General features: G+C 51.1%; 1 protein-coding gene and 3 long non-coding RNA genes across 4 annotated transcripts; 2 read left to right on the forward strand and 2 right to left on the reverse strand.

Moving 5' to 3' along the window:
* Window positions 1-14,574: 14,574 nt before the first annotated feature.
* On the forward strand, window positions 14,575-21,356 carry LOC140420651 (uncharacterized). The gene is made up of 2 exons (XR_011946498.1): window positions 14,575-14,620; window positions 14,710-21,356. It is a non-coding gene; the product is annotated as an uncharacterized lncRNA (long non-coding RNA).
* Window positions 21,357-32,776: 11,420 nt separating this feature from the next.
* Window positions 32,777-34,583, reverse strand: LOC140420653 (uncharacterized). Its single transcript, XR_011946499.1, has 2 exons — window positions 34,437-34,583; window positions 32,777-33,143 (listed from the first exon to the last, which is right to left on the reverse strand). It is a non-coding gene; the product is annotated as an uncharacterized lncRNA (long non-coding RNA).
* Window positions 34,584-34,641: 58 nt separating this feature from the next.
* Window positions 34,642-39,307, forward strand: LOC140420652 (uncharacterized). Its single transcript, XM_072504645.1, has 2 exons — window positions 34,642-34,764; window positions 37,365-39,307. The coding sequence occupies exon 2, from the start codon at window positions 37,723-37,725 to the stop codon at window positions 38,728-38,730; it is 1,008 nt and encodes a 335-aa protein (XP_072360746.1). The 5' UTR covers window positions 34,642-34,764; window positions 37,365-37,722; the 3' UTR covers window positions 38,731-39,307.
* A 4,627-nt stretch (window positions 39,308-43,934) lies between these two features.
* Window positions 43,935-52,222, reverse strand: LOC140420662 (uncharacterized). The gene is made up of 3 exons (XR_011946502.1): window positions 52,046-52,222; window positions 48,602-49,633; window positions 43,935-45,897 (listed from the first exon to the last, which is right to left on the reverse strand). It is a non-coding gene; the product is annotated as an uncharacterized lncRNA (long non-coding RNA).
* Window positions 52,223-71,480: the final 19,258 nt, after the last annotated feature.

Consider the following 71,480-nt stretch of genomic DNA (forward strand, 5'->3'; position numbering starts at 1 on the left):
GACCCTCTAAAATGCTTCAATTCGAAAGAGGCTTAACAATCAGACAAGAAAGGACTCTGAAATGTCAATGTTTATTTTTTAAAAGCAGTATACTGATGAAGTACACGAGTGACGTTCACCACCTCAATTGGGTGACCTGTCCTGTTAGAAGTGTGAATCTTCCTCAGGTTCCTGAACCAACAGTGATTTCCTAAATTCCTGCCCAGGAACACTCCAGTGTCTCCACGACTAGAGTCCAACTTACAAAACCCAAGGTCACTCACAAATCCCACTTTTACCTCTTGAATTAACATTACCTCATCTTGAATCAGACCTGTTGTAATCAGACAATTGGTCATTGTTGTCACTGGGTTAATTTTATTGGATTTAACCATTGATGTAAATTGTTCTGTGGAATAGAATAATCGGACTGTTCAGGATCTTTCTATTATCTGAGTTTAGACAAGATCATGAACGGTTTACATCGAGTAAATAAAGAGAAACTGTTTCCACTGACAAAAGGGTTGTTAACCAGAGGACAAGATTTAAGGTAATTTACATAAAAGCCAGAGGGGAAATGAGGATGATGAATCTTGCTCCGGAATGCACTGCCTGACAGGCTGATGGAAGCAGATTCAACACAGGGAGTTGGATAAATTTTAGAAAGGGACTAGTTTTCAGGGTTCATGGAGAAAGGGCAGGATAGTGGGACTAATTGAGTACTTCTTTCTAAGAGCCAGCACAGGCACGATGGGCCGAATGGCCTCCTGTGCAGTGAGATTCTGTGGTCAAAGATGAATAAATGTGTGTCTGTAATAAGTACAGTGATGTCAATAATGCCTGGAATTCTCTTTTCCCAGTTTCAGAGTTGTCTCCCTTTCCTTCCAATTTGATTTTAGACAGAGAACAGAAGCAAATGGCTTTCAGTACATTGAGCAGCCCCAATGTCTATTCTCAGCCAGCGTTACACAGAGGGACAAGGGGTGGATTCTGAGACCAGCGAGTCAAGGCAGCCTCTTTAAATGGGCAGTTCCCACAATGTATTCAGTGACCACACTGGGAGCTCCTGTCCTGGCATGAGCCAGTCAGCTGGCTCATGCCAGTGACCCGGGTTTGATTCCCAGCTTGAGTCACTGTCTGTGCAGAGTCTGCACGTTCTCCCCATGTCTGCGTGGGTTTCTTCCGGGCACTCCAGTTTCCTCTCCTAAGTGCCGAAAGACGTGCTTGTTAGGTGAATTCGACATTCTGAATTGTCCCTCACTATACCCGAACAGGTGCCGTAGAGTGGCGATTCGGGGATTTTCACAGTAACTTAATTGCACTGATAATGTAAGCCTACTTGTGACACTAATAAAGGTTTTTATTATTAGGTGGGATGAAGTATTGAATCTCTTCCCACAGTCAGAGCAGGCAAACGGCCTCTCGTCAGTATGAACTCGCTGGTGTGTCCACAGGTTGAATGGAACATTGAATACCTTTCCCACACAGAGCAGCAGAATGGTCACACCCTGGTGTGAATGTGTCAATGCATTTCCACTGTAGATGGACAACTAAACCTCGCTGGTGTCTCCGCAGTGTGGATGACCTTCTAAACTTCTTTGTGCAGTGAGAGCAGCTAAACGGTCTCTCCCCAGTGTGAATGCACTGTGCATTTCCATCGTTTCTCCATGGTACGGGTGTTGCCTGCTTGTCTCTCCGGGTTAGACAATCAGTTGAAGGCTCACACAGGATACGTGTACGGTCCCTGCCCACTGTGAATGGTGCAGGATCTTTTTCAGGATCTTTCCACAGTCAGTGAACTGGAACACTCTCACTCGGGTGTGTGTCTCGGTGCTTTTCCAGTCACACTGATGTTGAAAACATTTTGAAGCAAAGGAACAATCAAACATTTCTCCTCCTGGATTTAAAAGCCATTGATATTCAATGAATTCAGTAATGTTGTCAGATTTTGATGTGAAGTTTGTTTTTTAAAAAAATATTTTTATTCAAGTTTTCAACATTTTAACATTTGTACAACACACAAACAAACAAACCCAAACCCCAACTCCTCTCTCCCCAACCACAAACTGCCCCCCTACTCTTTGACGGCCACCAGATCCCCAAAATATAACACAAACAAAACCCATCTCTGGTGGAACCCCTCATCTGCCCCTCTCAGAGCAAATTTCACCTTCTCTAAATACAAGAACAAGAACTCCATTAGATCCTCCAGCCACGTTGAGGCACCGGTGCAGTGGGAGGGGAGCAGGGGGGAAGGGGGGCAAGCTGGCCTCCACCTCAACAGATCCTGCCTGCGGGCAATCAACAAGGCGAAGGCTAAAACATCTGCCCACTCACCCATCTGTAGCTCCGGCAGGTCTGACACCCCAAACACGATCACGAAGGGACCCGGCTCCAAATGCTCATGCAGAACCTCAGACATGGTGCTGAAAATTGACCCCCAAAATTTCTCCAACTTTGGGCAGGACCAGGACATATGGACTTGATTGGCTGCACCCCTCCCACACCACTCACAGCTATCCTCCCACCTCCTTGAACAACCAACTCATCCTCACCTTCATTAAGTGCACCCTGTGCACAACTTTCAATTGAATCAACCCTAGCCTCGCACACGAGGTTGAGACGTTAACCCTCCACAGCACCTCACACCATAGTCCTCCCTCCAACACCATCCCAAACCCTTCCTCCCACTTGGTCTTAATCCTTTTCATGGACTCCTTGTTCTCCGCCATAATCCTACCATAGATCGCCAAAACAACCTCATTCTCCAGCTTCCCCCCCCCCCCTCCCCCCCACCTGTGATAAAGGAAATTTATGTGCTGTGTGTGATGGGAAGAAGTGTGCTCTGTGTCTGACCATCACCAAAGTTGTTTCCCTGAAATTGGCAGATGTAAACAGATGTCCTTCTGGGTTTAATATGACTGTCAGCTGTGCTCCGACAGACAAACTGTCAGTCTCTGCTTGACTCTCCTACAGCTTCCTCTCATGGTTGAGTTGGACAAGGAACACTCATCACTTGAGCTGGGAAAAGCCATTGATTGCTGAGCAATGGGTGAACATGGATTCAGATCCGCTTCCAAGATTTGTGTCATCTGCAAACTTTGAAATTGTCCCCTGCAAACACGATCTAGATTATTAATATACACCAGGAAAAGCAAGGGTCCAAATACTGACCCCTGGGGGACACCACTACAAACCTCCCTCCAGCCTGAAAAATATCCATTGACTGTTATTCTCTGCTTCCTATTATTCTGCCACTTTTTGTGTCCACCTTACCACTGTCTCTTTTATTCCATGAGCTATAATTCTTCCCACAAATCTGTTGTGTTGCATTGCATTGAATGCTCACTGAAAGTCAATGTACACTACATCAACGGCATTACCCTCATCAACCCTTTCTGTTACCTCCTTAAAAAATCCAGCAAGTCAGTTAAACACGATTTCCCCTTTAGAAATCCATACTGGTTCTTGCAAATCAGTCCATATTTTTCCATGTGGTTTTTAATTCAATCTGGAATAATTGATTCTCGAAGCTTGCCCACCAATGATGTTAAACTAACTGATCTGTAATTGCTGGGGCTATCCTTTTTGAACAAATGCATAAGATTTGTAATTCTCCAGTCCTCTGGCCCCTTCAGCAAAGACTGGGTAATTATTGCCAGCTGCCCTGTAATTTATATTCTCACTTTAACACTTCCACCTTATCAATTTTGAACCCATCTAGGAACAAAGTTTGCTAGTCTGTCTATAGCCTGGGTAGCATCTACCTCCTTGGTAAAGACAAACAGCGAGTTTAGTTTTATTTTGAATAGGGTGTCAGTTACTGTTTCGCATTCTTTAATGTTTCACATTTAAACAGGTAATGGTAAGTGGAAGAAAACTGATTCACAGTGACCCCAAAACAAGATACTGTAAATATTCAGATAAGAGCAAGTTACTGCAGATGCTGGAATCTGAAACAAAATGAGTAAAAACTCAACAATCTCAGCAGGTCTGACAGCATCTGGGGAGAAAAAGGGAGCTAATGTTTCGAGTCTGGATGGCTTTGACAAAGAGTCATCCAGACAAAATATTCGCTCCCTTTTCTCTCCACAGATGCTGTCAGACCTGCTGAGATTGTCCAACATATTCTGTTACTGTAGACATTCCCTGTCTGCCCAGCTTCATTTTGAAGTCAGCCCCTGAATTGTGTGGACATAGTTTCAGATTTCCACATTTGAGGAACAAACATTGAAATATTTGCTCCAGATCCACAGGGTTTCATCTGTTTAAAGCCACAAACAGGAAGGTCCAGTTTTCTCCTGGAGTTTGAGACAAATCAGCTTAAAATGATGTAGAGTTCCAGCCAATGTGGGAGATTCCAGCTGATCCCCGCCCCTCACGCACTCCGACTGGTTGGAGGACCAGCTGCTCCCGTTCAGTCATCCAGGTCCGTCCCCTCTTTCTATTGGTCGGGGGCTGCCGTCAGTCAACCTGGCATTGTGATGCAGAGCATGCGCAATGCGGCTGCTATTGTTCGACATCAGTGCGCAGGCGCAGGAACGGAGTTCGGAGCATGCGCAATTCCAGTGTTGGCCTCGGGAAGGGACTCATTTCTCCCGGAGAATCAGCGTCAGGCGGTGGGTGGGAGGATCCGCAAACCCTTCAGAATCATTGTCAGCTCCCTGGTTTGCAGCTGCCGGGACCGGCCCAGGTTAACCATCCTACTTCAGCGACTGGAGGATGGTTCACACCAGAGGAGGGGGACAGTAAATAAGAGCTGACACTTTGGACTCAAATCAACGAGGATTCTGGGGCGTCATTCTCCGACCCCCCGCCGGGTGGGAGAATGGCCGTTGGCCGCCGTGAATCCCGCCCCCGCCCCCGCCGAAGTCTCCGAAGGGAGAAAAGTCGGCGGGGCGTTAATGGCGCCGCTGCCGCGGAGAATGTCACGGGTCTGCGCAAGGCAGCCGATTTTCGGCCTGCCGATATTCTCCCTTCCGGATGGGCCGAAGTCCCGTCGACGTGATGACCGTTCACGTCGACGTCAATCAAACCTCCTTTTCATCGGCGTGACCCGGTGCTCCAGGCTCACGCCGACCAGCGAGGAGGTGAGTGACGGCCTGGGGGGTTGGCTCTGGGCAGGAAATGGCGTGGCCGCAGACTGATTGCCTGAGGAGAGGTGTGTCTCGGCTTGTGTGTGTGTGCGGCGGGGGGGGGGGGGGGGTTAGAGTAGGCTGGGCTCCGGGGGAGTGCCGGGAGGGGGTCCGTGCCGGGGTGGAGGTTGGGGGTTGGGGAGGGGGTCCGTGCCGGGGTGGAGGTTGGGGGTTGGGGAGGGGGTCCGTGCCGGGGTGGAGGTTGGGGGGGGTCCGTGCCGGGGTGGAGGTTGGGGAGGGGGTCCATGCCGGGGTGGAGGTTGGGGAGGGGGTCCGTGCCGGGGTGGAGGTTGGGGGTTGTGGAGGGGGTCCGTGCCGGGGTGGAGGTTGGGGGGGGGGGTCGGTGCCGGGGTGGAGGTTGGGGGTTGGGGAGGGGTTCCGTGCCGGGGTGGAGGTTGGGGGGGGGTCCGTGCTGTGGTGGAGGTTGGGGGTTGGGGAGGGGGTCCGTGCCGGGGTGGAGGTTGGGGGTTGGGGAGGGGGTCCGTGCCGGGGTGGAGGTTGGGGAGGGGGTCCGTGCCGGGGTGGAGGTTGGGGGTTGGGGAGGGGGTCCGTGCCGGGGTGGAGGTTGGGGGGGGGGGTCCGTGCCGGGGTGGAGGTTGGGGAGGGGGTCCGTGCCGGGGTGGAGGTTGGGGAGGGGGTCCGTGCCGGGGTGGAGGTTGGGGGTTGTGGAGGGGGTCCGTGCCGGGGTGGAGGTTGGGGGTTGGGGAGGGGGTCCGTGCCGGGGTGGAGGTTGGGGGTTGGGGAGGGGGTCCGTGCCGGGGTGGAGGTTGGGGGTTGGGGAGGGGGTCCGTGCCGGGGTGGAGGTTGGGGGGGGGTCCGTGCCGGGGTGGAGGTTGGGGAGGGGGTCCGTGCCGGGGTGGAGGTTGGGGAGGGGGTCCGTGCCGGGGTGGAGGTTGGGGGTTGTGGAGGGGGTCCGTGCCGGGGTGGAGGTTGGGGGGGGGGTCCGTGCCGGGGTGGAGGTTGGGGGTTGGGGAGGGGTTCCGTGCCGGGGTGGAGGTTGGGGGGGGGTCCGTGCTGGGGTGGAGGTTGGGGGTTGGGGAGGGGGTCCGTGCCGGGGTGGAGGTTGGGGGTTGGGGAGGGGGTCCGTGCCGGGGTGGAGGTTGGGGGTTGGGGAGGGGGTCCGTGCCGGGGTGGAGGTTGGGGGGGGCGGGTCCGTGCCGGGGTGGAGGTTGGGGGTTGGGGAGGGGTTCCGTGCCGGGGTGGAGGTTGGGGGGGGGTCCGTGCTGGGGTGGAGGTTGGGGGTTGGGGAGGGGGTCCGTGCCGGGGTGGGGGTTGGGGAGGGGGTCCGTGCCGGGGTGGAGGTTGGGGGGGGGGTCCGTGCCGGGGTGGAGGTTGGGGAGGGGGTCCGTGCCGGGGTGGAGGTTGGGGAGGGGGTCCGTGCCGGGGTGGAGGTTGGGGGTTGTGGAGGGGGTCCGTGCCGGGGTGGAGGTTGGGGGGGGGTCCGTGCCGGGGTGGAGGTTGGGGAGGGGGTCCGTGCCGGGGTGGAGGTTGGGGAGGGGGTCCGTGCCGGGGTGGAGGTTGGGGGGGGGGTCCGTGCTGGGTGGAGGTTGGGGGTTGGGGAGGGGTTCCGTGCCGGGGTGGAGGTTGGGGGGGGGTCCGTGCTGGGGTGGAGGTTGGGGGTTGGGGAGGGGGTCCGTGCCGGGGTGGAGGTTGGGGGGGGGGGGGTCCGTGCCGGGGTGGAGGTTGGGGAGGGGGTCCGTGCCGGGGTGGAGGTTGGGGAGGGGGTCCGTGCCGGGGTGGAGGTTGGGGGGGGTCCGTGCCGGGGTGGAGGTTGGGGGTTGGGGAGGGGTTCCGTGCCGGGGTGGAGGTTGGGGGGGGGTCCGTGCTGGGGTGGAGGTTGGGGGTTGGGGAGGGGGTCCGTGCCGGGGTGGAGGTTGGGGAGGGGGTCCGTGCCGGGGTGGGTGATGGGAGGGCAAATGAGTTGGTCCACCTGGCCAGGTGCCAGCCTCCAACAGTTGGACCCATGCGGTCCATGCCACCTGGCTGGGGGGAGGAGGGGATATGGGCAATGATGACATGTCGTCGTTCCCCTCCCCCCCACCAGGTCGTCATGTTTTCAGATCATCCAGCGATGTTGGCCGCCGTGGTGGCAGCCGCTCATGTCTATGTTGCCCTGGATGAGGAGGAGGAGGAGGAGGAGCGTGCCAGAGAGGCGGCGCAGGCTGCCGCAGAGGGGCAGGCGGCAGCCGCCCAGGCTGGAGGGACACCTGACCGACAGGACGAGGAGGGGGTGGAGGTTGGGGGTTGTGGAGGGGGTCCGTGCCGGGGTGGAGGTTGGGGGGGGGGGTCGGTGCCGGGGTGGAGGTTGGGGGTTGGGGAGGGGTTCCGTGCCGGGGTGGAGGTTGGGGGGGGGTCCGTGCTGTGGTGGAGGTTGGGGGTTGGGGAGGGGGTCCGTGCCGGGGTGGAGGTTGGGGGTTGGGGAGGGGGTCCGTGCCGGGGTGGAGGTTGGGGAGGGGGTCCGTGCCGGGGTGGAGGTTGGGGGTTGGGGAGGGGGTCCGTGCCGGGGTGGAGGTTGGGGGGGGGTCCGTGCCGGGGTGGAGGTTGGGGAGGGGGTCCGTGCCGGGGTGGAGGTTGGGGAGGGGGTCCGTGCCGGGGTGGAGGTTGGGGGTTGTGGAGGGGGTCCGTGCCGGGGTGGAGGTTGGGGGTTGGGGAGGGGGTCCGTGCCGGGGTGGAGGTTGGGGGTTGGGGAGGGGGTCCGTGCCGGGGTGGAGGTTGGGGGTTGGGGAGGGGGTCCGTGCCGGGGTGGAGGTTGGGGGGGGGTCCGTGCCGGGGTGGAGGTTGGGGAGGGGGTCCGTGCCGGGGTGGAGGTTGGGGAGGGGGTCCGTGCCGGGGTGGAGGTTGGGGGTTGTGGAGGGGGTCCGTGCCGGGGTGGAGGTTGGGGGGGGGGTCCGTGCCGGGGTGGAGGTTGGGGGTTGGGGAGGGGTTCCGTGCCGGGGTGGAGGTTGGGGGGGGGTCCGTGCTGGGGTGGAGGTTGGGGGTTGGGGAGGGGGTCCGTGCCGGGGTGGAGGTTGGGGGTTGGGGAGGGGGTCCGTGCCGGGGTGGAGGTTGGGGGTTGGGGAGGGGGTCCGTGCCGGGGTGGAGGTTGGGGGGGGCGGGTCCGTGCCGGGGTGGAGGTTGGGGGTTGGGGAGGGGTTCCGTGCCGGGGTGGAGGTTGGGGGGGGGTCCGTGCTGGGGTGGAGGTTGGGGGTTGGGGAGGGGGTCCGTGCCGGGGTGGGGGTTGGGGAGGGGGTCCGTGCCGGGGTGGAGGTTGGGGGGGGGGTCCGTGCCGGGGTGGAGGTTGGGGAGGGGGTCCGTGCCGGGGTGGAGGTTGGGGAGGGGGTCCGTGCCGGGGTGGAGGTTGGGGGTTGTGGAGGGGGTCCGTGCCGGGGTGGAGGTTGGGGGGGGGTCCGTGCCGGGGTGGAGGTTGGGGAGGGGGTCCGTGCCGGGGTGGAGGTTGGGGAGGGGGTCCGTGCCGGGGTGGAGGTTGGGGGGGGGGTCCGTGCTGGGTGGAGGTTGGGGGTTGGGGAGGGGTTCCGTGCCGGGGTGGAGGTTGGGGGGGGGTCCGTGCTGGGGTGGAGGTTGGGGGTTGGGGAGGGGGTCCGTGCCGGGGTGGAGGTTGGGGGGGGGGGGGTCCGTGCCGGGGTGGAGGTTGGGGAGGGGGTCCGTGCCGGGGTGGAGGTTGGGGAGGGGGTCCGTGCCGGGGTGGAGGTTGGGGGGGGGGGTCGGTGCCGGGGTGGAGGTTGGGGGTTGGGGAGGGGTTCCGTGCCGGGGTGGAGGTTGGGGAGGGGGTCCGTGCCGGGGTGGAGGTTGGGGAGGGGGTCCGTGCCGGGGTGGAGGTTGGGGGGGGGGGGTCCGTGCCGGGGTGGGTGATGGGAGGGCAAATGAGTTGGTCCACCTGGCCAGGTGCCAGCCTCCAACAGTTGGACCCATGCGGTCCATGCCACCTGGCTGGGGGGAGGAGGGGATATGGGCAATGATGACATGTCGTCGTTCCCCTCCCCCCCACCAGGTCGTCATGTTTTCAGATCATCCAGCGATGTTGGCCGCCGTGGTGGCAGCCGCTCATGTCTATGTTGCCCTGGATGAGGAGGAGGAGGAGGAGGAGCGTGCCAGAGAGGCGGCGCAGGCTGCCGCAGAGGGGCAGGCGGCAGCCGCCCAGGCTGGAGGGACACCTGACCGACAGGACGAGGAGGGGGAGGAGGACGTCGCGGCCCCACGGCAACGGAGGCACCCGAGGGCGCCCCGTGTGTACCGGCCCCGGCAGTCATACCAGGACCTCACGGACCGGGAATGCAGGAGGAGACTCCGGATGAGCCGGGAAACCGTGGCACACATCTGCCACCTGCTGGCACACCTGTCACCGCGTGGCACTGGCGGGGGACACCCTCTCCCCGTGTCCGTCAAGGTTACGGTGGCCCTGAACTTTTATGCAACGGGGTCATTCCAGGCACCGAGTGGGGACCTGTCCGGCATATCGCAGACATCGGTGCATCTGGGCAGTGACAGATGCCCTTTATGCCATGGCGCACCGCTACATCCGCTTCCCCGTGGACCGGGCCAGCCAAGATGCCCGGGCCGTGGGCTTCTCTGCCATTGCCGGGTTCCCCATGGTCCAGGGCGCGATCGATGGGATGCACGTCGCCGTGCGGCCACCTGCAGATAACAGGGCCGTGTTCACTAATAGGAAGGGGACCTATTCGATGAACGTACAGGTGGTCTGCGACCACCGCATGATGATCCTGCACGTCTGCGCCCGTTACCCAGGCAGTGTACACGACTCATTCGTGTTGTCGCGGTCATCCATCCCTGGCATGTACGAGGGACGCCATCCCCGGCTGAGGGGCTGGTTGCTGGGCGACAGGGGCTACCCATTGCGATCGTGGCTGATGACGCCTATACGGAGGCCACGCAATGAGGCGGAGAACCGCTACAATGATGCCCATGTAGCGACAAGGGGAGTGATCGAGAGGTGCTTTGGCGTGCTGAAGATGCGTTTCAGGTGCCTGGACCTCTCTGGGGGCGCCCTCCAGTATCGGTCAGATAGGGTCGGCCGCATCATTGTGGTGTGCTGCGTCCTGCACAACATAGCCCAGCAGAGGGGCGATGTGCCGCAGGCAGAGGAGGGCGGAGTGGAGGAGCAGCAGGAAGAGGCCCAGTCCTCCCCAGATGAGGGGGATGGGGGCAATGGTCAGGGCAGACGGGGTAGACACAGACGGGTGGCTGTCCACCGTTACCGGCTGGCCCAGCGGGCACGGGACAGACTGATAGACGCCCGCTTCACTGACTAGATGGGCGTGGGAATCGGGTAGTATGGCCACAGACCGCACACCATGACAACAGCCGACCACCCACACCCCCCACCCATCCATCCACCCAGCACCATCACCCCCCTCCCCAACCCCACACACCCCACCCGCATGCACACCACCCCCCCACTCCCAATTGCCGATCCACCGGCGGCACAACGGGCCGGGCTCACCCAGTTGCGGGTGGACGCGTGTCTATCGCAGGCCATGGAGAATGATGACAACCCGCCTCCGATGAGCTCCTGGCTCTACATCGTTGGACTATGTCTGACCCATGGCCACAGTACCACCATCCACCCGGACCATCCCTGCATGCGGCTGTGACACTGCAGCGCACGGTCCCATCCTCTGCCCGGGGGATGTTGATGGCGGCCCAGGGGGAAGGGGGCAGACTCACCTGGGGCTGAGGTAAGACCACCCCTCACACACACACTTGCGCTCAACGTACATGACACCCCCGCACACTTTGGACAGAGCACAAAGGCAGCTTCGGTAGGTGTAACATTGACTTTAATAACCAAAGGAGTTCATGCACGTGCCCTAGCGCCTAAAACTCATCTGTGCCCTGCACCCGTGCCAACTTACTCAGTGTCTAATTGTTTGGCCTTACGGGCCCTTTGACTACGTCTACGTGGTTCCCCAGACGGTACAGCAGAACTGGAGGTGGACTCCTGTGATTCCTGCCCTCTGACACTGGATCCCTTTGGCGGCCGTTTCCTGGGGCGTCCTGGCCTAGATGGGCCAGGCTGCGGCCCGGGCGACTGGGATGGCGAGCTGCCAGCCTGTCCTGCCCGTTGCCCACCCGATGCACCTGGGACGGAAGGGGGGGAGTCCGAGGTGTCGCGGTGTACCGGGACCTCCCCTACAGAGGGAGCCGGGACGGACCACACCACCTCCTCCTCCCTCGGGGTGCCCGATGGCCCCCAGGCCTCTACATGGGTGGGGGATGCGAACGGACTGGCCATCCGACGCGCCCCCGACATCTGGCGCTGCCAGTCCTGGAGGCCCGTGCTGGTATCGACAGGGGTCTGCAGGTTTGCAGCCATGGAGCCCACGGGGTTGTCGAACCCTGTCTGCGACAGTGCGACGCCAGCTCGCACATGGCCACTGGCGCCGATGCCCTCAGCGATGGCCTGCTGAGACTGGGCCATGGCCTGCAGAGACTGGGCCATGGCCTGCAGAGACTGGGCTATGGCCTGCTGAGACTGGGCCATGGCCTGCTGAGACTGGGCTATGGCGTTGAGCGCCTCTGCCATCTGGCGCTGGCACTGGCTCATGGCCTCCTGTGAGAGGGCAGCCATTTCCTGGGCCACAGACGCCACCTGCACGGAAGGCCCCAGGCCTCGCAAACCGTTCCCCATGTCTGACACCGTCACACCCATTGCCTCCACCGCGGACGCCACCCGTGCGGTGTCAGCCTGGGTGGCACGCATGACCGGGACCACTCCCAGCTCCTGGACGCGGGTGGACTCCTCCACCTGCGACCGCAGCCGCCGCAAGCCACCCGTCACCCTATTCGCTCGTCTCCGTGTCGGTGGTTGCATCGGATCTATGTGTGGGTGTGGTAACTGCAGGAACCCGGGATCCATCTGGGCGGCAGATGTTCGCTTGGCCTGGGCTGCCCTCCGACCGCCCGGTCCCTCTGCTGCTCCTACCTCCACCTGCTGTACCGGGACGGCTGTGTTGTGCGCACCAGTGAGTGTACCAGACGCCTCATCACTAAAGTGCCCAACCGTGGTGAGTGTTTCTGCGATGGTGGAGGGTGTTGGTGACAGCAGTGGCGTTGTGTCGTGCTCTTCGTCCCACTCTGAGTCCATGGCACTTTGGGGTGGGGGTTCGTCTCCACCCATCCACTCTGAGTCACTGTCCGGTATTTCGTCTTCCCGGGTAGGGGTGTCCTGGGTAGTGCTGTCCCGGGTAGTGCTGTCCCGGGTAGTGCTGTCCCGGGTAGGGGTGTCCTGGGTAGTGGTGTCCCGGGTAGGGGTGTCCTGGATAGTGGTGTCCTGGGTAGTGGTGTCCTGGCTCGTATGTGACGGGGGCCTGTGGCTGCCCCCCTCATCGCTGGGTGGTCGCTCCCGCACGTGACGGGGGTGTCGTCTCCCTGTTGCTCCAGGTCTCTCCGTCTCCCGTGGTCTCCGAGGGGCATCCTGCGGGCGCCGCATGCTGGAGGGTTCGGGTCTCTCCGTCTCCCGTGGTCTCCGAGGGGCATCCTGCGGGCGTCGCATGCTGGAGGGTGCGGGTCTCTCCGTCTCCTGTGGTCTCCGAGGGGCATCCTGCGGGCGTCGCATGCTGGAGGGTCCGGGTCTCTCCGTCTCCCGTGGTCTCCGAGGGGCATCCTGCGGGCGTCGCATGCTGGAGGGTGCGGGTCTCTCCGTCTCCCGTGGTCTCGGAGGGGCATCCTGCGGGCGTCGCATGCTGGAGGGTGCGGGTCTCTCCGTCTCCCGTGGTCTCCGAGGGGCATCCTGCGGGCGGTCTGCATCTGCGGGGATGGGTGCCTGGACGTTTGGTCCTGCGATACACAATGAAGCATGCATGGTTAGACATCAGGCAGTGATCAGGTGATACGGGAGAGGGGGATATAGGGGAGGGGGGATATGGGGACGGGCTGTTGGTGGCTCACTTGCTCGTGGGGCCCCGACCTCTGCATCAGCAACCTCCCGGTCCTCAGGTCCGCCAGCCAGTTCCAGGGCCCTTTCCTCGTGTACGGTCAGTGGCCTCTCATCAGCGGGCCCTCCTCCAGTCCTCACATGCTCCCTATTGTTGTGTGCGCGCTTCTCCTGGGGGGGGGGGGTGATGGCAGGGGTAAAAGGCAACAGTGTTAGGCAGGTATATGAATGCACGCCATCGGTTGCGCGTGCATTGCAGAGGTTAAGGTTAGGGCTGGATTCACTTGGGGATATGGGGGATATGGGGAGGGGGGAATATGGGGGATATGGTGGATGGGGGAGGGGGGGATATGGGGAATATGGGGGAGGGGGGATATGGGGGAGGGGGGATATGGGGGAGGGGGGATATGGGGGGGGATATGGGGAATATGGGGGAGGGGGGATATGGGGGAGGGGGGATATGGGGGAGGGGGGATATGGGGGAGGGGGGATATGGGGGAGGGGGATATGGGGGATATGGGGGAGGGGGGGATATGGGGGAGGGGGGGATATGGGGGAGGGGGGGATATGGGGGATATGGGGGATATGGGGAGGGGGGATATGGGGGAGGGGGGAATATGGGGGATATGGGGGAGGGGGGATATGGGGGATATGGGGAGGGGGGATATGGGGGAGGGGGGAATATGGGGGATATGGGGGAGGGGGGATATGGGGGAGGGGGGGATATGGGGGAGGGGGGATATGGGGGAGGGGGGATATGGGGGAGGGGGGATATGGGGGAGGGGGGATATGGGGGAGGGGGGAATATGGGGGATATGGGGGAGGGGGGATATGGGGGATATGGGGGAGGGGGGATATGGGGGAGGGGGGATATGGGGGATATGGGGGAGGGGGGGATATGGGGGAGGGGGGATATGGGGGATATGGGGGAGGGGGGAATATGGGGGATATGGGGGAGGGGGGATATGGGGGAGGGGGGATATGGGGGAGGGGGGGATATGGGGGAGGGGGGATATGGGGGAGGGGGGGATATGGGGGAGGTGGGGATATGGGGGAGGGGGGATATGGGGGACGCTCACCCTGCCTGCTCTGACGAGGTCGTTCACCTTCTTGTGGCACTGGGTGCCTGTCCGTGGTGTTAGGGCCACAGCGGTGACGGCCTCTGCCACCTCCCTCCACAGACGCCGGCTGTGGCGTGGGGCAACTCTGCGGCCGTGCCCGGGATACAGGGCGTCCCTCCTCTGCTCCACCGCATCCAGGAGCGCCTCCACATCGCGTGACTCGAACCTCGGGGCTGAGCGACGGCCAGCCATCAAGTCGGGTGTTGCGGTCGGCTGTTCCGGTCGGGTGGGGGGGAGCTGCGCGGCCTTATGAGCCGTCACGCCGTGCAGCGCGTATGACGCTGCACGGCGTGAACCACTGCGCAAGCGCGGATCCCGTTACGTCGCTGCTAGCCCATTTCGGGCCGCAGACTATCGGCCCATTTTTATGACGTGACGCAAGTGGGATTTGCGCCGTTTTTTGCGCCGATCGGCGGAGTTTCCGCCGATAACGGAGAATTTCGCCCCTGATCTCTGCAAGAGAGTGTATGGGAGTAGGATTTACTGTTTTGCAGGTACAAATAAAGAAAATATGTTGTGTAGAAAATAGAATTGTATGTTCAAGATTTCTCTTTTTTAAACTTATTTTAAACTTATTTTCCAGGGCACTAGATTGGGTGGATTTACAGACAGGAAGCTCAAACCGAACATCACAGCATGATCTGACAGAGTCACTGAGTCGCCACGGCCAGAATATCATTAGTCATTGAATTTGGAAGGAGAAATGTTTGTGTGTTCTGCCTGTGTGACACCATTTCAGACATCATTGTGACTGGAAAAGCATCAGGACACACACTGGAATGAGAGTGTTCCAGTACATTGACTGTACAAAGAGCTTTAACCAGTGAAACAGCCTGTTAAAAAAAAAATCACATGATTCGCAGCAGGGAGAAACCATACAGGTGTTCTGTGTGCGTGGACAAAGCTTCAACGGACTGTCCAAGCTGGAGAGATATGAGGAAACTGGCACCATGGAGAAACCGTGGAAATGTGAGGACTGTGGTGAAGGATTCAATTCTTCACCCCGGCTGGAAATCCATCGACGCGTTCACACTGGGGAAAGGCCGTTCAGCTGTTCTGTGTGTGAGAGGAGATTCACTCATTCATCTGCCCTTCGCTTACACCAGCGAGTTCACGCTGAGAAGAAACCATTCAGCTGCACAACCTGTGAAGAGAAATTCAAGTCTTTATCCATCCTCACTGAACACCAGCGAATTCACACGGGTCAGAAACCATTCATTTGCTTTGTGTGTGGGAAGGGATTCACTCAGGTATTCACCCTCCAGACACACCACCAAATGCACACAAACGAGGAACCATTCAGGTGCATCACCTGTGGAGAGACTTTCAGTCAGTCAACTGACCTCAGTGAGCACCAACACACTCACACTGGGGAGAAGCCGTTCACCTGCTCCGTGTGTGGGATGGGATTTCCTTGGGCATCCCAATTGCTGACACATCAGTGGGATCACACCGGGGGGGAGACGGTTCTCTTGCTCCTTGTGTGGAGCGGGATTCACTCAGTCACAACACCTGCTGAGACACCAGCGAGTTCACAAATGACTGCAGGGATTGGAATCTGCTGTTTTGCTGCTGCTAATCGCATCCAGGATTGATAGTCTGACAATATCTGGTTTGATTCTGCTGATGTTAACAATCTCTATAACTGGCTGCAGTTTAATATTCTGAAAATGTCACTGATTTTTGGGGCTGCAATGTCCCTTTTTAAAAGCCCCATCTGTGATATTTCTCCTTAATTCAAGAACTCTCAACAGGAACACATTCACAGTAAAATTATCATAGATTGTCATAGAATTTACAGTGCAGAAGGAGGCCAACCGGTCCATCGAGTTCACACCGGCTCTTGGAAAGAGCACCCTACCCAAGGTCAACACCTCTGCCCCATCCCCATAACCCAGTAACCCCACCCAACACTAAGGGCAATTTTGGACACTAAGGGCAATTTATCATGGCCAATCCACCTAACCTGCACATCTTTGGACTGTGGGAGGAAACCGGAGCACCCGGAGGAAACCCACGCACACACGGGGAGGATGTGCAAACTCCGCACAGACAGTGACCCAAGCCGGAATCGAACCTGGGACCCTGGAGCTGTGAAGCAATTGTGCTATCCACAATGCTACCGTGCTGCCCACGTTAAGAACTTGTACTTCAATCCTAACTTGGTCTTTGATGCAAATCAGTGTCTAAAAGGTTCCACTGATTGACATCTCCAATTACAAACTGCAGATTAATCCTTGCTGACAATTCTTACTGACTTCTTCAGTGTTCTGTCCATTATGATATTAAATTGTGAAGGAAGCGAAACAAACAGTGAAATATTATACAGGTACTGTAAAAACGTACATAGAAATCTTAACATCAACATGTATACTGATGAAGTTTGGAAGTCGCTGAGTTGAATCATTTCTGACACAGCAGCAGCAACATTTGGTAAAGGTGGAACCCACAACAAAGACTGGTTCAGACTCACTCGGCTGAGATGACATCTGTCATTGAAGCAAAAAGCAAAGTCGACCTGATGTGCAGCATAAACCCAACAGCTAGAACATTGCATTACTTGAACGTAGCCAAGACAGTTGTGTAAATATCAGGGAGATCCTGTGCAAATAAACATTGGACCAGCCTCTGTCAATAATTCCAAGCTGCCTGTGACAATGGAAATCTACGACTGATGGGGTCAAGAGGGATCTTTGTCCGACCATCACTAAAGTTGTGCGACTGAAATTGGCAGCTGGTGAAGTTCTTACCAACAGAAGTAAACAGATGTTCTGCTGGGTTGATCACGGCTGTGAGCTGGACATCTCCCAGACTCTGATTGCCTCTATTGCAGCTTCCATGTTGAGTTGGAGAAGGAACCCTCACCACTTGAGCTGGAAGAGGCCATTGATTGCTGAGCAAGCAGAAAGGCACCCGGCAAGGATGGAATTCCAGCTGATCTGCTCACACACGGAAAGTCCCTTCGGCTGTCACACCTTCATGACCTCCGACGTCTCTGATGGGTGACAGGAACCATTCCATACGTGTGATGTAAAATCATCACAACATATAAAATCAGCAGTGACAGAGGAGATTCCAACAACTACAGGGACATCTCACTCCTTAGCATCACTGGGAGGTCCTTCACTAGGGTCATGTCTAAAAGATCCATCTACTTGCAGACTGATATATCCAGAAGTATGTGGTGAACCACTGTAATAGGAGATGTAAGGTAGGACCTGCACTACAGGTTCGCCGGTAGCTCCTGCCGGCTGGCTCCGCCCACGGAGAACTGTATAAATATGCATGACCTCCAGTGCCCTGCCATTTCGCCAGCTGCAGCAGGAGGCCACGCATCTGACTGTAATAAAGCCACAGTTCTACCCAACTTTAGTCTTTGTGCAATTGATCATGCATCAATTTATTACGGTCAGATTTTCCACAGAATGGATATCAGAATTAAGCCCGATCGCCTGCAGCTAGATCCGCACTCGCCCGATGCCAGAAAAGACTTTACTCACTGGCTAGCATGTTTTGAGGCCTACATCAAGGCTGCGGACCCCGAGCCAACGGAGGCTCAGAAGATAAACGTCCTGTACTCCAGACTGAGCTCCAGCGTGTTCCCGTTGATCCAAGACGCCACGAATTACACAAAAGCAATGGAACTCCTTAAGGAACACTACGCGCAGAAGGCGAACACGCTCTTCGCCAGGCATGTACTCGCCACCCGCTCGCAACTACATGGTGAGTCCATCAAAGACTTCTGGCGGGCCCTAAATCCACACGTCCGGGACTGTGACTGTCAGGCCGTTACGACCGCCGAACACGCAAATCTCCTCATGCATGATGCCTTCGTGACGGGGATTGCGCGGACCGCATCCGAGAACAATTACTGGAAGGGGCCACGCTCGAACTGGCGGAGACGAAAACCTTGGCGCTCTCCATGACGGTCGCATCCCGTAACGTATAATTGTACCCCTCCCGCCGCGCTGCCCACCCTTCTACTCTTTCCTACCCCTCCTGGACCCCGCTGATGACCTCCTCAGCTGGGGCCCTGCCTTCCCAATTCGCCGCACGCCGATCCGCGCACCCCAGGGGTCCCCGCTGCTACTTCTGCGGTCAGCAGAAGCACCCCCACCAACACTGCCCGGCCCGCACTGCAGTTTGTAAAGCCTGCAGTAAAAAGGGCCACTTAGCGGCTGGGAGCCAGGCCCGCGCAGTCGTTGCGATCGCGCCCGCTGTTGCCCCCTACCCCACGCCAGACGCACAATGGGAGCCACAATCTTCTCCTCCCGGGTCCATGTGCGACCAATGGGCGCCGCCATCTTGTCCCCCTTCGTCCATGTGCGCCCTGTGGGTGCCGCCATCTTGTCCCGATCCCTCGATGTGCGCACCATGGGCGCCGCCATCTTGTCCCGACCCCGCAATGTGCGCACCAGTGGCGCCGCCATCTTGTCCCCCACAGGGTCTCCAGACATCCCTCGTGCATCAAAGCACAGTGCGCTTTCTCTGCTGACAGGTCTGCAGTGAACATGATCTTCTCCACATACCAGCTACAAGAGAAGTGAACAATTGGTATTTAATCTAAAATGTCTATGCTGAGAAAAGTGAAACGTTATCATTACTGAGTGAAAGTGAACCTTTCAGTGTGAATCACAATTTAATTGTACAATTGGAAAAGGCACCAAAATGTTTGATTCCCTCAAGACAAACTTCAGCCTTACATAGAAACATATAAAATAGAAGCAGGAGGAGGCCATTCGGCCCTTCGAGCTTGCACCATCATTCATTATGATCATGGCTGATCACCCAACTCAGTAACCTGTTCCCCACTTTCCCTCCACATCCTTTGATCCCTTTTGCCCGAAGAGCTGTATCTAACTGCTTCTTGAAAGCAGACAATGTTTTGTCCTCAACTCTTTCTGTGGTAGTGAATTCCCCAGGCTGACCACCCTCTGGGTGAAGAAATTTCTCCTCGTCTCTGTCCTAAAAGGTCTACCCATATCCTTCGACTATCACACATGGTGCTGGACTCCCCCACCATCGGGAATATCCTTCCCACATTTACCCAGTCTAGTCCTGTCAGAAGTTTATAGGTTTCCATAAGATCCCTCTCATTCTTCTGAACTCCAGCGAACATAATCCTAACTGGCTGAATCTCTCCTCATACGTCAGTCCCACCATCCCAGGAATCAGTCTGGTAAACCTTCGCTGCACTCCCTCTATAGCAAGAACATCCTTCCTCAGATAAGGAGACCAAAGCTGCAGACAATATCCCAGGTGCGGCCTCACCAAGGCCCTGTATAATTGCAACAAGACATCCCTCATCTAAATCATGAATATATATTGTGAATAGCTGAGGTCCTAGTACCAATCCATTCGGAAAAATACTTGTTTATTCCTACTCGTTTATTCCTACTCTTTATTTCCTGCCTGCCAACCAATTTTCTATCCATCTCAATACACTATCCCCAAACCCATGCGTTTCAACTTCACATGCTAATCTCTGATGTGGAACTTTGTTGAAAGCCTTCTGAAAGTCCAAATAAACCACATCCACTGGCTTCCCCTCATCGACTACTAGTTACATCCTTGAAGAATTCCAATAGATTTGTCAAGCATGATTTCCCTTTCATAAATCCATGTTGATTCTGTCCAATTCTGCCACTGTTTTCTAAGTACTTCGCTTTAAAACCTTTGATCATGGACTTTAGAATTTTCCCCACTGCCGTCATCACGTTGATTGGTCTATAATTCCGTTTACTTTCTACCACCCTTTTTAAAGAGTGGGGTTACATTAGCCACCCTCTAATCTGTAGGAACTGTTCCAGAATCTGTACAATCTTGGAAGATGACCACCAATGCATCCACTATTTCTTGAGTCACTTCCTTAAGTAGTCTGGTATGTAGATTATCAGGCCCCGGAGATTTATCGACCTTCAATCTCATCAATTTCCCCAACGCCATTTCTCTACTCTTATTTCCTTAAGTTCCTCCCCTCTCTGAACCCTGCATTCCCCAACATTTCTGGTATGTTATTTGTGTCGTCCTTTGAGAAGACAGAAGCAAAGTATGTATTGAGTTGCTCAGCCATTTGTCTTCACCAATCTCTTTCTCTTCGCGTATCTATAGAAACTTTTGCAGTCAGTTTTTTATGTTCCACGCCAGCTTACTCTCGTACGCTATTTTCCCCTTCCTAATCAATCTCTTGGTCCTCCTTTGCTGAATTCTAACCTGCTCCCAATCCTCAGGTTTGTTGTTTCTCCTGGCCAATTTGTGGGCTTATTCCTTGGATCTTGAAGTAATATTTCAGAACTCACAAACTGTGGGAGGCTCCACCCTCTTTAAGAAGGTTGAAGCTGACCGATAAAAGCTAATGTTCTTGCTTTATTTTTCTTCAGGTTTATTCCTGTGATTTGGAAAGGTGCCTCAAGGAGAATGGGGGAAAAAAGTTACAATTGGGCAAAGCTGAAACCCCCTTCCCAAAAGAATTGGAAAACAAAGTTTCAAATGGTGTTTGGTTCATCTTTGATCTGAAAAGGAAAGTCACCTAAAGTCAGCACAATTGGGCACAGTTAGAAATGTTTGCTCCAATCCCTTTGCAAACAAACAGAGAAGTTAACCCATTCCACTGACAGCATGGTGACAATTTGCCTTTTGGCTTTATCCCATTTCTTATCTTTCAAAACAGGGTGTTTGAGAACGGGAGATATGGGAGTTACCTCCTAACTGATTTCAAATACTTGTGTCTCTGATATACAAAGACAGGAAGATTTGTAAGAAATAAATGATAAAATATGAAGCATTTATTGAATATTATAGGAATAGCTCACTGCCTTTCTCGCCTGTGACGAAATCTTCCACAGCAGTTTGCTGGGTGACAAACACAGGGCAGGCCTGTTCTTTCTGCCCAGGACTGGTCTCTAACACAGGCTCTTAAATTGACATTTCTAACCCTGATATGATTGGATCTCAGGATCCATCCGCAAACCATTTGTCTGTGTAAAGGCTAAAACAGGAAGAGATTTCTAAAAAGATCCATACTGGCTTCACCCAACACCCACACTGGCTCACAGCAGTGAACCATCCAGAGGAGACTGCAGCCACTAGTAATGGAGACCAGTACTCATTCTGCATCATCCGTCTGTCCTCTGGGACTGGGAAATCATTCTCAGGCTGTATGATGTTTTGTGTGTCCATTATGCATCATTTTTAAACTGTTGTTTCTTAATAAACCAGCGTAAAATCGCACATTAGCTTGGTCCCATTTTTGGGGTTATCTGTGACTCTTGGATCAAGTATCTCACCGATCACTGCATGCTGTTCTGGTCACGATATTATAAAATGATACCAAGGCACTGAAGAGGGTGCAAAGAAGATTTATAATTGTGAAACCAGAAATGTGTAGGTACATATAAAATATCAGGAAAGGATTGACAGGCTGGGTCTCCTCTGTCCTTAGAAATGAAGGCGGAGGGGATAACCTAATAGAAATGTTTAAAATAATGGAAGGTTTTGTGAGAGAGGATATGGAGAGAATGTGGAGAAGAGCATAACTAGAGAACATCAATACTTTATACACATGATATGGAGACACCAATCCATATCTACACGTGTTCCAGATTTTAATGTAATTGTCCAATACAGAAAACACAGTATTTTGTGTCTGTGTGGGTCTCACCCTCAAACCCAAGGAAGTAATAAGGTATGAGAATTGAAATAATATAGAGTTAGAAAGGAGAAAAGTCCAAAAAATGGAGCAGTCTGCGACAGGACACAAATTAGTTGCCTCTTATCCTGGAGAAATTAAGGACCCAACAAAGTGTGCGTCTGAAACATTAATTTATTTGACAAATATCAAAATATTAAACTCCAACTGGTATCAGGGATTATTATCAACAGAAACAAACTCCAGCTGTCAGAATGAACATGGTTCAGTCCTGGATGTGATTAACAGCAGCAATAACAGCAGAATCCAACCCCTGCAGTCACTCGTGAAGTCTCTGGTGTCTCAGCATGTGGGATGACCAAGTGAATCTCTTCCCACGCACACAGCAGATGAACGGCCTCTCCCCAGTGTGAGTGCGTTGGTGTTTCAGCAGATCAGATGTAGTTTTATAGCTCTTCTCACAGTCAGAACATTTAAAAGGTTTCTGATCACTGTGAACAAGTTGATGTGTAGCAAGGTTCCAGAAGTGAAGGAATCTTTTCCCACACTCAGAGCAGGTGAACGACCTCTCTCCAGTGTGAACTCTCTGGTGTCTCTGCAGGTTAGATAAATGATTAAATCTTTCCCCACACACAGAGCAAGGGAACAGCCTCTCCCCAGGGTGAACTTGCTGGTGTGTGAGCAGCTTGGCTGAATGAGTGAATCCCTTCCCACACTCGGAGCAGGTGAATGGCCTCTTTCCGGTGTGAACTCGCTGGTTCATTTCACTTTTGAAGCTCTTCTCACAGTCAGAACATTTAAAAGATCTCTTATTACTGTGCACAAGTTGATGTTTCATAAGGTGTGCTGACTGAGTAAATCCCTTTCCACACAGGCAGCAGGTGAACGGTCCCTCACCAGTGTGACTGCATTGATGAGCTTCCGGCAGGGATGGAGATTTGAACCCCTTCCCACAACCTCCACATTTCCACCGTTTCTCCATGGTGCCGATGACCTTGTGTCTCTCCAGATTGGAGCCTCATTCACACACAGAACATCGTGTACAGTTTCTCGCTGCTGTGAATGATGGGATGTTTTTTCAGGCTGTGTAACTGGTTAAGGCTCTTTTCACAGTCAGCTCACTGGAACACATTCACTTGCATATGTATGTGTCTCGGTGCTTTTTTCAGTCACACTGACCTTCCCACAGATAGAAGACAAACATTTCTCCTTCCACATTCAGGGGCCGATGATATTCATATCCTGACAAATCAAAAGGCTCTCAAATCTTGAGTTTGCTGCCTGTAAGTTTTTCCATTCCATACCCTGTAAAAATAATCAAAGTAGAATGAAACTCAATAGACAGCACAAAAACAGGTCATTGTATCCAGTGTCAGTGTATATATTCCCCATGAGCCTATCACTTCTCTCTGTCAGCAGGTATTTCTATTCCTTTCTCTCTTGTGTCTGCAACTTGCTAAGTGCATTCATGCTGTTTTCCTCAACCAGTCCCTGTGGCAGCAAGTTCCACACCCTCTGGATAAAGACATTGAATCTAACCAGTACTATCCTGTGTGGCCGCAGAGCAATGCTGCCTCTTTTCTCAATTTCCTGCAGAGGCCGAATCATTGTTGATGAAAAAGCGTTGAGCCCAGCAGCATTACTCTTGTCTGATCATCTCTGGAAAGCAGGCATACCAGCAAAGGCAGCTCAGCCTTCACAACACTCAGAATAAAGCCGATACCTTGTCAAGGAACTGCAATGAACCGCAAACAACTATTTGTAGGAATCCCTGTCTGCCTATCCTCCGGTAAAACAGCTTGAGATGTTAGTGGCGCTATGTGAATAAGATGAGGTGTTTCTTCATTCAAGTTTGTCAATTGGAATTCGACATCCTTGAAGGCTGTGGATGCTCAGTCGCTGAGTATATTCAAGACTGAATTCAACAGATTATTGGATACAGAGGGAAAGAAGGAAAATGGCGACAAGGAGAAAAAGTGGAGCAGGCTCTATGTCCTCCAACTGCTCCTGTTTATTCTGCTCTTAAGTGGCTCTTGATGGACAGTGTACTCTTTACATTTAGTAAAATGACCAATAACGATTTCAAATTTTATTTTGGTTCCATTCAGGTTCCGAGAATCGTAGAGGTGCATTGCACAAGAGGGGGCGATGGGGGTTGTTCAGCCCATCTTTCCTGTGCTGAATTTTAGAAAGAACAGACTTGTTCAGTCCGTCATTCCCATTTCATGTCCCACGCCATGCACCTTCTCATACTCAGGTAACTATCCACCTCTCTTTTAAAATTAATTAGTGAATCATACCGCTGCATTTTCAGGCAGATCCTGGAATTCACTGAGTTTTGCTCAACTGCCATTGTGATACAGGTAGTTCAGTGAAGGTTTTGCAGTGGGCAGTACGAGAGTATTTCAAAAATATCAACTGAAAAATATGTTTGAATATTAAAATTATTGGATGGGAGGGTAGAGCTGGTCCAGGGTTCAGAATGATTTTTCTTCTGGTCACTGGGACCCTGAAGCCTCCACTTCCTGTTCCCTCACCAAAATGGCCGCACATGCGCCACTTCTACCAAGTTTCTACTTTGTTTCTACCAAGATGGCGGCCGGTCACCTGGGTCAGTGGGCCGACACTAGACTCTGGACACTTTGGGAGCAGAAGGGGACAAATAGAAGTGGAGAGACAAGAGGTGAAAGAGACAAATGTTATACAACTACAACTTCATCCATGATTGAATAGTGGAGTGGACTCGATGGGCTGAATGGCCTTACTTCCGCTCCTATGTCTTATGGTTTTATGGTCTAACTTGAACAATAACTTTGACAGAATCTCAAACCCCCAACTTCCCCAAAGTAAGAGGTGTATATGAAAACCACCACCTCCAATTCACACATCGTCCTGACTTGTCTGACATCCAGAATTGGGTGAGCAGACATTTCCTCCAATTAAACATCGGAAATAGCGAAGTCATTGAGTTTGCACATTCTCCCAGTGTCTGCGTGGGTGTCATCCCCACAACCCAAAGATGTGCAGCGTGGGTGGATTGGCCACGCTAAATTGGAAAATAATAATTGGGAACTCGAAATTTATTTTTAAAAATAAATAGTGAAGCCATTGTCTTATGGCCCTGCTACAAACTCCATTCTCTAGCCACCATCCACCTCGCTGGAAACTGTGTTTATTTTATCCTTTCACAGGGAGTGGATATTGCTGGGAGAAATCATTGCCCACTCCAAATTGCCCTCGAGAAGATGGTAGTGAGTTGTCTTCTCAAACCGCTGTAATACATGATGTGTAGGTTGAGTCACAGCATAGCCAGGGTGGGAGTTCCAGGATTTTCACCCAACAACAGTGAAGGAACAGTGACATAGTTCCAAGTCAGGATGTTGTGTGGCTTGGAGGGGAACCTGCAGGTGATGATGTTCTCATGTGTCTGCTGTGCTTGTCGTATGAGGTGGTCACGGGTTGAAAAGTACTGTCTAAAGAGCCTGATGAGTTGCTGCAGTGCATCTTGTAGGTGATACACGCACTGTGTGCGACTAATGCAGATTTCAATGTCATATTTGACCAGATGAGCTTTTGACTACATATTTGCACCATCACTAAGACTGTTTATATCCAGCTCAATAATATTACCTGACCTAGCCCTCACCTCAGTGTGTCTGCTCTGAAACCAACATCTATGCAACTGTTATCTTTAAACTTGATGATTCCAACACACTCCCGACCAGCATCCTAACTTTTATCATCTGTAAACTTGAGATCATTTGCTGCCCATTTTCTCACTCTGACCAATTCCCTTTTCACTTGGCGCAGTCTTATCAACTGGTTGAACTGTTGATTACCAGAGGCAGCAGCAACACATCCAGCTCTACCTGGCCCTGCTCTCCTCTGCCTAAACTGGTCACTATTTCTGGATTATTCCTGGAAGCAAGGACAACCCAGATTCTGTTCTTCATGATCATCTTCCTAAATCTCTCTCCTGACTTCGAACAAGTGCAAGGAGCTCATTGATTTCTTTGTCACTGACACTGAGATCACCCGTTCAGCTGAATCTACTTCCAAAAGTTATTTGTGAACTCGCCTGTGTCTCATTAGGTTTTGTGACTGCGTGAATCTCTTCCCACACATGGAGCAGTTGAAAGGCCTCTCCCCGATGTGAACTCGCTGGTGTGTTAGAAGGTCAGGTGAATTAGTAAATCTCTTCCCACACTTGAAGCAGATGAAAGGTCTTTCCCCAGTGTGACCACGCTTGTGTTTCAGCAGGTGTGATGAACTGCTGAATCCCTTCATACACACAGAGCAGATGAATGGCCGCTCTCCAGTGTGAATTTGCTGATGTGTGCGAAGGTTGAACAATCGATTAAATTGTTTCCCACACATGGAGCAGGTGAAAGGTCTCTCCCCTGAGTGACTACGCAGATGAGTTTCCAGTTGGGATGGAGATATGAATGCCTTCCCACAGGCCCCACATTTCCATGGTTTGTCTATGGTGTGGATGTCCTTGTGTCTCTCCAGGTTGGACGATTTCACACCTGTAGATTTCAAATTTCCCATAAAAAGAGTTTATAAACATCATCATTGTCAACACCGAATAAAAATAAAGGACAGACAATTCTCGTTTGTTTGGAACAGGTTTTCTGCACTTCTTTCTGCGAAACAGTAAATCCTCATCACATACGTTCTTCCTCTTTCCTATGCTGGAATCCAAACCCCAGGGTGACAGACCAGCCCACATTTTATGGGCCATATTTGAATCCACTGAGATTTGCTGCTTGGGTGTCTGACTCGTCAACTGGACCTATGTAGAACTCTGTTCCAACCGTTCTGGCAGCCAACCACCCCCTCCCTGGCCTCACATTTCTGTCAGCAGCCCTCCCAACACCGCCCACCTCTTCACACAGACCCATGCAGGCTTACCTTTAATTTTCACCATGAGAGTTTGTCAGTCTGCCAAACCTTTCAAACCACCTTCAAAATTCCTTTCCTTACAGTTTACCCGCTCCCTCCACTCTGGCTGGGTTGAGTTCTCAAGTCCCTCAGTGTAGAGTGAGAATAAATCGGTAATTTTCTCTCCTGGTCACTGGAATCCTGATGCCCCGCCCACTCTGTTGTTTCACCAAGACGGCCGCAGCTGAAGCAAACAAGCCCCGGGAGCTGCAAAATCAGGATCTGTGGGTTCTTCTTGGCAGTTTGGGGCCTCCAGCGGGTGTTTGTGAATCCTCCCCGCCCACCTCCCAGGGTTTCCTTCCTTCCCAGAGATCAGAATCCTCATTGATTTGAGTGCAAAGTGACAACTCTTATTTATTGTTCCCCTCCCCCATCCTCTGATGTGAACCATCCTCCAGTCGCTGAAGCAGGATGGTGACCTTTAACCTGGGCCTGTTCCTAGGAGGGAGAAGCCCCGCAGCTGCAAATCAGGGAGCTGACAATGATTGTGAAGGGTTTGCGGATCCTCCCTCCCACCGCCTGATGCTAACATTGCTTCCGCGGGACAAAGGACTCTCCTCCAGACGAACAACAGCATTGCGCCTGCGCGCTACTGTCTCACCTCATCAACCGCACTGCGCATGCTCCAGATCACAATGGGAATGATTGATGGCGGCTCCGGACCACTAGTAATAGGGGGCGGGACTGGAGGACCGAATGGGAGCAGCTGGTCCTCCAACCAATCGGAGCGAATGAGGGGCAGTGAATGAAGCATGCACAATGCGGGAAATGGTGAGGGGTGGATGCTTTTTTTCTTGGATCTGTAATTTGTAAGCGGCAAATTGCAGATCGGAGCGTATGATGGAGCCGGCGTGTGGACGGGACAATTTCTATAAAGGTTCTGTCATCTACAAACTCCCTCAAAAACTCAGCAATCCCATTTGTACTGAGCGGGGCCAAAGATCCCTAAAGTCGTCCCGGTTAATGATCACCATCTTTATTGGGGGCAATGTGCAGCACTGAGCATGTGCGGCCGCCACGTTGGGGGCAATATTTTCATAGCTGGGTGGAGCTTGTCCCCCATTGTTTCGAATAGAGACAAACTGTCCATCAAACTGGGTCACCCTTTGTGTCCCAGTGTCTTAATGAGGAGGCAGGGTGGAAGCAGGGAAGGAAAGAAAAGGATGTAACTCCTGCTCTCTGGATCCTACTACCTCAAGGGACGTCCTGCCTTATGTGCCCAGAAATCTGTGGCAAACGTACCCTAAAACATATGGAATTATCTTCACTACTCCCAAAATGTTCCCCCACTGAAACCTCAACCACCTGTCCAGGCTCATTCCCCAATACCAGATCCAGTACTGCCCCTTCCCTCGTTGGACTATCTATATATTGCACCAAGAAGGGACTGCTGACAATGACAAGGGGTAAAGTTAAGTTCAGTAGGGCACACGAGTGGTCATCCTAAGTTAGAATTATATTCACACCCAAAGATGTGATGGTTGGGTGGATTGGCCGCGTTAAATTGCCCCTTAATTGGAAAAGAAATATAATTGGCTTCTCTAAAATATTTTTTAAAAGTTAGAATTATAGAATCTCTGTTTCTGGAAGGGCCGTTTACGAGCTTTGACCGGCTTACTGAGCTGTTTGGGTTGGCATGGGGAGAATGTTTTAGGTATATGCGGGTGCTGGACTTTGCAAGGAAGGTCTTCCCGACCTTCCCAATAGTGCCTGTCTCCTCGCTGTTGGAGGTGGTGTTGTCAGCGGACGGGGTGAGGGGGGGGGGGGGGGGGGGGGGAGCGGGGGGTGGCGACAGGGGATCGTCTCGGTGATTTACAGGAGGGTTTTGGAGGAGGATGGGGTGTCCATGGAGGTGTTAATGCGAAGTGGGAGGAAAAGCTGGCTGTGGCGCTGGAGGAGGGTTGTGTGCTGCGGAGGCTAAACGCCTCGATTTTGTGTGTGAGGCTGGGGCTGATACCGCTGAAGGTGGTGTACAAGGTGCACCTTACAAAGTCTTGAGGTCTTGGCACCTTCAGGTGATGCCACCTAAGACAGAGTAAATAAAATCAGGAATACTCAGGAAGTATCAATTTGAGGATCATAGATGTCTCAGAGATAACAAAGGAATAGATCAGAGTTTTAGCAACAGATGCTCTGAGCCTTGGGTGGAGTCAGGCGATGTTACTGAGGTGGAATCCAGTCTTCAAGATGATGTAAATATGTGGTTGGGAGCAAGTCACGGGGTCAAATATCACACCAACCATTTGGACAATGTCTTTCAATCTCAATCTCAAAACAATGACCAGGGTGAGGGATGGAGTCAGTGGCTAATAAAGGAGTTTGTTACAGGGGCTGAACGCAATGTCTTCCCAATACTGAAGTGGAGAAAGTTTCTGCTCACCCATTACTTACTGTCAGAAAGAACTGTGTGTGCCTTGGAGGGAAACCTGGATGTGATGGTGTTCACAGACCCGATATCTTGGTCCTTCAAGGAGGCAGAGGTTGAGGGTTTGGGAGATTCTGTCAATGTTCTGGTTGAATTTTGGAAATATAAATTCCCTCTCCTTCTCCGCCTCTGCTCTCAATCTTTTCTCACTCTCCTCCCACCACAGAGGCCCGAAACGTTTCTGGCCCAGACCTGCGGAAGGTTCCCTTCCCTGAACGACATCAGTGAATCAGTTGTTCTTTTGTGAAAATCTGGCAGTTTTCAAGGTCACCTTTTCCTAGTGCCGGCCTCACAGGTTTTGAACATAATATAAGAACATAAGAACTGGAAGCAGGAGTAGGCCACCTGGACCTTCGAGCCTGCTCCGCCATTCAATGAGATCATGGCTGATCTTTTGTCGACTCAGCTCCACTTTCCCGCCAGAACACCATAACCCTTTATTCCTTTATTCTTCAAAATACTATCTATCTTTATCTTGAAAACATTGAATGAAGGAGCCTCAACTGCTTCACTGGGCAGGGAATTCCATCAATTCACATGGAAGGAAAAAACACCGTTCACAGTGGAGAGAAACCATACATGTGTTGTGTGTGTGGACGAGGTTTCAGCCAATCTTCTGGCCTGTCAAGACACAAGCGCATTCACACTGGCGCGAAACCGTTGAAATGTGGGGATTGTGAGGCGGCATTTGGTTTCCCGTCTGAGCTGGAAACTCATCGACGCACTCACACTGGGGAGAGACCATTCATCTGCTCCGTGAGTGGGAAGAGATCTACTTGGTCATCAAACTTGCTGACACAACAGCGGGTTCACACTGGAGAGAAGCTGTTCACCTGCTGTGTGTGTGGAAAAGGATTCACTGATTCATCCAAGCGACTGAAACAGCAGCGAGTTCACACCGGGGAGAGACCATTTGTCTGCACTGAGTGTGGGAAGGGATTCACTCATATATCCACCCTGCTGAGACACCAGCGAGTTCACACTGACAAAATGCCTTTTAAATGTCTGCACTGTGGGAAGTTCTTTAAAAGCTCTGGAAAACGGATGTACCATCAACATGTTCACACTGATGGGAGACATTTTAAATGCCCAGACTATGTGAAATGTTATAAAGTCTCCTGGGAGCTGATGGCCCATCAACATATTCACACTGATGAGAGACCGTTCAGGTGCTCTCGCTGTGTGACTGGGTTCAGGCGATCATCTCAACTCACTGTCCACCAGCGAATTCACACTGGGGAGAGGCCATTCATCTGATTGTGGGAAGGGATTCATGCAGTCATCCGCCTTGCTGAAATACTAGTGGGATCATATTGGGGTGGTACAGTAGCACTGTGGGTAGCACTGTTGCTTCATAGCGCCAGGGTCTCAGGTTTGATTCCCGGCTTGGGTCACTGTCTATGTGGAGTCTGCACGTTCTCCCCGTGTCTGCGTGGGTTTCCTCCGGGTGCTCCAGTTTCCTCCCATGAGTCCCAAAAGAGATGAACATAGAATAATACAAGAGCAGCACGATGGCGCAGTGGTAGCATTGCAGTCTCACGGCACCGAGGTCCCAGGTTCAATCCCAGCTCTGGGTCACTGTCCGTGTGGAGTTTCCACATTCTTCCCGTGTTTGCGTGGGTGTCACCCCCACAACCCAAAAGATGTGCATGGTAGGTGGATTGAACATGCTAAATTGCCCCTTAATTGGAAAAGGTGAATTGGGTACTCTAAATTAAAAAAAAAACAGAACAATACAGCACAGGAACAGGCCCTTCGGCCCTCCAAGCCTGCGCCGACCCTGGTACCTGCCTAAACTAAAACTGTCTGCACTTATGGAGTCCATATCCTTCCATTCCCACCCTATTCATATATTTATCTAGATGTCCCTTAAATGCCGCGAAGGTACCGGCTCCCACCACCTCCCCAGGCAGCACGTTCCATATATTTCCCACCCTGTGTAAAAAACCTGCTCCGCACATCTGTTCTGAACATTTCCCCGTGCACTTTAAACCTATGTCCCCGAGTACTTGACTCTCCTACCCTAGGAAAGAGCATCTGACTATCCACTCTGTCCATACCACTCATAATCTTGTAAACCTCTATCAGCTCGCCTCTCAACCTCCGTCGTTCCAGTGAGAACTGACCGAGTTTATCTAACGTGCTGTTGGGTAATTTGGACATTCTGAATTCTCCCACCGTGTACCCGAACAGACGGCAGAATGTGGCGACTCGGGGCTTTTCACTTCATTGCAATGTTAATGTGAGCTTACTTGTGACAAGAGATTATTATTAAAGACAGACCTTTCAAATGTCTAAACTGTGGGAAATTCTATAAAACGTCCGGGGAACTGATGCCCCATCAGCTTGTTCACTGATGAGAGACCGTTCAGGTGCTCTCACTGTGGGACGAGATTCATGCGATCGGAGCAACTCCCTGTACACCGGCGAATTCACACTGGGGAGATCCAATATTTCCTCATAGTTAAAATTCTCCATCCCTGGTAACATCATCATAAATCTCCTCTGCAGCAGGCAGCATGAGGTCCCAGGTTCGATCCCGACTCTGGGTCACTGTCCGTGCGGAGTTTGCACATTCTCCCCCCGTTTGCGTGGGTTTCGCCCCCACAACACAAACTTGTGCAGGGTAGGTCGATTGGCCAAAATAAATTGCCCCTTAATTGGAAAAATTAATTGGGAACTCTAAATTTAAATAAATAAATAAATAAATCTCCTCTGCAGTCTCTCTCGTGTGATCACATCCTTCATGTAATATGGCTGTGGTCTAACTGGTGTTTGATGCTGTTCCAGCACAATCTCCCTATTCTCATAATCTCAGCCCTCGGCTACCAAAGGAAACTATCCCACCTGCCTTCCTAAGCACTGAAGAGAGAGAGTGATTGGCAGCTGAGAGAGACAGAGGGAGAGAGAGGAAGCAGAGGGAGTGAGAGGCACCAGAGAGAAAGGAGCACCAGAGACTGAGAGAGGCAGGAGAGAGAGAGGAGAGAAGAGAGAGACAGTCTAGTCAGTAACAAAAATAAGTAATGGAATTGAGTTCAGACATGGATCTGCATGAACTGACACCACTTTACTGACAGATTGACATGGTAGTTACTTTACTTGAATCAATGTTATTCAATTTTGAATAAAGGGTAAGATTAACTATATCACAGTCACCCAGTATCAACTAGGTCTTCTGTTTAATACAGAACAGGATTAAACCCAGTGTCCAATATTCGAGGTCTCTGTGGCTGTTGGATGCCTGGTTTCACTGGACAGCTGACGAGCCCACAGCTTCACTGAACTCGTCTACCCAGGGTCTGTTTCTAAACCCTCATCACAACATATTACCTGGTTAGCTATTGCATATATCATCATGGTCAGACACCTCACACAAAGCTCAACCAGAAACAACGGTTCTTCTTTCTACTGATCCCAGCTCCTACAATGGGTCACAGCATCTCCAGCCCTCAGCTCTGTTACTGGGCTGTCATTGACATGAGCAACAAAGAGACAGCAAGTTGCCTGAGGCTGAATGGGAAGTTGAAACTTGTGACTCAAAACCAACTGTGTAAGATCTCTGAAAAGATCAGGAATTTTAAAGGATAAATTCTATACCCAGTGAACAAATTAATGAGACATAAGACAAAAACATCATGTTTTATGATTTTTACTGCAACAAACTAGAAGCAACAATGCCTTAACACTATTTTTATAGGGAACGTATCCCTTAAACTATAAATAGAATGTTGCCCTTTTACTTTTAAGACAATCAAAAATCACACTCCATGGTTTTGTCGCTGAAGTTGTCACTCAATTCTCCTGGAACCAGCCCAATGTGATTCTTCATTCCTGTGTTTACTTCCATTCTGTTCCTTCGCCTGACTGGCAATCCTTAACCCCAGATGTGTCTTTTGCAGTGATAGTTTTCCTGATGATATTCAGGTCCTGAAAAACCAAGTGACTCTTCCAAATCCTGAAGTGACGTTCGTTTTTTTTCTGCAAATCTTCATCTAATATCCTGTAAAAGGAATTTATAAATGGAAATTGAGAACAGGCAATTCTAGTTTCCATCCAACACACTCTCCCTCCATTCTCACTCTGTAATGTTCATCCTCCTAATTCTCTAAAGGTGCTGATTCAGGCTGACTGACAGATCCCTGCTCACTGCTTCCCATCTTGGAGAGGCCTGAAAATCTCCATGCAGACTGCCAGACATAAATATGTCTATATTACTGAACTCAAAATGTGTGGAACATATCGACTAGATTCACTTCCTTTCTCTTCAGTTGCTGCAAGTTACCAATGACCCCTCAGGATGAGAAAATAAATGGAAAGATAAAGTAGACTTGGAGCGGCTGCTGCCTCTTGTGGGGCATTCCAGAACGAGAGGTAATAGTCTTACGAAAAGCGGTAGCAAATTCAAAACAGTTTTAATTAAAAAAAATTTTTTTTTTTAGAGTAACCAATTATTTTTTCTTCCAATTAAGGGGCAATTTAGTGTGACCAATTCACCAACTCTGCACATCTATGGGTTGTGGGGGTGAAACCTACGCAGACACGGGGAGACAGTGCAAATTCCACAGGCAGTGACCCGGGGCCGGGATCGAACCCAGGTCCTCAGCACCGTAGACAGCAGTGCTAACCACTGGTCCACAGTGCTGCCCTATTCAAAACAGAGTTGAGGAAAAACTGTTTCTCCCAAGGGCTGTGAATATGTGGAATTCACTACCCCAGAGTGCGGTGGAGCTGGGACAGTGAGTAAATTTAGAGTTGGACAGATTTTTAATCGGGTTCAATGGTTCTGAAGAACTCTCAGGACAGTGGAGATAAGGCCAGGATGAGATCAGCCATGACCGAATGGCAGAGCAGACTCGATGGGCCAAATGGCCTAATTCTGCTCCTATATCTTATGAACTTCTGGTTAAAGTCCAACAGGTTTATTTCGATGTCACTAGCTTTCAGAGCTCTGCTCCTTCCTCAGGTGAAGGAGCAGCGCTCCAAAGCTAGTGACATCGAAACAAAACTGTTGGACTTTAACCTGGTGTTGTAAGACTTCTTACTGTGCCCACCCCAGTCCAACGCCGGCATCTCCACATTATGAACTTCTGAAAGGGGGAGACATTGATTTGATTCCCAGATGTTGCCCAGAGGAGGAAGTTTTAGTCTGAAACTCATTGTCCAATCTCCACATTGTGACATCACAAAGGAGATCATCCTCTAAATCAGCCAATAGGAATCGATCCGCTCCGCGGTGACGTCAATGCATTAGTGCGCACACGCAGGCGCGCGGACGCGCGAGCCCCGTCCCCACCCTTTGTTCTCTCTTCCCCAACACATCCTCGAAACGGTTTCCAGGCAACCGGCTGACAGTTCCGGCCGTCGGTGATATCCCCCTCCCCTGACCCGGGACTGCGCATGTCTCAGGGAGAGGGGAAGCTCCGCATGCGCAGGAGAGCTCACTTCCGCTGACCTTTCCGCTCAGATGTTCACCAATGGAAAGACTGGGAGGACCGGAAAGAATCTGCCCCTCCGCCAATCAGATGCGGAAGTTGGAAAAGGAGGTTTCTGCGGAGCAAAGCTGTTGTTCCTTGAACCCTGACTGAGCTTGAGCTGCAGACAGACTTCTGTCTTCAACATCTGTGAGTAAAACACTTTCTTTTCTCCCCCTATTCTCATTCTCACCTTTAATTGGTCACTTGCAGCAACTGAAGGGAAAGGAAGTGAATCCAGGGAGGGTGCAGACTCTGCAAAGCTTGGCCCAGGTCGCTCTCTCTCGCTTAAAGACATTGACATCCTTTGCTCTCTCAGCTTGACACATTTATTTGCCTGGCTAAAAGGATGGTCTCTTTCCTAATGTTCACAATTAAAGGCTGGTTTCTCCAGGAGATGGCTGGCATTGATGGGGTCAGTAAACAGGCCAAATCCAACCCAGCCAGTTACTTCCCTGTCGGAATACTCTCCATCATCAGCAAAGTGATGGAAGGAGTCATCAAAGGTCCTATTAAGTGGCACTTATTCTGCAATAACCTGCTCCTGGACGCTCAGTTTGGGTTCCGCAGGGTCACTCAGCTCCTGACCTCATTACATCCTTGGTTCAAACTTGGACGAAAGAGCTGAATGCCAGAAGTGAGGTGAGAGTGACTTCCCTTGACATCAAGGCAGCATTTGACCGAGTATGGCATCAAGGAGCCCCAGCTAAACTGGAGTCAATGGGAATCGGGGGATAACTTTCCACTGGTTGGAGTCATACCTGGCACAAAAGAAGATGGTTGTGGTGATTGGAGGTCAATCATCTCAGCTCCATGACATCACTGCAGGAGTTCCTCAGGGCAGTATCCTAGGCCCAACCATCTTCAGCTGTTTCATCAATGATCTCCCTTCCATCATAAGGTGAGAAGTGGTGATGTGCAGTCATCCACAAACAATGTTCAGCACCATTCTCAACTCCTCAGATAATGAAGCAGTCCATGTCCAAATTCAGTAAGACCTGGACAATATCCAGACTTGGGCTGATAAGTGGCAAGTTACATTCGCGCTACACAAGTGCCAGGCAATGACCATCTTCGAAAAGAGAGGATCTAACTACCACCCCTTGACATTCAGTGGCATTCCCATCGCTGACACCCACACAACCAACATCCTGGGGGTTACCATTGATCAAAAACTGAACTGGACTAACCATATTAATACTGTAGCTACCAGGGCAGATCAAGGGTTGGGAATCCTACGACGAGTAACACGCTTCCTGATACCCCAAAGCCTGTCCACCAGACATCTACAAGCACAAGTCAGGAGTGTAATCGAATGTGCTCCACTTTGCTGGATGAGTGCAGCTCCAACAACAAAGAAGCTCTATCCAGGACAAAGCAGCCTAATTGATTGCACCCCCTTCCATAAACATTCAAACCTTCCACCACCTTCCAAACAGTAGCAGCTGTGTATACCATCTACAAGATACACTGCAGTAACTCATAAAGGTTCCTCAGACAGCAACTTCCAAACCCACAACCACTACCATCTAGAAGGACAAGAGCAGCAGAAACCTGGGAAGCCCACCACCTGGAAGTTCTCCTCCAAGTTACTCACCACCTTGACTTGGAAATATATTGCCATTCCTTCACTGTCCCTGGGGCAACATCCTGGAATTCCCTCCCTAACAGCACAGGGGATGTACCTACACCTCCAGGACTGCAGCAGTTCAAGAAGGCAGCTCACCACTACTTCGGAAGGGCAACTGGGGAAGGGCAATAAATGCTGGCCTGACCAGCATTGTCCATATCCCGTAAATTAATTTTTAAAAATTTAATATTGGACAGAGATATGTCTAGTGTTGTTATATGGTATGTATTGTAGATATTATTGATGGTTCTGTAATAAAATACATGGATTATTATTTCTACTTTTGTAACGTAGTACTGTACCTACATTATATATTTCCAGTTATAGTCATTGCAGCACTGACAGAATCCATTTGGGAACTCAACTCAATGCTGACTCTCTGTACAGCAATCCAGTCAGTGCCATTCCCCCTCGATATCCCTGTTCACCTGCAAGTTTATTTTCTTCAAGTAACCATCCTATTTTACTTTAAATTATTGATCATCTCGACTTCCACAACCCTTGTGGGCAGTGAGTTCCCTGTCATGACTAAATAAAATTCTTCCTCAGAATTTCCCTACCTCTAATCAGTAAATATACTTATATGGAGATTCTCTACTCTTGTACAGGTTTTAGTGAGTTTAGATTTGTTAATCAGCGCCTTCACGAAAACTGGGAGGGAAAATAAGTGAATACAATCTGTATATTACACACATTTTTCATCCAGTAATATCGACATATATCTGTCTGGCAGCCTGCATGAAGATTTTCAGGTCTCTGTGTCCAGGACAGGAAGCAGTGAGCTTGGATCTGTCAATGAGCCTGAATCAGCACCTTCAGGAGAATTGGGAGGGTGAATATTAGATACAATGAAAATGAAATGAAAATCGCTTATTGTCACAAGTAGGCTTCAAATGAAGGTACTGTGAAAAGCCCCTAGTCGTCACATTCCGGCGCCTGTTCGGGGAGGCTGTTACGGGAACTGAACCGTGCTGCTGGCCTGCCTTGGAGTGTGTGGGATTGAGATTTACAGCATTTCAGGGGAAGAGAGAGGAAAGAATGTTCGATATAAACTAGAATTGTCTGTTCTGAGTTTCTATCCTGTACTGACAATGATTCCTATTGTAAAATCTGTTTGCAGGAAGTTCGAACGAGAGGGGTTTGAGGCCGATATCTCAAACTAAATATCACATCAAGAACTGACTGAGTAACTCAATTCTTGGGATCATCGGCCTTTGAATCTAGAAGGAGAAATGTTTGTCTATTCTGTCTGCTTCACGAGATTTTAAACATTAGTGTGTCTGGAAAAGCACTGGGACACAAACACACACCCATGTGAGACTGTTACAGAGCACTGACTGTGGAAAGAGCTTTAACCAGTGACACAGCCTGAAAAAATACTACACCATTCACAGCAGGGAGAGACTGTATAGGTGTTCCGTGTGTGGACGAGGCTTCACTGATTGGTCAACGCGGTGAGACGCAAGATCACCTGGACCATGGAGAAACCATGGAAATGTGAGGATTGTGGGAAGGGATTCACAGCCCCACACGAGCTGGCAAGGCATCAACACAGTCACACTGGAGAGAGGTCGTTCACCTCTCAGTGTTTAAAGGGATTCACTGCCATTGGCAGCCTGCGGAGACACGAACGAGTTCACACTGGGGAGAGGCCATTCATCTGCACTGTGTGTGAAAAGGGGTTCACTGACATTGGCAGCCTGCGGAGACACGAACGAGTTCACACCGGGGAGAGGCCATTCATCTGCACTGTGTGTGATAAGGGATTCACTGACATTAGCAGCCTGCGGAGACACGAAAGAGTCCACACTGGAGAGAGGCCTTTCACCTGCTCTCAGTGTGATAAGGGATTCACTGACATTGGCAGCCTGCGGAGACACGAACGAGTTCACACCGGAGAGAGGCCATTCATCTGCACTGTGTGTGATAAGGGATTCACTCATTTACACAACCTGCAGACCCACCAGCGAGTTCACACCGGGGAGAGACCATTCATCTGCACTGTGTGTGATAAGGGATTTACTCGGTTACCCCACCTGCAGAGACACCAGAGAGTTCACACCGGGGAGAAGCCGTTCATCTGCACTGTGTGTGATAAGGGATTCACTCAGTTATCCCACCTGCAGAGACACCAGCGAGTTCACACCGGGGAGAAGCCGTACATCTGCACTGTGTGTGATATGGGATTCACTCAATTATCCAACCTGCGTAGCCACAATGTCACTCACACCAAGAGCAGGCCCTTTAAATGCTCTGACTGCAGGAAGGGTTTCAAAAGCGCTCAGCTACTGATGTCCCACCAGCGCATTCACACTGAGGAGAGACCGTTCAGCTGCTCTCACTGCACAAAGAGGTTTCAAACATCATCCAGATTGCGGAGACACCAGCGAGTTCACACTGGAAAGAAGCCATTCACCTGCTCTCACTGTGGGGAGGGATTCACTCAGTCGTCCAACATGCTGAAACACCAAAGGGTTCACAAGTGATGTTGGGTTAGATTCTGCTGTTAATCACATCCAGGACTGAACCTGGAGTGGGTGTAAGTGTTTGTCTCCTCGCCAACTCCTGGTGCTCGGACGTGGTGACCCTGGCGAACTACTGCTCCCCGGATCTGGAATACCCGACTGTGAAGTGCCGTCCAAACTACCTTCCATGGGAATTCTCTTCTGCCATCATCACGGCGGTCTACATCCCACCCCAGGCGGACGTGAAGAAGGCGCTTGATGAATTGTACACCGCACTGCTATAAATAACAATGAAGCAGAATACCCGGAGGCCTTGTTCATCGTGGCCGGGGACTTCAACCAGGCCAACCTCGAGTGTACTGCCAAAATTTCACCAACACATCTCCTGTCCCGACAGGGACCCCAACATCCTTGACTGGAAGTATCGGCAGTATCAAGGTGCTAAAGTACATCCTGTACTTTCCCACTAACCTGCAGACAAAACAGCTGCAACTGTACTGTGTATAAACGTGTGTTATTGTAACTACTCCCAGAGATGCTTCGGTTCGCTGAAGCATTCCCTACATGTTTGTAATAAAGATTCCCAAACTTTACCCAACTCTAGACTCCGAGTGACATTTGTCCCAAAACAACCTGGTGTCAGGAACAGGATCCACTGACGGCTCTGATTAAAGGAAAGTCCCCGTGGACAGCAGATACCGGGGTGAGTATTGTTTGTTTTATACCACCCGTGTTTAGTTCAGTTTGACTGACCACTGGGGACTCCTCAGAACCTCAGGGATCTGTTTCTGGTCTGTTTCTTTGACATCCATTCAATGCAATTTCAGTAACTGGAACATTTCAGGCAGGGAATTGTCGGTTTTACACCAAGGATATGTTTGGGGGCGATACTGAAGTCCCCGTGACCGAGAGGGTTTTGTAGCTGCCAAAATATGAGGGGATAAAGGCGTACGGGAGGTGAAACAGAAAGATTTGGCAGTTGGACAGAGTTTGGCGTGTGTTCAGAGGTCCCAGATAGGGGTCAGCCAGCATCATCACATCGATGGATCTGCACAGAAAAGGTCCAACCAGATGGAACTTATAAGGCCCAAGGTGAGGTCAGTGACGCGGGAATTTGAAGAAGTCTTTGGAGAGAAAGAGGTCAGAGTGGACCACAGCGGGAAAGGTAAATTTGAAATTTCTTTGGCCCTTTTCGTGACATTTTCTCGGAACCTTCAGTCAAGAAACATTAAAGCTGCATTTGCGCTGGGGGATCACCTCCAGAGGGCAGGGTTTCTGCAACCACCTACGGTGCCAGATGGAGATCGAAGACTTTGGAAGTTCAATAAGTTTGTCCATGTTTTGAACAATGTTTCAAGTGTATGGCACTTCTCAGTTAGATCAGTTTTGTCCAAGTCAGGTTGTCCCTACCTGAAGGCAGAAGCTGCCGTGCTTTATTGGTACGAAGGCAGGAAACTCTCGGGCATCTTTATGATGCATGTTGATGGCTGCCTATGTGGTGGTACTAGTGAGTTCCAAAATAATGTTACTGACAGGATCAGAACAACATTTAAGGTTGGAGCCAGGCTTCTGGGACCTTTAAATAAATTGGATTGGAAATCGGGCAGTGTGGGTCTGATGTGACTTTACATCAACAATCTCAGGGAGACAGTATGAACCCTGTCACAGTCAATGGGGCCGGGGCCTCACAGAAAGATGAAGATGTTTCCAAAGCTGGGACTGAGCTGCTGCAAAGTTGAATTGATGAATGGGGCCCACAGGCAAGGCTGGATACAAGTTTTGATGTCTTCGAGCTGAGTTCTGTAATGAAACATCCAGAGGGCAAGGATATTTAACAGGCAAACAAAACATTAAAAAATACAAGATGGAGAAACGTGTGCTGAAATTTCCATCTTTGAGTGAGCTGCAAAATATAAAATGGATTTTTTTAGTGATGCCTCACTCGGATGAGCCTGGCTCAGTGTCTGTACACTGAGTGATGTGTAAAAATCTCTTTCAGCTGAAGAACAGACAAACATTTCTCATTCTAAATTCAAAGGTCGATGATATTCAGCTCCCATGAATCGAGTGACTCTGTCACATCTTGATGTGATGTTTGGTGTGAAATTTCTGTCTGTAACTCCTCCCCTTCTAATATCCTGTAAAAGGAGTTTACAAAAGCCATCACTGTTAGTGCAGGATACCCAAATGAAATGTGAAATTCGATCCTATTGTAAGATCCGGGTTTGGCTCCAATCTCAATTGTAACACTCAAATCAATTACACGTCAGACTGTGTTGTGAAACTTACCTGCAGCTCCTGACTAGTTGCAGACCATTCCAGGTACAAGAATATTGTCACAGAATTTATTAAGTTAATTGTAATAAGTACAAAATCACAATAATTAACAAAGGCAGTGGATCAGTCCGTTCACTCTGGATCACCAGCTCTCAGCTTCCAGGTGACTGTGGAGCTGTCTCTTGTTCTGTTGACTGAAGTCTATCCTCTTTCTTCATGTTGTGTTGTGCACCGAGCTCGAGAATTGTAGCTCATTAACCCTTTCTAGTACCTACCTCTACGCATGGCTGGTAGTTTCCTGTGGTTCTGATTGGCCCAAGCAGCCCATGATCAGTCCCTGATTGGTTAAATGGGGCACGATCACTGTCTGATTGCTCTCTGAAGGATATCGGTCACCTTGCTGATGTGTGATGTCAGTTTCTCATTGTGGTGTCACTTCCTCATGATTAATATTCGTCAGGCTCATCGTCCTAACTGATGCCTAAAGTCACCCATGATTATTGTGGTACATTAATTACAAGCCTTATTTAATACTTCCTGTACACTCTACCTACAATGTAACTACTGTTAGGAGGCCCATTAACTACTCACACAAGAGACCTTGTAACTTATTAGTTCTTATCTCGAGCAAAGCTGATTCCACACCCTTAACGTTCAGGCTAAGTTGATCTCTCTGTCCTGAACTAATGTAATCCTTAATGAACAGGAGCAATCCCATCATCTTTTCCGAGCTTCATGCATTCCAATATGTCAAATACCCTTCAACATTTAGATTCCAGCCTTGGTCCCCTTTCAAACAAGTCTCTGTAACGTCTATCAGGACACACATTTATCTCTATCCGTGCTGACAATTCTTTTTTTTAAATTTAGAGTACCCAATTCATTTTTCCAATTAAGGGGCAATTTAGCATGGCCAATCCACCTAGCCTGCACATCTTTCAATTGTGGGGGTGAAACCCACGCAAACACGAAGAGAATGTGCAAACTCCACATGTCAGTGACCCAGAGCCAGGATCGAACCTGGGACCTCGGCGCCGTGAGGCAGCACTGCTAACCACTGCACCACCGTGCTGCCCCATCTGCGCTGACAATTCATCCAATCTCTGTCAAATGCTGAGTGCATTTTCAATCCATTTTCAGGGGTTCAATAATCCAATAGGGATTTCAAGTGAAACCTCTTCATCCAGCGAGTTGTGAGAATGTGGAACTCGCTACCACAGTGAGTGGTTGAGGTGAACAGCATGAATGCTGCATGAACAGCTGTATGTTGACAAGGGAGAAAGGAATAGAAGGATATGCTGATGGGGGGAGATGAAGAGGGCTGGGTGGAGGCTCATGTGGAGCATAAATACTGACAGAGACCAATTGAGCACCGACTGGCCTGGCCCAGTGCTGTAGACTCAATGGAACCGAGACAAATGTATTTATTTTAGATCCACCTGATAAAACTCTTTTCTTGGGATGGAGACATCACGGGCTGGGTCAGCATTTGTTACCCATTCATAATTGCCCTTGAACTGAGTGGCTTGCTAGGTCATTACAGTGGGGGACAGTTAAGAGTCAACCACATCTGTGTGGCTCTGGAGTCACGTGTGGGCCAGACCAGGTAAGGATGGCAGATTTCTTTCACTGAAGGACATTAGTAAAACAGATGGGTTTTTACAACAATCGACAATGGTTTCATTGTCATCATTAGACTTTTAATTCCAAATTTTTATTGAATTAAAATTTCACCATCTGTCCTGGTGGGATTCGAACCCCAGAATAATACCTGGGTCTCTGGATTACTCGTCCAGCGGCAATACCACTAGGCCACCGCCTCCCCCATACTATCCAGGATAAAATAAATGCAAAGTCATGAGACTGTCCAGAATGTACCTGTTGTATAGAACCTTGGTCAGACCGCAGCTGGAGGACTGTGTGCAGTTTTACTGCCCTTGTCGCCAGAGGGAAAGGGCAACAAAGGTTCACCAGACTTGTTCCGGGGATGGCAGGACTGCCCTTAGAGGAGAGATTGGAGAAACCTGGCCTGTATTCTCTAGTGTCAAATAATGAGAAGTGATCACAATGAAACCTACAAAATACTGAAAGGAATAGACAGGGGAGGTGCAGGTGAGATGTTTCCCCTGGTTGGGGAGTCTGGAACCAGTGGACACAATTTCAAAATAAGGGGGAAGCCACTTAGGACCGGTCTCGGAGGAGACATTTTTTTACTCAGAGTGTTGTGAATGTTTGGAATTCTCTACCCCAGAGGGCTGTGGGAGCTCAGTCATTGAGTGTGTTTAAAGCAGAGACTGACAGATTTCTAAATAGCAATAACACAAAGGGATATGGGGATAGTGTGGGGGACCCAGACTCTCACTCACTCACTCACACAGACTCACTCACTCACTCACACAGACTCACTCACTCACTCACACAGACTCACTCACTCACACAGACTCACTCAATCACTCACTCACACAGACTCACTCACTCACTCACACAGACTCACTCAAGTGGATGATCAGCCATGATTGTATTGAATGTTGGCGCAGGCTCGATGGGCTGAATGGCCAACTCCTGCTCCTATGTTCCAATGATACAAAGAAAAGTAGGAAAGTGAATTGTGAAGAGGACATAAGGAGGTTACAAGGTGATATAGATAGGTTAAGTGAGTGGAAAAAATATGCAAAATGGAGAATAATGTGGGAAAATGTGAAATTGTCCATTTTGGCAGGAAGAATAAAAAAGCTTCTTATCTAAACGGTGAGAGATTGCAGAGCTCTGAGATTCAGAGGGATCTGGGTGTCCAAGAGCATGAATCACAAAAGGCGAGTATACAGGTACAGCAAGTAATTAGGAAAGCTAATAGAATGTTATTGTTTATTGTGAGGGGAATTGAATACAAAAGTAGGTTATGCTCCTGTGAGCGGGAATGAATCCAAAAGAATCCCTCGACATTCAGGTCTGCTTCAAACACCAAACAGTTTATTGTTGTAACACCGGCGGGGAGTAAGCCTCTGGGCAAAGGCAGATACCTCTCCACTGAACAAAGGGAATCATCATCATTTATACAATTTCAAATAGTTAGTCAGCCCAACTCAGCCGGAAACGACCCAATCACAATGACTGTAGATTACACACATTGACTGGTAGACCCAATGAAAGTGGTTACTGGGCAGCAGGGAATTGCGTGATCAGCTCATGGACAGCTAGGGGGTTACTCATGAACTCATGATGCCTTCCAGACCCCCTCATCGACCATCCTTGGGTCTCGTGTATACATAACTCACTTATCTTAACCTTGTTACTGGCTGGTACCATTGTCAGAATTCCATACGAGCATCCCCCTTTGTGAGGGAGAGAGTGAGCTGACTGGTGGTGATTTAATCTGACGGTCACCACGGTCACCACACCTCAGACGAGGGACAATGTTGAGGAGGCGGGGCCTTCATGGATGGCCTCAGCCGGTACGGCAGTTGAACCCACGCTGTTGGTGTCGCTCAGTATCACAAACCAGCCATCCAGCCAACTGAGCTAACCAATCCCCTGAAATATTAGTTATTGCCTGTCTCCAATCACACCATTTAATGTTGTTTCTCAGTCCATGTCAGACAACCTGCCCCATACCTTGATCATTTTCTTCTGTGAGAAACACAAGAGATAAATTAAACAAAAGAACCATGTACCCTCCATGGCCCATCTCCATGGCAAGGTGGCATGCTTTAGGGGGATCCAAACAGAAATGGGAAGGAAACATCTTCCAACTTCCAAACCAACTTTCAATCTGTGATCCTTGTGAAATTTGAAACCAGGTATTCGCAACAAGGCTCGAAGAGCAACAGCCCACTGGAGTCAAAGTCGTGAGACCGGCCAGTCCAGCAGAGAAAACTCGACAACCATCCCCATTGACCAACTGTCAGAATGAACAAAATGTAGTCCTGGATGTAATTGAGAGTAGCAACACTAACAGCAGAATCCAACCCCTGTAATCACTTGTGAACTTGTTTGTGTCTCAGAAGCTGCGATGAATCACGGAATCCCTTCCCACATTCAGAGCAGGTGAACAAACTCTCCCCAGTGTGAACTCGCTGATGTGCCTGCAGATGGGATAACTGAGTGAATCCCTTCCCACACGGAGAGCAGGTGAATGGCTTCTCCCCAGTGTGAACTCGCTGGTGTCTCTGTAGGTTGGATAACCGAGTGAATCCCTTCCTACAATGAGAGCAGGCGAATGGCTTCTCCCCAGTGTGAACTCGACGGTGTGCCCGCAGGTTGGATAACAAAGTGAATGTCTTCCCACACTGAGAGCAGGTGAACGGCCTCTCCCCAGTGTGAACTCGCTGGTGTATCTGCAGGTGGGATAACTGAGTGAATCCCTTCCCACACTGGGAGCAGGCAAACGGCCTCTCCCCTGTGTAAACTCGCTGGTGTCTCTGCAGGTTGGATGAGGAAATGAATCCTTTCCCACACTGAGAGCAGGTGAATGGCCTCTCCCCAGTGTGAATGCGTCGATGAATCTCCAGCGCAGATGGGACTCTGAATCCCTTCCCACAGTCCCCACATTTCCATCGTTTCTCCATATTTTGGGTCTATTTGTGTCTCTCCAGGGCGGACAATCAGTTGACGCCTTGTTCACACACAGAACACGTGTACGGTCTCTTCCTGCTGTTTTTTCAGGCTGTGTAACTGATTAGAGCTCTTTCCACAGTCAGTGCTCTGGAACACTCTCACTCGGGTGTGTGTGTCTCGGTGCTTTTCCAGTCACACTGATGTTTTAAAATCTTCTCAAGCCAACAGACGAGGCAAACATTTCTCCTTCTAGATTCAAAGTCCGATGATGTTCATGCCCTGATGAATCGAGTGACTCAGTCTGATCGAGACGCTTAGTTTGAGATATCTGTCTGTAATTCCTCCTTTTCTAATATCCTGTAAAAACAATTTACAAAACACATCAGTGTCAGTACAGGACAGAAACTCAGAACACACGGGGACTTCCGGTTGCGACATGTCGGGAGCGGCCGCATATGAGGCAGCTCTCATCCGGGGACTTTGTTTTCCATCTTTTTCACCCGGTCTTTGAGGGGGTTTGGGGATATTTCAAATTTGTCAATGGGATAAAGCTCAATTACTGTGGAAATGTCCAAGAAACCAAGTTTGAAGAAGCCAGCGGGCAAAGAATTGTCATCCGATTCAGATTCTTTTCCAGGCTCATTGGAAACAAAATGGCGGCGGCTGCTGCCGAAGCGAAAGTTATAGTGTTGTCAGTTGAGATGCTCATGGGCATCTTAACAACAGCCGACTATCTCCAAGGATTTCCCTATATCAACCGAGGAGCCCCCAGCTCCTATTCAATTGATAAACGGTAAAGGGTGCAGGGCATGGGGGTGGCTCTTTCGATGAAGAGCAAGCAGATTGTCTCTTTAGAGGCTAAGATGGTCTTTTGGCTGATAATAACAAATCTCTATGTGCCAAAGTAGACGACTTAGAGAATCACTTCAGGAGACAAACTCTTCGCGTTATGGGGCTGCTGGAGGGATTGGAGGGCCCGCACCCGACTGAATACACGTCCAGGATGTTTGGGAAGATGGTGGGGAGGGTGAACAGTTGTTCCTTCCTGAGCTGGATGGGGCCCATCACTCGCTCTGTCAGACGCCTTGCCCAGGAGAGCCACCTCTGGCAATTACCGTCAGGTTCCACAGTTACCGGGATAAGGAACGAGTCCTGAGGTGGGCGAATGATCACCGTAACTACAAATGGGATAGCCATGCCATCAGGCCCCATCAGGATGTGGGGGCGGAGCTGCCAAAAAAGAGGGCGGCATTTATCAAGGCCAAGGCTGCACTTTTCATACGTGGTGTTCGGTTTGGGGTGGTTTACCCAGCACACCTCCCAGTGAGTTTTAATTCAAAAGACCACTACTTTTGAGGCGCTGGATGATGCCGATGCTTTTGTGAGGAAGCTCAGGCTCGGTATTTTTGTATTATATATGGGGTCTTGTTGTTTTTGGAGCGGGATTGTGGTTTTGGGGTCTTGTTGGGGTTTCTTGTACCAGTTTGTATTTGACTGTTTTTTTGTGGGGGTGGGGGTTTCCTTTATTTAAAGTTGGGTGCAGGTGGGAGGGGGGGGGTTGTTATGGTTACTCAGTTTTATATGCCCCGGGGGGGAGTTGCCCTGCGAGCTGAAGAAGGTAGTTAATGGGAACGAAGTGGTGGGGGTAACTGCAGCTCATTAACATAGTATAGGTTTTAGATTATGGGCTGAGTGTGTTGGTTCTGTTTGGCGTTAAGGATTGTTGAGCAAGGATTGTTGAGCTAAGGGTCTGGGGGGGTTCTTCGGGCTTTTGGTTGTGGTTTTAATGAGAGACGGGGAGATGGGGGATGGAGAGCTGGGGGATGGAGAGCTGGGGGATGGAGAGCTGGGGGATGGGGAGCTGGGGGATGGGGAGCTGGGGGATGGGGAGCTGGGGGATGGGGAGCTGGGGCATGGGGAGCTGGGGCATGGGGAGCTGGGGCATGGGGAGCTGGGGGATGGGGAGCTGGGGGATGGGGAGCTGGGGGATGGGGAGCTGGGGGATGGGGGGATGGGGAGCTGGGGGATGGGGGGATGGGGAGCTGGGGGATGGGATGGGGAGCTGGGGGATGGGGAGCTGGAGGATGAGGAGCTGGGGGATGGGGAGCTGGGGGATGGGGAGCTGGGAGATGGGGAGCTGGGGGATGGGGAGCTGGGGGATGGGGAGCTGGGGGATGGGGAGCTGGGGGATGGGGAGCTGGGGGATGGGGAGCTGGGGGATGGGGAGGGTTTATCGACAGTGACTACAGCTTGCTCTTTGCTCTGTTTTGTTGGGGGCCTGGTGGCCGACTCAGGTGGGCTCGATGCCGATACTTTTTCAGTCATTTTAGAATGATCTCTTTTGGTGGATATGGCTGACTGGGGTACGGGGTGGGTGGGGGTAAACCCTCAATCCGACTGGCCATTTGGAATGTGAGGATGTGAGGGGGTTGAACGGTCTAGTGAAGAGATCAGGGATATTCGCTTATGTGAAGAGTTTGAATGCGGATGTGGTGTTTTTGCAGGAGAGCCATTTGCGGGTCAGGATCAGACACGGTTACGGAAGTCTTGGGTGGGACAGATGTAGGTCCCAGGGGACCGCAGTGTTGATAAGTAAAAGCGTTTCTTTTTCAGCTTTTCGAATTCTGACAGATCCGAATGGGAGACACGTGATTGTCAGTGGGTCTTTCGTGGGCACCTTGATAGTCCCAGTACATGTGTCCACTCCGAATTGGGACGATCACAATTTATATTAATAAATTACTGACCTCTATTCCTGACTTGGACACACATCAGCTAATCTTGGGGGGAGACTTTAATTGTGTTTTGGATCCTAGTCTGACCGATCTATGCCCAGGTCTGTGATTCCTTCGGGTGGCCAGAGTGGTGGTGACTTTCATAAGACCATATGACATAGGAGCAGAATTAGGCCACTCGGCCCATCGAGTCTGCTCCGCCATTCAATCATGGCTGATATTTTCTCATCCCCATTCTCCTGCGTTCTCCCCATAACCCCTGATCCCCTTATTAATCAAGAACCCATCTAACTTCATGGAGCAGATTGGGGGGCAGAAATTCATACCTTGGATCCGTTGTTATAAAGGCCTCCCACCACTAGTGTTTATACAAATATGCTGAGCTCAGGTTATTTTCAGTTGGATAGGGGCACAAGGCAGTGTTGCCCACTGTCTCTGCTTCTGTTTGCCTTGGGGTGGCATGGTGGCACAGTGGTTAGCACTGCTGCCTCACAGCACCATGGACCCGGGTTCAATTCCAGCCTTGGGTGACTGTCTGTGTGGAGTTTGCCCTTTCTCCTCGTATCTGGGTGGGTTTCCTCCTGGAGCTCCGGTTTCCTCCCACAGTCCAAAGATGTTCAGGTGAGGTGGAACGGCCATGATAAACATCCCCCTAGTGTCCAAAAGGGGATGGTTGGGTTACAGGAATAGGGTAGAGGTGTGGGCCTAGGTAGGATGCTCTTTCAGAGGGGCGGTGCAGACTTGATGGGCCGAATTGCCTCCTTCTGTACTGTAGGAATTCGATAATACTATGAATAAAGCCATTGGCTACTATGTTGAGGTTTTCCGGGTGATGGACAGGGTTAGAGAGGCGAGGGAGAGAGCACAGGGTGTCCCTGTATGCAGATGATCTGCTTCTTTATATCACGGACCTAGTCTCCATGATGGATGAGATAATGAAGCTTTTGTGGAGTTTTGACTCCTTTTCTGGGTACAGAGTAAATCCGGACAAGAGCTCATATTATCTGGTGATCCCCCAGAGAGGGGGGCTGACCTGGGGATGTTGCCTTTTAACCTTGCCAGATCCAGCTTGGTTATCTGGGAATCCAGGTAGCCCACGAGTGGGCCTCTCTTCAGAAATGTCAGTTTGCTCGGCTGGTGAATGAGGTCAGGGCAGATTTGCAGAGGTGGCAACCTCCCACTGTCTTTGGCTGACAGGGTTCAGATGGTTAACATGAACATCCTTCCGAGGTTGCTGTTTCTTTTCCAATGTCTCCCTATCTTTTATCTTTCTTCACAAATCATCCAATGTTAAAATCAATACGCTGATTACTTCTTTCATTTGGGTGGGAAGGACCCCGAGGATTTGCAGGACATTCCTGCAGAGAGAGAGAGAGACAGGCTTAGCCATATTTCATCTGTTTAAGAAGGGTAGCAAGGATAATCCAGGGAACTACAGGCTGGTGAGCGTTCCGTCAGTGATAGGGAAATTACTGGAGAGAATTCTTCGAGACAGGATCTACTCCCATTTGGAAGCAAATGGACGTATTAGTGAGAGGCAGCATGGTTTTGTGAAGGTGAGGTCATGTCTCACTAACTTGATAGAGTTTTTCGAGGAGGTCACTAAGATGATTGATGCAGGTAGGGCAGTGGATGTTGTCTATATGGACTTCAGTAAGGCCTTTGACAAGGTCCCTCATGGTAGACTAGTACAAAAGGTGAAGTCACACGGGATCAGGAGTGAGCTGGCAAGGTGGATACAGAACTGGCTAGGTCATAGAAGGCAGAGAGTAGCAATGGAAGGATGCTTTTCTAATTGGAGGGCTGTGACTAGTGGTGTTCCGCAGGGATCAGTGCTGGGACCTTTGCTGTTTGTAGTATATATAAATGATTTGGAGGAAATGTAACCTGTCTGATTAGTAAGTTTGCAGACGACACAAAGGTTGGTGGAATTGCGGATAGCGATGAGGACTGTCAGAGGATACAGCAGGATTTAGATTGTTTTGGAGACTTGGGCGGAGAGATGGCAGATGGAGTTTAATCCGAACAAATGTGAGGTAATGCATTTTGGAAGGTCTAATGCAGGTAGGGAATATACAGTGAATGGTAGACCCCTCAAGAGTATTGAAAGTCAGAGAGATCTAGGTGTACAGGTCCACACAGGTCACTGAAAGGGGCAACACAGGTGGAGAAGGTAGTCAAGAAGGCATACAGTATGCTTGCCTTCATTGGCCGGGGCATTGAGTATAAGAATTGGCAAGTCATGTTGCAGCTGTATAGAACCTTAGTTAGGCCACACTTGGAGTATAGTGTTCAATTCTGGTCGCCACACTACCAGACGGATGTGGAGGCTTTAGAGAGGGTGCAGAAGAGATGTACCAGAATGTTGCCTGGTATGGAGAGCATTAGCTATGAGGAGCGGTTGAATAAACTTGGTTTGTTCTCACTGGAACGACGGAGGTTGAAGGGCGATCTGATAGAGATCTACAAAATTGTGAGGGGCATAGACAGAGTGGATAGTCAGAGGCTTTTCCCCAGGGTAGAGGGGTCAATTACTCGGGGGCATAGGTTTAAGGTGCGAGGGGCAAGGTTTAGAGTAGATGTACGAGGCAAGTTTTTTTACACAGAGGGTAGTGGGTGCCTGGAACTCACTACCGGAGGAGGTGGTGGAAGCAGGGACGATAGTGACATTTAAGGGGCGTCTTGACAAATACATGAATAGGATGGGAATAGAGGGATACGGACCCAGGAAGTGTAGAAGATTGTAGTTTAGTCGGGCAGCATGGTCGGCACAGGCTTGGAGGGCCGAAAGGCCTGTTCCTGTGCTGTACTTTTCTTTGTTCTATTATTGGGCAGCCAATATTGAAAGGGTGCTGGGGTTATTCAGAGATCTGAATTCTATATGGGGGCAGATGGAGACAGGCACTTGTCAGGGTCCAGTTTATGGGCCTTGGTTAATGCCTTGCTTCCGTTTTCTCCTATGAAATGTACCTTGAGCCCTGTGGTGGTGGCTACACTGAGGGTTTGGAGACAGTTCAGGCAACGCTATTGGCTCAGCTCAATATTGTTGTTGGCCCCTCTCTATGGGACTCACCACTTTTTGCCTACGGATTTAGATTTAGGTCCTGGAGGAGGGAAGCTCTGGATAAGTTTGGTGACTTGTTTGTGAACGGCAGGTTTATTGGTTTTGATGAACTGGTGGAAAAATTACAACTCGCGAGCTCTAATTTTCTTAGATGCATGATTTCCTACGTAAGGAGATCTCGGCGTTTCCTTTAGCACCCCTGCCGTCTCTGATGATTTGGATTCTATCTCTTGCTGACGTGGGTGAGGGTAGGATTTCAGATATCTACAGTCTGCAGAGCAAGCTCCACTGAATGAGGTGAGGAGAAAGTGGAAGGGGGAATTGGATCTGGTTTCTGTGGAGGGGGTGTGGAGTGAGACTGTACAGGGTCAACACAACCTCCTCCTGTGTTAAGTGGAGCTTGACAGGGGACATCTGACTAGGTTGTGTGGTTTTGTTCTCGGGGGTGGCAGACAGGTGAGCTTGGTGTTCTCGGGTCTGGCGAATCATAAAAGGTACCATCATTTTAGCCAGACAAATAAATGTGTCAAGCTGAGGGAGCAAAGGATGTCAATGTCTTTCAGAGAGAGAGACCTGGGCCAACCTTTGCAGAGTCTGCACCCTCCCTGGATTCACTTCCTTTCCCTTCGGTTGCTGCAAGTCACCAATTAAAGATCAGAATGAGAAAATAAATGGAAAGGGGGAGAAAATAAACTGTTTTACTCACAGACGTTGAAGACAAGAGGAAGTATCAGTCTGGGTAAAGCTCAATATTCATTCACACAAAGCCCGCGCTCTGATTGGCTGAAGGGCAAAAGTCCTTCCGGTGGCCCACTCTTTCCTTTCGTCAACATTTCAGCGGGAAGTCAGGGCGGGGGGGTGGGTCTCTGCACATGCGCAGCTGCCTCTCTGTTATGGACATGCGCATTACCGGTCGACGTTGGGCCACAAGCGGAATTGTCGGTGTTTGGAGCATGCGCATTCGGAATAATGGGCCTGTTCGTTTTGGAAAGCCCGAGCAAAACTAAGGAGGTGGGTGGAAAGATTTGGAAATACTCTGTGGAGCCGCAAAACCTGATGAATAGTTGTCAGCTCCCTGATCCTGGTTCGGGAAATTCTTTCCCAGGTCCAGGCTCAAGTTAATGCCCAAAATATTTGTTCAGTGAGTGGAGGATGGGGAGGGGAAACAATAAGGTTAGACCCCGCCCCTCATTCACTCTGACTGGCTGAAGGACCGAGTGGCTATCTCCGTCCTCTAGCCCCGCCCCTCATTCTCTCTGATTGACTGGAGGACCGAGCGGCTCTCTGAGTCCTCCAGACCCGCCCCTCATTCACTGCGTGCTGGAGGACCATGCATCTGTCTCAGTCCTCCAGTCCCGCCCCTCATTCACTCAAATGGTTGACACAGTCCTCCATCCTCATTAACTCTGACTGGCTGGAGGGCCAAGCGGCAGTCTCAGTCCTCCAGGCCCGCCCCTCATTATCTCTGATTGGCTGGAGGACCAGTCGGCTCTCAGTCATCCAGCCCCGCCTCTCATTCACTCTGATTGGCTGGAGGACCAGGCGGCTCTCAGTCCTCCAGCTCCGATCCGTTACCTGGAGACTGGGCAGCGCATTCCCAACGTAAGGTATTCAAATTCCGGCTCCAAAATCACACCCTAGCGAGTAGGCCGTGAATCCCCAAGGAAAGGTTTTTTCATTGAGCTCCGAAAATCCGGACCTCTCAGTCCACTCCCTGGAAACTAGGCCGTGAATCCCCGAGGAAAGGTCTTTACACTGACTGCTCCGAGACTCTGCCCCTCCAAGTCCGCTCCCTGAAGACATGGAGAAAGAGGCGTTAGAGACTCGGTATTGGGGAATGAGAGAGGAAAGAATGTTCTCCAGGAACTAGAATTGTCTGTTCTGAATTTCTATCCTGTGCTTACAGTGATGTCTTTTGTAAACTCCTTTTACAGGATATGAGAAGAGGAGGAATTACAGACTGAAATCTCAAACGTAACGTCTCGATCTGACAGAGTCACCAGATTCCCTGGGATCTGACTATCATCAGCCTTTGAATCTACAAGGGAAGAAGAACTGTTTGCCTAATCTGACAGCCTCAAAAGGATTTTAAACATCATTGTGACTGGAAAAGCACTAAAATCCCCCCCCCCCCCCCCCCCCCCCCCCGCATGAATCAACATTGTGCCATTCACAGCGGGGCGTGACACATGTGAACGAGACTTCCAACTAATTTTCTGACCTGGAGAGACACAAAACATGGAGAAACCGCGGATATGTGGGGACTGTGGGAAGGGATTCAATGCACCATCTCAACTTGAGATTAATCGACGCATTCACACCGGGGAGAGGCCGTTCACCTGTGCTCAGTGTCGGGAGGGATTCACTGTGTTATCCCGCCTACAGACACACCAGCGAGTTCACACTGGGGAGAGGCCGTTCAACTGCTCAGGGTGGGAAGTGATTCACTCAGTTATCTCACCTGCGGAGACATCAGCACATCAGCAAGTTCACACTGGGGAGAGGCTGTTCACCAGCTCTCAGTGTGGAAATAAATTCTCTGAGTTATCCAGCCTGCAGACACACCAGTGAGTTCACACTGGGGAGAGGCCGGAGAAAGATGGAAAACAAAGTCCCCGGATGAGAGCTGCCTCATATGCGGCTGCTCTCGACATGTCGCAACCTAAGTCCCCGTCTGTTCTTAATTTCTGCTGTACTGACACTGATGTCTTTTGTAAATTGTTTTTACAAGATATTAGAAAAGGAGGAATTACAGACAGATATCTCAAACTAAACGTCTCGATCAGACTGGGTCACTCGATTCATCAGGGCCTGAACGTCATCGGACTTTGAATCTAGAAGGAGAAATGTTTGCCTCGTCTGTCAGCTTGAGAAGATTTTGAACATCAGGATGACTGGAAAAGCACCAAGACACACACACCCGACTGAGAGTGTTCCAGAGCACTGACTGTGGAAAGAGCTTTAACCAGTTACACAGCCTGAAAAAAACATCACACCATTCACAGCGGGGAGAGACCGTACACGTGTTCTGTGTGTCAACAAGGCGTCAACTGATTGTCCGCCCTGGAGAGACACGAGGAGACCCAAAATATGGAGAAACGATGGAAATGTGGGGACTGTGGGAAGGGATTCAGAGTCCCATCTGTGCTGGAGATTCATCGACGCAGTCACACTGGGGCGAGGCCCTTCACCTGCTCTCAGTGTGAGAAGGGATTCACTCAGTATTCTGACCTGCAGACACACCAGCGAGTTCACACCGGGGAGAGGCCGTTCACCTGCTCTCAGTGTGAGAAAGGATTCAGTCAGTTATCCAGTCTGCGGACACACCAGTGAGTTCACACTGGAGAGAGACCATTCACCTGCTCTCAGTGTGGGGAGGGATTCATTCAGTTGATCAGCCTGCAGATACACGAGCGAGTTCATAGCGGCAAGTGGCCGTTCACCTGCTCTCAGTGTGGGAAGGGATTCATTTCCTCATCCAACCTGCAGATACACCAGCAAGTTCACACTGGGGAGAGGCCGTTCACCTGCTCTCAGTGTGGGAAGGGAGTCACTCAGTTATCCCACCTGCAGTCCCCACATATCCACGGTTTCTCTCACCTGTGGAGACATCAGCGAATTCACACTGGGGAGAGGCTGTTCACCTGCTCTCAGTGTGGAAATAAATTGTCTGAGTTATCCAGCCTGCAGACACACCAGCGAGTTCACACTGGGGAGAGGCCGTTCACCTGCTCTCCGTGTGAGAAGGCCATCACCACGTTATCCAACCTGCGGAAACACCAACGAGTTCACACCAGGGAGAATTAACTCAGTTGGCTGGATGGCTGGTTTGTGATGCAAAGCGACTCCAACATCAGGGGGTTCAACTCCCGTACCGGCTGAGGTTATCCATGAAGGCCCCACCTTTTCAACATTGCCCCTTGCCTGAGGTGTGCTGACCGTCAGATTCAATCACCACCAGTCAGCTCTCTCTCTCTTTCAAGAGGGCAAAGCAGACTCTGGTCCTCTGGGACTTTGGCGACTCTTATTTCACACAAATACAACAAACATAGATTCCTTTAAGGAGCAAAAATCCAACAGGAAAAGTGATGCAACCGTGGCTAACAAGAAATGTTAAAGATTCCATTAGATCAATGGAGGAGACTCATAAAGTGGCCAAAATAGTCGTAAGCCTGAGGATTGAGAACTTGTTTGAGAATTCAGCAAAGGAGGATCAAGAAACTGATAAAGAGAAAATAGAATATGAGAACGATAAACATAAAAAACGACTGGAAAAGCTCCTATAGGATTGTGAAAAGGAAAAGATTAGCAAAGACCAATGTGGGTCCATTCCAGGCAGAGACAGGAGTGTTTTTTTTTTTTAATTTAGAGTACCCAATTCATTCTTTCCAATTAAGGAGCAATGTAGAGTGGCCAATTCACCAACTCTGGACTTCCGGTGGCGGCTATGGAGGGAGACCTCCGGTGGCGGCTATGAAGGAGTAAGTTGCACATTTGGTGGCTCCCGCTCTGGTCGGACTTTTGGACCTATCCCGTGGACTTCTTTCTGGTTTTAAACGGTAAATTCAAAGGCTGAATCAATTGGGCACCGTTTCCACGTATTCGTGTATGGAGCAAAGAACCAGAAATGCACGAAAAGGCAGAAATAAAAAGTTAGCCAGGAGCTGTGTTGAAGCTGCAGCAGGAGACAGCATGGCCGAGGACCGGACGCCTGGGGTGGCGGCGCTGCGACCATCGGAGCAGTTGATGCAGGTCATCCAGGATGGTTTCGGGGTATAAGCTCAATATGGGGAAGAGCAAGATGTTTGTGGTCCAGGCGAGAGATCAGGAGAGACGACTGCGGGATCTGCCATTCAGAGTGGTAGGGGACAGTTTCAGGTACCTAGGTATCCGAGTGGCAATGGATTTGCGACTAAATAGAATTTGGCCCGGCTGGAGGATCAGATGAAGGAGGGATCCGGAAATGGGATGCGCTCCCGTTGTCTCTGGCGGGCAGAGATTAAACGGTAAAAATGACGGTCCTCCCAAGATTCCTATTCATTTTTCAATGCCTCCCCATCTTCATCCCGCAGTCCTTTTTTCAGCGGGTCAATAAAGTTATTGTGGGCTTTGTGTGGGGGGCAAGTCCCCGCGAGTGGAGTCGGGGGGATCGTGAGCTGGCGCTGCCGAATTTCAGCAGTTATTACTGGGCGGCTAACATAGCCATGGTGAGGAGGTGACTGGTGGGGGGGAAGCTGGCGTGGGTGCGCATGGAGGCGGTTTCTTGCAAGGGCACAAGTCTGGGGGCGTTGGTAACAGCGCCTCTACCATTCCCGCCAGCGCGGTACTCCACCAGTCCGAGTGGTGGTGGCGGCCTGAGAGTCTGGGGGGAGTGAAGGAGACATGTGGAAGCAGAGGGGGCATCGGTGTGGTCCACAAACTGCGATAATCACTGCTTTGCCCCGGGGAGGATGGACAGGGGGGTTCCGAATTTGGCGGAGAGCGGGGATCGAGAGGATGGGCGACATGTTTATAGAGGGGAGTTTTCCGAGTATGAGGGCGCTGGTGGAGAAGTTTGCATTGGCGGGGGGAAATGAATTTCGATATCTGCAGGTGCGGGACTTTTTGCGGAAGCACGTACCAACCTTCCCACTCCTGCCGCTAAGGGGGATTCAGGATAGGGTGGTTTCGAAAGGATGGATAGGAGAGGGAAGCGCCTCGGACATATATAAAGAGCTTATGGGATCGGAGGAGACGCAGACTGAGGAGCCAAAGCAAACGTGGGAGGAGGAGCTGGGGGGAGAGTTAGAGGAGAGCCTTTGGATGGGCGACATGTTTATAGAGGGGAGTTTTCCGAGTATGAGGGCGCTGGTGGAGAAGTTTGCATTGGCGGGGGGAAATGAATTTCGATATCTGCAGGTGCGGGACTTTTTGCGGAAGCAGGTACCAACCTTCCCACTCCTGCCGCTAAGGGGGATTCAGGATAGGGTGGTTTCTAGAGGATGGATAGGAGAGGGAAGCGCCTCGGACATATATAAAGAGCTTATGGGATCGGAGGAGACGCAGACTGAGGAGCTGAAGCAAACGTGGGAGGAGGAGCTGGGGGGTGAGTTAGAGGAGAGCCTTTGGGCAGACGCGTTGAGTCGGGTCAACGCGACCGCAACATGTGCCCGGCTCAGCCGGATCCAATTTAAGGTCGTTCACCGGCCCACATGACAGTGGCTCGGATGAGCAGATTCTTTGGGGTGGAGGACAGGTGTGTGAAATGTGTGCGGGGGCCAGTGAACCATGTCCACATGTTCTGGGCATGTCCAAGGCTGAGGGGATTTTGGCAGGGGTTTGCCGACGTCATGTCCAAGGTATTAAATACGAGGGTGGCAATGAGTCCAGAGGTGGCGATTTTCGGGTTGTCGCCGGATCCGGGAATCCAGGAGGAGAAAGAGGCGGATGTTCTGGCCTTTGCTTCCCTGGTAGCCCGGAGGCGGATATTACTGGCATGGAGGGACTCAAAGCCCCCGAAATCGGAGACCTGGCTTTTGGACATGGCTGGCTTCCTCTGCCTGGAGAAAATTAAGTTTGCCAAGAGAGTGTCTCTGTTAGGGTTCACCCGGAGGTGGCAACCATTCGTCGACTTCGCGGAGAATTAATCGTCAGCAGAAGGGGGGGGAGGGGGTTAGGCTCGCGTAGATTAGGGGGGTAAGTAATTGTTGAACCTGTGGGAGAGGGAGGTGGTATTTGCACTAGGTTAATATTTTCCTTGTTATGTACATTGTTATTTTGTTGCTGTTACAATGCCAAAGAAATACCTCAATAAAATGTTTCTTTTAAAAAAACGGGGGGGGGGGGTGTGGGGAAGGCCTGGGGTGGCACCAAGTTGAGGTGAGGGGGGAGATTTCTGGGGGGGGTGGTGGCGGTAAGGATGCTGTGGCTGTTCGCTGTTGCCATGGTTGTTTTGTGTTTTTCTTCTTTGTTAAGTATATATTTGAAAATGCCTCCAATACAATATTTAAACAAAAAGAATCCCGCCGCCGGCGAATGGCGCGCCGCCGAGAACCACACGGCTGGGGAACCGCAGAACCCCGCGCCCTATCTCTCTCGGTACATCCAGACCATCTAACTCGCCCTATCTCTGTTACCAATTCCAATCTCTGCAACGATCCCCATCAATCTCACATTTTCCTCCCACTAGAATCCTCCAGTTCTCTTTACGATCCACTAAACCTTCGCCCCTTCTGATCTGAGTTTGTCATTCAGAGGCTACATCCTATATCTTCCAGCTCCTACAACCCTTCCTATCTCTGTGACCTCCTCCAATCCCAAAACTATCCCTATTTCTCCAACCTCATTAAGAGGTATAACCCTGTTCATCGTTGTAATATTCTTCAGTTCCTACATCCCCTCCACTTTCCATAACATCCGTTAGCTCAGCTCTTAGATAGCACATCAAATTACAGCAATCTCCTCCAGATGCTGCAACCCTAAAGCCCCTGCAACCCTACCTTATCCCTGAAACCACTTTAACCCCCTCCAACCTCTTTTTTTCTGTTAAATCCTCGATGCCCCCACAATGCACACAGTGCTGTAATCTTCCCCAGCCTCTAAAAATACTCACTATTGCTGTATCCCCTCAATTGCTCCCTTGTCTGATAATCCCAATAGCCATAAAACTCTCTCCATCCCAGTTACTGTGTTGAGACTCTTAATACCACACCATGCCTGTTACCTTCTCTCAACTGTACAATTCTCCCTGTCTCTGTCACATCCTCCAGCCCCTACAACTCTCTCTATCTCTGTAGCTTCCTCCCATCCCTACAACGCTTCCTATCTCTGTAGCTTCCTCCCATCCCTACAACGCTTCCTATCTCTGTAGCTTCCTCCCACCCCTACAACGCTTCCTATCTTTGAAACCTCCTATTGATGTTACACCCCACCTGAACTTTCATACATCATACAGCCCCTACAACCTTCCCTATCTCTATAATAGTTCCCTCCCCTACAGTAAAGTAAGTAAGTCACAATAGTTGCAGATGACCACAGGCTGCTTTCCCCTTTGAGGGGGAGAGCTAACTTGTGGTGATTTAACCTGAGGATTACCATTCCTCAGGTGAGGGGCAACATTGAGAAGGAGGGACCTTCATGCACAACCGTACATCCCCCACAGCCCTCCCTCTGTCCCCAGCATCCTGCTATCCATATAGGTTTCCCTCTCTGTGTAAAAATTATTTTAGCCCCGACGACCCTCTCTATCTCTGTAACATTGTCTACCCCTACAACACTCCTGAATTCTGCAACCTCCTTCAGCCCCTGTGACCCTCCCTATCTCTGTAACCTCTGCTGTTCTCCTGCTGTGTTCTTCTCCTTTGTAGTTAATATAAACTCCGTATCCTTAAATCTGTCTCATCCGGTTCTGGTAACTTACCGATTTTCAGTAAATTCAGCCTATCAAATACCTCACTGTCAACGTTTAACCCATCAGTGTCTCGACTGCCTCCTTTTTCACTCTGGCTTGGACACCAAGTTGTTTTTTTAAATAAATTTAGAGTAGCCAATTATTTTTTACAATTAAGGGACAATTTATCACGGCCAATCCAACTACCCTGCACATCTTTTTTTGGGTTGTGGGCGTGGGACCCACACAGTCACTGCGAGAATGTGCAAACTCCACACGGACAGTGACCCGGGGCCGGGATCGAACCAGGGTCCTCGGTGCCGTGAGTCAGCAATGCCTTGGACACCAAGTTCTGTGGTAAAGGCAGATACTCGTTCGGTACCAGTCTCCCTCCCTTCATGTCTAAATCCCCTTTCAGTTCCACATTCAGCTCCATGCTCCTTTTACAGCTTTGGGAGCAAAATTAGTGAAGCAGATTATTATTTGAATGGGTGTAAATTGTGTGAGGTGGGTACTCAGCGAGAACTTGGTGTCCTCGTGCATCAGTCGCTGAAAGTAAGCGCACAGGTACAGAAGGCAGTAAAGAAGGCAAATAGTATGTTGGCCTTCATAGCGAGAGGATTTAAGGATTGGAATCGAGATGTTTTACTGCAATTGTATAGGGCATTGCTGAGGCCACACCTGGAATATTGTGCGCAGTTTTAGTATTCTTATCTGAGGAAAGATGTTCTTGCTGTGGAGAGAGTGCAGCGAAGATTTACCAGGCTGATCCCAGGGATGGCGGGACTGTCATATGAGGAGAGACTAAATCGGTTAGGATTAAATTCATTGGCGTTTAAAAGAATGAGAGAGGATCCCAAAGAAATTACAAAATTTTAACAGGATTAGACAGGGTAGATTCAGAAAGAATGTTCTCAATGGTGGGCGAGTCCAGAACTCGGGGTCCTAGTTTGAGGATAAGGGGTAAACCTTTTAGGACTGAGGTGAGGAGAAATTTCATCACCCAGAGAGTGGGGAATCTGTGGAATTCGCCAACACAAAAAGTAGTTGAGGCCAAAAGGTAGTTGTGTAATTCAAGAGGAATTAGATATCGCTCTTGGGACTAAAGGGATAAAGGGATATGGGGAAGGCGGGATCAGAGTATTGAACTTGATGATCAGCCATGAGCATAATGAAGGGTGGAGCAGGCTCGAAGGGCTGAATGGCCTCCTCCTGCTTCTATTTTCTATGTTTCCACCCTGTCACTTTTTAGACGGCAATTGAAGTCTGTTGTATTGATTTGCATGCTCACTGGCAGTCTCCACCCACAGTATTTTGGCCTCGGAGAAGGCAGTGCTGTGAGCAGAATGTTCTCAGACCGAGGCAGTGGGTGGTGCGGTCACAGAGGCTCAGGCCCCAAACAGTAGTGACTGAGGCCGAGGCCATGAGCGGCTCAGTAATGGGATGGGGGGATGGGAGCAGTGCAGTCACAGAGGCCGTGGCCCTGAGCCGATTGGTGACAGAGGCCGAGGCTGTGAGTGGCTCAGTAATGGGATGGGGGGATGGGAGCAGTGCAGTCACAGAGGCTGTGGCCCTGAGCCGAATGGTGACGGAGGCTGAGGCCGTGAGCGGCTCAGTGGGGGGATGGGAGCAGTGCAGCCACAGAGGCCGTGGCCCTGAGCCGAGTGGTGACGGAGGCTGAGGCCGTGAGCGGCTCAGTGGGGGGATGGGAGCAGTGGAGCCACAGAGGCTGTGGCCCTGAGCCGAGTGGTGATGGAGGCTGATGCAGTGAGCAGAGCATTCATAAAATCTGAGTCTGTGAGCAGTGTGAACAAAGAACAGAGAAAAGTACAGCACAGGAACAGGCCCTCCAAGCCTGTGCCGAACATGCTGCCCGTCTAAACTAAAATCTTCTATACTTCCGGAGTCCGTATCCCTCTATTCCCATCCTATTCATATATTTGTCAAGATGTCCCTTAAACATCACGATCGCCCCTGCTTCCACCACCTCCTCCGGCAGCGAGTTCCAGGCATCCACTACCCTCTGTGTAAAACACTTGCCTCGTACATCTCCTCTAAACTTTGCCCCTCGCACCTTAAACCTATGCCCCCTAGTAATTGCCCCCTTTTTGTGAGGGCCAAGAAGAATCCAGCACGAGTTTCAAGGATACAAAGAAATAACATTTATTTACAATAACATAAATACACAACAGCAGCAACCTCACTTGCTGCTTACTCCATCCTGCTAGTTCCAAACTGGCCAGCTTTATTTATACAGGGAGTCTGCTAATGATTTCTCCGCCCCCCCTCATTGGGGAAGCTCATACTCCCACAGGCTTGTGGGATTGTCATTAGTCTCCAGCCAATGGTAAGCAGGCAGGTTATAACATCCCCCCCCCACCCCCCTGCCGAAGTCCAAGGAATCCACCGAAGACCCTGGCGAAGGAGGGCGTCGGACTCGTTTTGCCGCAGGCCGGACACCATTCGAACGAGGCGCTGGATCGGGTGGCGTGTAACGAGATGGAGACCGGCGCTTCCATGATGAACGGCGTAACGGTTGTACATCCACGGCCCGTGTGCCCGAGGATTCCCCCTCTGATGCGTCCTGTGTCTCCATCTCGGAGTCAGAGTCTGCTGCCTCTGTCATCTCGGCGTCTCTATCTCCATACGGTTCTGTAACGACCTGCGCAGGCTTTGAGTGAGGCACCAGAGGAAGATTGTGAGGACCATTGTCTCTGGTCTCTGCGGCTGTAGAAATGAGCTCCGGGGGCGGGGAATCTTTGGAAGGGATAGTCTTCTGGACCGAACGTGGTCTACATGTTTGCGCTGGAGACGACCCTGGGCTTGCACCTGGTAAGATATAGGGCCCGTTTGGCGAAAGATTACGCCAGGGACCCACTGGGCACCACCAGCAAAATTGCGAACAAACGCTGGGTCACCGGATGCAAACTGCCGAATTGGCCGATGCCGAGAAAAACCCTGTCCCTGCCGTTCTTGTGTGCGGCGTACTTTTGGGCCAATGTCTGGGAAAACCATACTAAGGCGGGTGCGAAGTCTCCGGCCCATTAGGAGTTCTGCGGGAGCTACCCCAGTCATCGCATGGGGGGTGGTTCTATACGAAAACAAAAAGCGAGCCAGTCTCGTGTCCATTGACCCGGAAGACTGCTTCTATAGGCCTCGTTTGAATGTCTGCACTGCGCGCTCTGCCAACCCATTTGAAGCCGGGTGGTAAGGGGCAGTGTGGATATGGCGTATGCCGTTCATCTTAATGAACCTCGCAAACTCCTCACTGGTGAATGGAGTGCCGTTATCCGTGACCAGCACCTCGCGGAGGCCATGTGTACTAAAAGACAAACGCATCTTCTCAATTGTTGCGCAGGACGTTGTCCCCTGCATCTTATGCACCTCTAGCCATTTAGACTGGGCGTCGATTAATAGAAGGAACATGGATCCTTGAAAAGGGCCTGCAAAATCTGCATGCAAGCGTGCCCAAGGCCGCCCTGGCCATTCCCAGTGATGTAGGGGCACGGCCGGCTGAAGCTCCTGGCAAATGGAGCAGTTTTGGGCCACCTTCTCAATGTCGGTGTCGATGCCTGGCTACCAAACATAACTCCGGGCCAACATTTTCATTTTGGTCACACCTGGATGCCCATTGTGCAAGTCTCTTAGTATCAGTTCCTGTCCTTTTTCCGGCACAATCACACGCGTCCCCCACAAGAGGATGCCGTCTTCCACGCTGAATTCTGACAGCTTGGAGGAAAATGCCTGCAACTCACCTGGGAGCTGTCTCTGCTGCCCACCATACAGGACTATGTGTCGAACCTTTGACAGGACTGGCTCCGTCTGGGTCTACTCACGGATTTGTGATGCCGTGATAGGCAAGGTGTCCATAAAATTTAGGGTTGCAACCACCTCACCGGTCGTGGGGGTCGACATGGGGCCGGTCGATAAAGGCAATCGGCTCAGTGCGTCGGCATTCGCTATCTGCGTTCCTGGTTTGTGCTCCAGAGAATACTCGTATGCAGCGAGCAACAAAGCCCAGCGCTGGATCCGTGCGGAAGCAATGGGCGGTATTGGCTTATCCTCTCTGAAAAGTCCCAGCAGAGGCTTATGATCAGTCACGAAAGTGAAGTGGCGGCCATACACGTACTGGCGGAAATGTTTCACCGCAAAGACCACTGCAAGGCCCTCCTTCTCGATCTGCGCACACTTTTTTTCCGCTGCAGTCAATGTGCGGGAGGCGAAAGCTATCGGCCGCTCGGCCCCGTTCTCCATCTTGTGGGACAGGATGACTCCAATACCATACGGGGATGCATCACATGTGACAAGCAAAGGCTTTCCAGGATCATAGTGGGTTAGTAACCCGGACGACGACAATTGTTGTTTTACCCGCCGGAAAGCAGTTTCTTGCGGCTGACCCCAAACCCAGGTGTGATTTGTCTTTAGCAGAAGATGCAACGGGGCCAGCGTAGTTGCCAGATTTGGGAGGAACTTCCCGTAATAGTTTACGAGGCCAAGAAAAGAACAAAGATGCGAAGTGTCAGTCGGGGCGGGGGCCTGTTGAATTGCGCGCACCTTCTCTGCGACGGGGTGCAAACCTTCGTGTTCCACCCAATAACCCAGGTAGACTACTTCCTTTGCCTGAAAGACGCACCTTGAGCGACGTGAACAGACGCCAGCCTCCGAAAAGAGTCTTAACGACAGCCTCCAGATTTTCCAAATGCTCCTGCTCCAGCGTCCCTGTGATCGAAACGTCATCTAAGTAGACAGCGCCACACGGTAAACCTCTCAAATGCCCTCCATAACGCGTTGAAAAATAGCGCAGGCAGAGGATACTCCAAAGGGCAAACGTGTACATTCATACAGGCCCCGGTGTGTATTAATCGTTACATATGGTCGGGAGGCAGGGTCCAGCTCCAACTGTAGGTAGGCGTGACTCATCTCATTTTGTGAACGAGAGTCCACCTGCAAGCTTTGCGTAGAGATCCACTATGCGAGGCATTGGATATCGGTCGAGTAGGGAAGACGTGTATTCACTGTAAGTTTATAGTCGCTGCACAAGCGAACTGTGGCAACTGGCTTCATTCCAGGTACAATTGGTGCTGCCCAGTCAGCGAAACGGACGGGCCTGATAATACCCAAAGTTTCCAAATGAGTGAGCTCCCCTTCTACCTTCTCGAGCAAGGCGTAAGGCACCGGGCGCGCCCGGAAATAGCGCGGCGTGGCTCCTGGTTCGACTTGGATACGGGCTACGGCCCCTTTTATTTTCCCCAAACCGGGCTGGAATACATCTGGGTATCGTCCTAGCACCTCAGTCAACCCTCCAGAAACTGTTTGGAGGATGTGCTGCCACTGCAACCGCAAATGGCGCAACCAGTCCCGTCCCAACAGGCTGGGCCCATGGCCGCGCACCACGATAAATGGGAAACGCTCCTCCTGGCGTCTATAAACAACAGGGGTCATCGTAGTTCCTGCGCTGTCCAATGGTTCCCCCGTGTAGGTGGCCAACCTGGCCTGTGTGTCGGTTCATGTAAGGGTCTGTATACCCTGCTTGATGCGGTCGAATGTCCTCTGGGCGATCACGGAGACCGCTACGCCAGTGTCCAACTCCATCTCAAGCGGGTGACCATTGACCCGTACTGTCACCTTAATGGGGGCCACACGGGGAGCTGCCACACAATGGAGCTGCAGGCAGTCGTCCTCCGTCTCCACGTCCTCAGGAGTAGTCGCCGCAGGTTCATCCACATGGAAGGTACGGCCCCTGGGCTGGTCCCAGTTTCGGTCGGAACGATGGCGCCTCTGGTGCCCCCAGGACCGGCGTCCGCGACGGGGTCGGCGCCTACAAGTCTGACACGGGCATGGCTCCTCATCCATTGGTTCTGGAGAAGGCTCCCTTCGGGGAGGAATGTCCGACGGCCACTGGCGTCGATCCGGACGTCGTCTCGCCCAAGGTGCCGCAGGAGTGCGGGGGGACGTTTTCGGACAGAAGTGGTCGCGCCCCAAGGCATGCACTTCCATTCCCTGTATCTCCTGCGCTCCTCGTTCTGCACTCTCTCGGGACAATACTATTTGAATGGCCTGTTGAAAAGTCAATGTTGGCTGAGATAACAACTTTCTCTGGGTGGCCGCATTATTAATACCGCAAACCAAACGGTCGCGTAACATTTCTGACAAGGTCTCACCATAGTCACAGTACTCCTCAATCCTGCGTGGCCTGGATAGAAAGTTGGCAAGGGATTCTCCAGGGGTCCTCTCAGCGGTATTAAACCGGTAATGTTGGACTATCGTGGACGGGGCTGGGTTAAAATGCTGCCCCACTAAATTCGCAAGTTCCTCAAGCGTTTTGGTGTCCGGCAAAGTTGGGTACGTAAGGCTCCTAATCACCCCAAACGTATGCGGGCCAAAGGCGGTGAGCAATATGACCACCTGGCGCTCATTTTAGGTGATATTGTTTGCCCGGAAATAGTAACGCATCCGTTGTGCATACTGGTTCCAGCTTTCCCGCGCAGCATCAAAAACATCCAAACGTCCATACAGAGGCATGGTGTAATAGAAAACTACTTCCAAACTGTATCCAACAAAAATCCAGATAGGTGGTGTCAGTAGTGTAGACAGCTATTCACTTTAATTCTCGTCGCCAGTTTTGTGAGGGCCACGAAGAATCCAGCACGAGTTTCAAGGATTTCTCCGCCCCCCTCATTGGGGAAGCTCATACTCCCACAGGATTGTGGGATTGTCATTAGTCCCCAGCCAATGGTAAGCAGGCAGGTTATAACGCCCATCTACCCTGGGACAAAGTGTGGTGACAGTGGGTGAGACTTTGAGCAGAGCTGGCACTGAAACAGAGGCCATGAGGGAGCAGACACTGAGCAGGCTGTGAGCAGAGTTCTGTCAACAGGGCCCGAGGCCTTCAGTCTTTCTCCCACACTCTCACTCTTTCTCCCTCTCTTTGTCATTTTTCCCTCTCTGTGAATGTGTGATTGGAGCTGGAAGAAACATTCACATCGATCATCACAACACAAGGAGGCGTGTAGGGTTAAATCTGTAAACATTGAATTTAATATAAGTACCTCTAATGCAAGCTAGATCAATTAATTAATTTAAAACCAATAAGTAAACCTAATTAAAAAGTAAACTTAATTAAATACATGACATTAAAATTTCTATTTTACACATTGTATATCTATGAACAAAGGCAAATTATATCAGTAAACATTTTAAGTTTGTCTACATACAACTACATTTGAATGAAGAAATTGGATTAAACACAAGTTGAATTTGAGCAAATAATCTGTTTCAGTTGAGCGTTTATCCATGCTGCTGGTCTCCCATCGCTGTCTCACTGCTCCATTATCCTCCTCACTGATCGAGCGATCGCTGCTCTCACCGCTCCGTTATCCTCCTCGCTGATCTGGCGATCGCTGCTCTCACTGCTCCGTTATCCTCCTCGCTGATCTAGCGATCGCTGCTCTCACCGCTCCGTTATCCTCCTCGCTGATCTGGCGATCGCTGCTCTCACTGCTCCGTTATCCTCCTCTCTGATCTAGTGATCGCTGCTCTCACTGCTCCGTTATCCTCCTCGCTGATCGAGCGATCGCTGCTCTCACCGCTCCGTTATCCTCCTCGCTGATCTAGCGATCGCTGCTCTCACCGTTCCGTTATCCCCCTCGCTGATCTGGCGATCGCTGCTCTCACCGCACCGTTATCCTCCTCGCTGATCCAGCGATCACTGCTCTCACTGCTCCGTTATCCTCCTCGCTCATCTAGCGATCGCTGCTCTCACCGCTCCATTATCCTCGCTGATTTAGCGATCGCTGCTCTCACTGCTCCGTTATCCTCCTCGCTGATCGAGTGATCGCTGCTCTCCCCGCTCCGTTATCCTCCCCGCTGATCTCGCGATCGCTGCTCTCTCTGCTCCGTTATCCTCCTCGCTGATCTAGCGATCGCTGCTCTCACCGCTCCGTTATCCTCCTCGCTGATCTAGCGATCGCTGCTCTCACTGCTCCGTTATCCTCCTCGCTGATCTAGCGATCGCTGCTCTCGCCACATTTTCCTGCTTACTGCTGGTCTCCGCAACGTTTAGGGAAAAGGGAAAATAAGAACATACAAGAATTAGATAAGCTCTGGAAAAGAACAGGAAAGAATCGAGAATAAAAACACTTGGGACCAATTTCAAGGGATTTAGAACCTATTCCAGATTAATTGCAACCAACGATTGGCAGCAAAACTGTAACAGAACAGTGGTCCCCTTCTAGAGATTAAATACTTCAGGTACCGTCAGTGTTTATTCGTACAAGAAGGAAAAGGAGGACAACTCATTGAGCTCCCAGGATGATAAAAGAACTGAAGTGTAAGATGAAGCAGAAATAGGGTGGCTAACGTCAGCTTAATAATCAGGTGAAAAGCAAGATCATGGCTGATCTGATTGTAACCTCAACGCCACATTCCCAGCTGCCCCCAACAACCATTCACGTTGCTACTTGTCGAGAATCTATCCAGTTAGCTGTAAATATATTCACCGACTCTGCTTCCACTGCCTTTTGAGGAAGAGTGTTCCAATGACACATCCCGCTCGGAGAGAAAATACTTCTTCTCAAATCTGCCTTAAATGGGCAACCCCTAAAGTTACTTGGATCCTTTCTAATGAACAATGATACAATTCTGTTCAATTCATCAGCCAGCTCCTTATTTTCCATTATCAATTCTTCACTCATTTTCTAGAGGACAAAAGCTCACGACGTTCACACATTTCACAGAGCAAACCCCAGACAGCACACAGCCATGCGGCCAAGGAGACCCGCACAGTGATTCAGGCGTGCCGACCTCACCAGACTGTTGAATACGGTGGAGTCCACACGGGATAAATTGTTCCTCCAAGTGGTTGGAGGGTCAGCCACAGGTCGGCCAGTGCCGCATGGGAGGCAGTGGCAGCGGCCATCAACTCGGGGGGTGTCACCAGGAGGACCGACACCCAGTGCCGCAAGAAGATCAATGACCTCCATCGGGCAGCAGGGGTGAGTTAGCATCCGCCACCTCGCACCAGTCTCACACGCCACCGCGGCTGCACCCCCTTATTCTCATGGCCCTGTGGTTTGCACAGCACCCCCACCCCCAGTACACCTTGGCACCAACCTGCGCACCCCACCCATCATCAGCAGCGGTGCCCATGCCTGTCACCCGCCACAGCTCCCCCTTCCGCTGCCACTGAAGCTTTTATGTGGCTCACATTGCCCTCTCTGTCCCACAGGAGAAGTTGGCCCATAACAGGCGAGAAAGGGCCCAGATGTTCAACCATCTTGTGGATTTAGTAAAGAAACATTACGACCCTAAACTGTCCGTAAACCTGCAGCGTTACCGATTCTACACTGCTGGGACGATCCCTGGGAATACCAGGACAGAATTCCCAATGAAAGCTCTCATGTGCCACACTCACCATCAACTCGACATTCAGCAAGGACATTCTGGCATCTCGAGACAGACACAAAACCCTAGAAGTACTGGGCAAACCTTCCGGGAGGACGAACAAATGTCAGCCGCAAGATTGCTGTAAGTGTGGCCAAAAAACATGAGCCAGTCAGAGCTGTCAGAATGAGCAATACTAAACTGCATCATCATCCCTACGGTGTCCCTGATAAAGATAACACTCTTGGTCAATGGCCATTCCCGAGAAATAGAGGCGGATACGGGAGCTGACGTCTCCACCGTCAGGGAATAAACATTCCGGCATCTCCGGATGGGCATCTTGCCCCGAGCCCTGCGAGACTCCAGGGCCACGTTGGCCATATATACTGGGGAACCTTTGAAGGTTATGGGGATCACAATGACTCCGGTTACCTGTGAGCAGCAGACAGCCTCGATACTACGATCACCGACCCGGCCCCAACAGTGTCTAGGAAACTGGACCAAAACCCAATATTTTAGTTTATTTTGTCAGAGTGTGCAGAAAGAATGATTCACTCCAGGAGTGACATCATAAAAACTACGGCTTGGCTATTGTTAAACAAAACTTTATTCTGAATCAGAATATTAAACTAGTTTGACTTTAAACCCAAACTGAACAAGGTGCTGGAATGGCACTGCCGAGCCAGCAGGAGCACTGCCTGGTTGCCAGGGTTGCAGTGCAAGGATGCCAGCTGGACAGTGCAAAGTTGACCGCATACCAGGGATAAGGCCAGAGGGCGACCCTGCAGCTACCCTGACCACCCTGGAGTCTCTGATGACCCCCCTGGGTGCCGTTCCGCCTGGTCCACCCCAGGTTGTCTCTTCCATGGGGCGAGGGGGAGCTTGCCCATAATATGAGGGTGGAGGGAGGGTTTGAAGGGAGGGGGAGTACAGGGCCCGTAAGTAGGGAGTGGGTAATGGGTGGGGGTCCTGAAAGGGAGACAGTGCTCTTCAAAATGGCAGCCCGATCTCTGAGTTCAGCTCCCCAGTGCCAACAGAAATTCTGGGCATGATCTTCCGGCCTCATTACACCTGTGCTCAAGCGTAACGAGGCCGGGAAATAGTGGGAGAGGCCAAAAACAGTAACCGCGCCAGGTGCCAAACAGTTTGCGATGCAACCGGCCTGCTCCCGTCGGTGAATTCGGAATCCCGCCGTAGCGTGGCAGAAACCAACTATCACCGATTTAAGGCCCATTTCCACACAATTAACGAGAGCCACCTGTCATCCAACGGCCTCCTGTCATTTCCCGGCCTCCCCAGCAAGTGGTCACGCCGGCGCCCATTGATACTCCTTTTTCAAAACGTGCACCTGGCGGAAGGGTTTCCGTGGGGAGCCGAGAAGGGGAGCAGCAATCTTTGTGCACAGGAAAGAGACCGGGGGGTGGGGGCTGGTCTTGCCACCCCAGTACTCGGCGGGGGGTGGGGAACCCTCGGCTGGGGGTGGGCCACCATGGGAGGGTGGAGGGGAAACGCTGGGGGGGGCAATCCCTCGCGGCGTCACCATGCCAACCCTTGAATCCCAATCCCATGTGTCGTGCCAAGTGGGGCCATGTAGCATGTGGGAGTCATTGCCTCGTATTCCAATCGAACCTTAATGCCTGGAGACTGTGTGGGGGTCAACACCACACACGCAGCAGCCAACATCCGAACACCCAGGGGCTGGGACACAGCTCCCGGGAGATGTTCACGGCCGGAGGGTGGGTTGGTGCCAGGGGGAGGGGGGTTTGTCTGGAGAGACAGGCAAAGTGTCCGGGGGTCAGCCCGCATTGCGGAGGAAAGTGACAGAGGCATCAAAATGTTTGTGCAGAGAGTTGTTTAATGTGCTGCACAATATCCCATTTCCAAGAGAGCCCCCCCCCCAACCCTCCCGCCCCCCGACCCCACTCCCTCATCACCCTCTACCTGGCCCCTCCCCCCTACCCCAGTGCCCTCTGATCCTCAACGTGCCTGGCCCTCCGAGCTCTACCTCGGCGAATCAACTGGCGAGCCGGCATTCGGGGCGTAAAGCACTATTGGGAATGGGATATTGTCCAGGGCCTCTGCGGATCTTCTCTTCAATTTGGGCTTTCCAACTTCTGACGCGAACTGCTGAGCGTTCAACGATGTTCCTGGTGTCTGAAGCGACTTTACTTTTTTTCAGTCCTTTCTTCACTGCATTCTCTCAACAGAATGTGTCAGTAATGGTCTCCGAATAGACTGCTCACTCTCAGTGTCACTCGGGAACTGCAAGAGTAAACGTCCGGTGAAATTGTAGGTCTCTGAGTCCAACAGCGATTCCAGGTCGATGTCATCCATTCCTCTCGCTGTGGTATTGTCCATTATGTCTCCCTCAATGTTGCTCAGCAGTGAGTCA

Source organism: Scyliorhinus torazame, chromosome 5 (assembly GCF_047496885.1).
Source record: "Scyliorhinus torazame isolate Kashiwa2021f chromosome 5, sScyTor2.1, whole genome shotgun sequence".
Taxonomy (NCBI): Eukaryota; Metazoa; Chordata; class Chondrichthyes; order Carcharhiniformes; family Scyliorhinidae; genus Scyliorhinus; species Scyliorhinus torazame.

Coding starts and splice junctions, on each gene's coding strand:
- LOC140420652 (XM_072504645.1), top strand. CDS start 37,723: ATGGAGAAACCATGGAAATGTGAGGATTGTGGGAAGGGATTCACAGCC.